The 72,089-nt window shown below is 43.1% G+C and overlaps 1 protein-coding gene across 1 annotated transcript; it reads left to right on the top strand.

Annotated features, from left to right (window-relative positions):
* Nucleotides 1–16,693: 16,693 nt before the first annotated feature.
* LOC144752956 (uncharacterized) lies at nt 16,694–46,670 on the top strand. Its single transcript, XM_078640765.1, has 4 exons — nt 16,694–16,821; nt 23,146–23,196; nt 41,837–41,973; nt 45,917–46,670. The coding sequence occupies exons 1-4, from the start codon at nt 16,743–16,745 to the stop codon at nt 45,971–45,973; spliced, it is 324 nt and encodes a 107-aa protein (XP_078496891.1). The 5' UTR covers nt 16,694–16,742; the 3' UTR covers nt 45,974–46,670.
* Nucleotides 46,671–72,089: the final 25,419 nt, after the last annotated feature.

Genomic DNA, 72,089 nt, shown 5'->3' with positions numbered 1-72,089 from the left:
CCTGGAGCTTCAGAGGCCTGAGGCAGAGTATCGTGATCCTGTTGGTGTAAAACACGCAATTTAGCCGTCAATTCGTACAAATAGTCAAGCAAAACAGGGTGTTCGATTTCACTGAATTTTGTGGGCCTTGGCACTCCCCATATGTTGGCCGGGCGGCCAAAAACTATTTCATATGGACTAAGTCCCACTTGCGAATGCACAGTCATTCTTGTTGATAGGAGTGCTAAGGGCAGAGCGTCAGGCCATTTAAGACCAGAGCTCGCTTGAATTTTGGCCAATTTAAGTTTTAACGTGCCATTGTAGCATTCTACTAGTCCAGCTGATTGGGGGTGATTTGCAGCGTGAAATTTCTGATGGATGCCTAGCCCTTCGCATACTTTCTTCATCACTCGACCCACAAATTCACTCCCATTGTCACTCCAGATCATTCTAGGCATTCCAAACCTAGGGAAGAACTCTTTCACAAGGGCTTTAGCTGTGGATAAGGCAGTGTTGTCTTTTAGCGGATATGCTTCTATCCATCTTGAAAAGGCACAAACAACAACGAGTACGTATTTTAAATTGTTGCACCTTTCCATGTGGATGAAATCTAGCTGCAAAACCTCGAACGGATACGTAGGAGGTGCAAAATGACCAGCTGGAGTTGGGGTTCCCCTACCAGGATTGTATTTCAGACACACCATGCAATTCTTGACCACAATCTCTGCGCATTTAGGAATTCCAGCATTTTGCCATACTGGAGCCAACAACTTACAAATCCCTTTCACACTGATATGAGCCATTCCATGGGCCATTGTAACCACTGCAAGTACATACGCATCGGGTAACAACCATCTCTGATGCTCTGACAATTCAATCCAACAACCATTTGCATCCATTTTACCCGTACTTTCTCTCCACACACTCAACACTTTCTCTGTAGCTTCAGCTTGAACAGATTTCACACTCTCTATCGTGTCTTCACACATTCCAACGTCACCAATCCATCTTGCAGGGCCTGCAACATACATTCGGCTCATCACATTCCTTGCTGTTTCTTTTGCGATTTCGTCAGCAAATGCATTTCCACGACCAACATCATCGGTCACCTTTTTATGTGCGCTACACTTCACAATCGCAACTTGTAACGGCAAGGTCAGTGACTCAAGAAGCTCATTCACCAACTGATCATGCTGAATCTTTGCTCCATGCGAAGTCAGGAACCCACGTTCTTTCCACAATCGTCCAAAACTATGGGCCACACCAAATGCATACTGGCTGTCGGTATAGATAGTCACTTTCATTCCTTTTGACAACACACATGCTCATGTAAGTGCAATCAACTCTGCTGCTTGAGCTGAATTATGTGGGATACGTGTAGCTTCAACAATCGTATGCAAAGTCGTGACAGCATATGCTGCAGTCGTATCACCATTCGGAAGCTTGCAGCATGAACCATCCACCCATAAGGTACCATCACACTTTACAAGAGGAGTATCTTGGAGGTCTATTCTCCCTTTCGTTTCTTCTTCTGTTCTGAGAAAACAATCATGCTGTTCAGAAGCATCTAACACTGCTACACTCTGCAACAACGTAGCTGGATTTAGCGTGTTGCATCTTTTTATGTGCACATGACTCGCTAACAGTGTCAACTCGTAACCTGACAATCGAGCACTAGTCAAGTGCTGTGTCTTGGTTCTGTTTAACAACGTGTCCACTGCATATGGAACTATCACAATCAATGTATTATTCATCATTAAACCAGCAGACTGTCGAATAAAAACAGCTGCTGCTGCTGTGGCTCTTAAACAACTTGCCAATGCTTTAGCTACCGGGTCCAAAGTCGACGAAAAATACGCGCATGGACGCTGCTTGTCTCCAAACAACTGTGTCAACACTGATAATGCACAACCTTCTTTCTCATGGACACACAATGTAAAGGGCTTACTGTAGTCGGGGGTACCCAACACAGGAGCCGAACATAATGCATCGCGCAATTCGGAAAAACTTTTCTGACACTCTTCAGACCATGGAACGGGATTTGGTGTATCTTTACAAGTTAATGCCACCAGAGGTTTGGCCAGCAAGGAAAAATTTGGTATCCATTGCCTGCAATATGATGTAATGCCCAAGAAAGCACGCACTTCTCTCTGTGTTCTTGGCGCACTCAATTTCGTTATTGCCTGAATTCTTTCTGGGGTCAGTTTCCTTCCCTCCTTCGATAAGAGATGACCTAAGTAGGTCACTTCTTGTCGACAATATTGCAATTTTGAGAGAGACACTTTGTGATGCAAATCACACAAATGACGCAACAATGACAACGTGGCTTTTTTACAGATTTCCTCAGTATCTGCAGCGACAAGTAAATCATTGACATACTGGACAAGGGTAGCACCATCAGGTAAAACAATCGTATCAAGCTGTGTTTTTAAAGCCTGACTATATATTGATGGACTTTCACAGTAGCCCTGGGGAGCGCGTTTGAAGCGGAAGCTTCGACCTCCTAAACTGAAGCCGAAAATATCCCTACTCTCCTCGGCTATCGGGAGGCTGAAGAAAGCATTCTTCAAGTCAATCACCGAAAACCAGGTCGCGGAAGCTGGAATCATAGTCAATAGGGCAGTGATATCAGGGACAACTGGAAATTGTGGCACAACAATTTTATTGACCTCTCTAAGATCAATCACGAATCTGTAAACAGGTGGCTGAGAAGGGTCAGTTCATTTCAAAACAGGCAGAACAGGACTTTTGCAAACGTTGCCTCTTGTCTCTTCAATCACGTCTTTGTCAATTAAATCGTAAATGATCGCTAGCAACGCTTTTTCACCTTCGCTAGAAATTTTGTATTGGGGAATGCGTGGCATTTTAACATTTGTTTTCAATGTCACAACATATGGTGGTATTTCCAAAAGACCCACATCATTAGGACCAGTAGCCCAAAGAGTATTAGGAAGAAACGACAATTCTGTTGGAAGTTTATCCTTTGACAAGTACATTGGGGAAACCACTTTCTTACCCAGTGTAAGTTGTAATCCTGAAGGAGAACAATATAAAGTCGCATACAATCTTTTTAAAAGGTCCAATCCTAACAAGTTTTCACCACAACCTGTCGTTAAAATAAGGGGTGCTTCGAATTCACAAGGACCAACAGAAAGAGACATAGGACTAGAAATCGGGTTCCTAACCGGGGCGCCAGAAAAACCTACTGATACATTCGTTTCGCCAGACAAAGGTGCGCCAGGGAGTTTTGAGTGCATTATATAACTCTTTGTAGCACCAGTATCCAACAGAAAAGGTTCTGACACACCTGATGTAATCACCTCAACGTAAGGTCCACTCTGATCTACTGGAACTGAAACAACTCCCTCTCTTTGTCTATGGCTGTCCTAGCAATCATTACCTTCCATATGCTCATCTTCTGCATAGTAATCATCAGCATAGTACTGAGCTGTCCTACCAGACGCGTTATTCTGCTGATCAAAACTATTCATTGAATTTTGAGGCGGAAGGGGACGGGCGTTCTGGGGGAAATTTCCACGTCCTCTACCTCTAGGAGCTTGCTGAACACCTCGACCTCTTGAGCCAGAAGCACCATTCATACGCTGTAACAAAATAGGGCAACTATACTTGAAATGACCCTCTTCCTTACAATATGAACACTGATTGGGATCTACAGGGACACGTGGTTGAGTATACTCGACTCTTTGCGAGTTCCTCTGAAACTGTTGAGGTTGCTGATAGTTATTCTGACCACCACTATTCTGACCACTACGTGGCGGATACGCTTGCTGTAACAGAACCTTCGTTTTGAACTCTTTAGTTTTCTTCTCTGCTCTATCTTTCTCATCTTTGTCTCTATTTTCATAGTACTGTGCAGTAGCCAATATCTGCGCTGAAAAGGAAACGGCCCAAGAACTCTCTGAATCCTTTAACTTCTTACACAACTCGGGTAGCAAATTATGCACAAATTTATCGACGAACAACCGTTAGCCACCTTCTGTACTCATATCCTGACCACTGTGGTCGACAAACGTTTCTTCAAACCTGGTGAAGAAATCTGACACCGTTTTATCTTTCTTCTGCTTACACGCAGACAATTTATCCCAATTCACACGCATCGCGGGCATTAAAGTTTTCATGTAATTAATGATCCTACCAGGGAGATCTGCTACTAAAGGTTCGGGTTTAGCACCACCAACTTGTCGGGCATCTGCAGCAGTAATATTAGCCCATGAGTCACCTAACTCCTGATCATGATCCGCATGACGAATCTTTCCCCATAAAGGCTGTGGAACAACATTTCCAAACAACATGTCTATATCGGCTAAATTCATAATGCATGAACCTGCAGTCTGTGACAATTCCTTGTAATACCCTGCAGGATTCTTACGGGGATCAGGCAATGTCTGTTTAAGGGCCAAAACTTCAGCTCGCTTCCATGGAACATGTACCCACACACGCTGAAAGTGACCCGGAAAAGGTGGGTTAGCTGCCTGGTCCCCATCCCTCCAAACTGGGGGAACTTCTCTCATTGGATATTGTCTCACCTTCTTTTTAACAGAGGAATCAGACTCGAACAACGACCGAGAAACACCTTCAGTCCTTAATGACAACAATGTCGCAACTGCTTTCTTAACATCTGAACCCACAATTGCGCCTTTCCCAAACTTGAACCGTACACGACACAACTCAGGCGGATTGGGCTCCAAATCATTCTCCTTTAAATCCTCACAAAGGAAAGTACACATTTTCTCAAAAACGTACCTCTGCTTCGATGCTTCCCACTGATGGAAGACATCCATAACAGATTCTAGCTCATATGTTATCGGATCGGTAACCCATTTATGCGCCAAATATTTCAAAGTTTCCTTCTCCCTAGAATCAGGTAGTTGGCTATGTAATTGTTTACGCTCTGTGACAGGGGTTACACTTGTTGCACCAAAGAGAGGATATAGAAGACTAGTAACAGTACTAGCCACTCTCTGTCGAACAGAAGGAGAAGTCGATGAAAGGACAGGCGGAAAAGCAGAGTGAGGCAAGGCAGACGCAGAGGCAGTGTCAGGAGGAGTACCAGGAGTGGTAGTCGATATAGTGGTCAAAGTTGTAGGAAGTAAAGGCAGAGCAGATGTCAAAGCCGGTGGCCCTTGAGGAGGCTGCATCGGAGGAATAGGAGCCAACTGAAGAGCAGCTGGTGGTTGTGGAGGAGCAGGAGGCAATACAACCAAAGGTTGCGCAGCTAAAGGTTGCGGAGGTGCCGTAGCACTCTGCGCATAAGGGTGTGGCGAACTTAACAAATGCGACATTAGGTCATTTGCTGCATCTTGCTGAAGAGGCGGCAAAACTGGATAGCATTTATCGATCACCATTTTACGTTGCCTGTGCAACTGCTCACTCATCTGTTCTTCTTCGTTATCTTTGAACTGCATAGCAGCTTGCATTATCGAGATACCCCTTTCTCTCTTATTTTTCTTCGGTAATTTAATTTTCTTCTGTTTGGCTTCCTTACGCCATAGGCGGAAAGAGTCAAACATCGCCGGCCGGGCTTTCTTCTTAAAAAGTTAACTTCGAGGTTATCTAAGATGTCCGTGTCAAAGCTACCATATTGGGGCCATTTTAAAACACCATCCTTTCTGGTGTATCGGATCCATACTTCATTATATGTGATAGGGCCTACTCCATGTTTCACATACAATTCATAAGTTGGAGTTCCAATCGGAGGAACCGGACACAAGTCCTCCAATCGGGAATCCCTATTACTACCACAACAAAACAAATTTCCAAATCTGCTAAGACCAGGCATCTTCGCTCTCTAGTCCAGCTTCAAACTTTGAAGGATTATCGAATACGATACTCTCGTGAATACTCGTGAATACACGAATCCTTCGGCTTTGGTACTTGCAAGTTCCAAATCAAAGATCCCAAGGGGATACCCAAACTAAGAACCAACTAAGGACTGGGAGACGCTCCACTTATACTTAAATGAGGTATCGATGACGTCACCAGAAGACTCGTCTATCGTTTCGCTCTACCAATCGTCAAGGGTCCAAATCAGTGCGATAGCCAGGGCAGCAGTCCTTCGAAGCCGTCGGGAAGCAGGGAACCTCGCAGCAAAGACTTTCGGACCACGTCGACATGCAGGAGTCGATGAAGTGGCGGCCTTCCTCCAGAATTTTCACACAAAGCTCCTCACGAACCTCTGGCTTGGACCGGTACCATTGGTATCGCCCCACGTTGGGCGCCAGCTGAAGTACTGGGTTTTTCGGAACCCAGCGGTGTCAGGGTACACCCTAAGACTTCGGGTACTTTCCTGATTCAGACACAGAAACTCAGAGTCTTCTAGGTGAAGTCAAAGATCAAATTTATTGGCTGCAACCAAGTAACAGGCGTCCTAGAAGTACAACACAGTGTATATTCTCAGGAGACTGCTCAATCTTACAAAGCCAGCCTTCTCTTTTTATACAAAATATTATGCTTTAGGCAAACATTCTTCGCATTTCGGTTGACCATTCACATGTTTTCACTACAAAGAAAAAGCAGAGTCATGATGACAAGCCCATATTTCAGTTTGTTCAGCCCACAATCAATTATCCGGCAAAGCCCAGTATTTTCATCAGATATCGACGGACCCCCAATAAAAACGGGCACCTCCTCCTCGTAAAGCAAGTCGTAGAGAAAGAAACAGGGACAGGTGTGAGCAAGATTAGGCAGGGTGTGTGTGTGATGAAAAGGTTTATGGTAGGCTGTGCCTTGATGCTATCTCGCTCGGCCACTGGGAAAGGAACTGGCCGGGCGGGTTCGGCCTGGGGCAATGGTTCCAGCTTGCCCAGGTCGCAGAGAAGTCAACTAAGGTGTACGTGTCCTTTAGACTCGTGTTTGGCCTTAATCATTAGCCTATGTGAGGGCAACTCACAAAATGGCTGCCGTACACAAAATGGAACCCAAAGGGTTCAGAACGAAAACTACGATTTTGAGGAGAAATCGTCACTCGAATATGACGAAAATGCTTGTGCATAGTGTACTAGCCATTCTCGGTCTTCTAATATCAAAATCGTCTTGATACGACGATGTTTATAACACGAGTCCAGAATTTTAAGTACTACAGTGTCTGCCATCTGTTGCTGGCGCAACTCCTGCTGTGTTAGGTTCAGGCACTGCATGTTCATCATCTTGGTCCTCAAAGTCGCTCAATTCCACCTCTGTGCCGTTCTTTGTAGCAAGGTTATGCAACATTGCACAAGTTGCAATCATCTTACAGCAGATGAGTGGTGAGTACTGCCGTACCCCTCCGCTTTTGTGGAGGCAGCGGAACCTGATTTTTAATAGACCAAAGGTGCGCTCCACAACGTTCCTAGTGGATTTGTTGTATCGTCTCTGGCTCGGGGTTGAAGAGTTGAGGTAGGGTGTCAGGATGAACTAGCGGACTGCATATGCGCTGTCACCTATTTGTGAATGAGAGAGCCATTACTCGCATGCACACAAACACATACATCTGCAATATCTATCAGGGTGTGTCACAGTGTTTTACCTAGCAGGTATCCTTCTCCAAATTCCCCCGCTGTCAGGCGTGTGTAGATCCCACTGTTCTGAAAGATGTAGGAGTCGTGGGTACTTGCTGGGAACTTGGCCACTATGTCTGTGATAATGTTGTTGGCATCACAGATTACCTGTACATTGATTATGTGGGTTGACTTCCTGTATCTGTAAATGTATTCTGTGGCAGCAGGTGGGCATATTGGGATGTGGGTGCCATCAATACAGCTTATGACGTGTGAGAAATTTGCAATTTGATAAAAGTCAGTCTTGGTCTTGAGCAGTTCCGCGTGAGTTTCAGGGAAGCAGATGTAATGATGCATTCTCTGCTTCATGGCCTCCAGGAACTTCCTGAAGAAACGGGACAGGTAGCTCTGGGATACCCCACCTACCGCAGCAATCCCACTCTGGTAACTCCCAGATGCAAGCAGGTGTAGGCTACACAGCACCTGCAAATGGGATGGGATGGCGTGCGCCCTTGGGGTTGGGTGATCCAAAAGTGGGTGCAGGTCCCTGATCAACTCCAGGATGGTTTGGGGGTGTAGCCTGTAGCTTTGCAATATCTCTGGCTCAGTGAGTTGGAAGAGCGTTGTCCTCTGTCTGTGCACTTGCTCATCCCTTCTCCAGACCCTCTCTCCTGCTGCCTGTAGCCGTAGCTCCCTTGCTATCACGTCGAATGCCACCATTTTTACCTGCTCTACATTTCTAGGTGTAATAAACTTGAACTCCTATTACATTCAACAATGACGTGTCTTGCAAGTAATTAACTGTGCCTAACTGTACCTGGATCCTGAAGTTGAGGGCACTGAGGCATGGCTTGGGTCATCACAAGAGACCACATCCAAGGTTCAGGGCAAGAAACAGCAGAACCAATCAGCAGCGCCGTCGCATGATGGGCTGCACTAGTCCATGCACAGAAAACGTACTCACTCATTCCGAGCTGTACTGTCTGAGAATAAAGCATTAACTCAAAGATATATCCGGGTAAATTAATTCACTCCACATCCTCCATGCTTATAAATCACGGGCTTGTTTCCGCACCAGAAAAGGCCATCATGATAAAGCCCGAGGAATCTCTGCCTCCCTACTTCTGATGACTGTTCCCTAGTACTGCAGACCTACCCTACTATTGCCTGTCTTTCCTACTACTGCTGACCGTTCCCCCCTACTACCGCCTGTTCCCTCCAACTACCGACTGTTCCCTCCTACTGCCGACTGTTCCCTCCTACTGCTGACTGTTCCCTCCTACTGCTGACCGTTCCCTCCTACTGCTGACTGTTCCCTCCTACTGCCGACTGTTCCCTCCTACTGCCGACTGTTCCCTCCTACTGCTGACCGTTCCCTTCGACTGCCAACAGTTCCCTCCTACTGCTGACCGTTCCCTCCGTCTACTGACCATTCCCTCCTACTGCCGACTGTTCCCTCCTACTGCCGATCGTTCCCTCCGACTACTGACCATTCCCTTCTACTGCTGACCGTTCCCTCTGACTGCCGACCGTTCCCTCCTTCTGCAGACTGTTCCCTTTGACTGCCGACCATTCCCTCCTACTGCTGACTGTTGCTGACTACCAACCATTCCCTCCTACTGCTGACCATTCATTCTGACTACAGACCGTTCCCCCTACTACCGCCTGTTCCCTCCAACTACCGACTGTTCCCTCCTACTGCCGACTGTTCCCTCCTACTGCAGACCGTTCCCTTCGACTGCCTACAGTTCCCTCCTACTGCTGACCGTTCCCTCTGTCTACTGACCATTCCCTCCTACTGCCGACTGTTCCCTCCTACTGCAGACCGTTCCCTTCGACTGCCTACAGTTCCCTCCTACTGCTGACCGTTCCCTCCGTCTACTGACCATTCCCTCCTACTGCCGACTGTTCCCTCCTACTGCCGATCGTTCCCTCCAACTACTGACCATTCCCTCCTACTGCTGACCGTTCCCTCCTACTGCCGACTGTTCCCTCAGACCGTTCCCTCCAAATGCTGACCTTTTCCTCCTACTGCCGACTGTTCCCTCTGACCCTTCCCTTCGGTTGCTGACCGTTTCCTCCTACTGCTGACTGTTCCCTCCTACTGCCGACTGTTCCCTCCTACTGCTGACCGTTCCATCCTACTGCCGACTGTTCCCTCTGACCATTCCCTCCGACTGCAGACCGTTCCCTCCTACTGCCGACTGTTCCCACCGACTGTTCCATCCAACTGCCGACCGTTCCCTCCGACTTCTGACTGTTCCCTCCAACTGCTGATCGCTCCCTCCGACTGCTGACTGTTCCCTCCTACTACCGACTGTTCCCTCCGACTGCTGACCGTTCCCTGCTACTGCGGACTGTTCCCACGTACCGTTCCCTCCAACTGCCGAGCGTTCCCTCCGACTTCTGACTGTTCCCTCCAACTGCCGATCGCTCCCTCCGACTGCCTACTGTTCCCTCCTACTGCCGACTGTTATCTGTGACTGCTGACCATACCCTCCTACTGCAGACCTACCCTACTACTGTCTGTCTTCCCTACTACTGTCGACCATTCCCTACTACTGAGGATCTCTTCCTACTACTACAGACTTTTCCCTACTATTTTCTGTCTTCGCTATGACTGTTGACCGTTCCCTACTACTGCCGACCTTTCCCTCTCGTCCCCAGATATCCAGTGATTAGTTTCACCTAAAGTCATCTTTCAAGACCTAAATGAGGTGCAGAGATTCAAACCGTTCTAGCGCCATCAGCTGTCAGAGCACACGGCCCATATATAGGCGCTTTAAAGCACGTATTATGATATGGAAAATTCAGGACACGGCCTATGGAAAAAACGCAGGATTTGTAATAAATGAATATCACATGTGAATGCTGGAGAGACATGTGTGGACGAATGCTGATAAGATGAGTGTTTGGAACCGAGGCACGTGGTCTGATGGTGCAAGGACAGTGGGCACACTTGGGATGTTCAGACATTCCCAGAGGCAGGCAGGCTGAAGCAGAGGATGCTGGGTAAGACCTCACCAATGGTCCCAAGTGCCCAGGAGAGGACAGGAAGTGGTAGGGCAGATCATAAGGAACAATAAGACTAAAAGGCCAATGAAGGGAAGGGATCTGGCTGAGGAGAACAAGTGAATAAAACTATGGGTGAGAAACAACAACAAAGAACATAACATGATTATAGAGAGAACAAAAATAGACAGGCCAAGGTTGGGAAGTTAGCAGATATGTGGAAAAGAACTAGCCCTGCTCACAGGAAGTAACAGTACCCGAGGACAGGAAGCGACTATTCTATAAACAGGTAGCAGCCAGCTATACTAGATACAAATAATGAATCGCGTGAACACTGGTGGAGAACAGATCCATGGGCAAGAACTGCCATACTCACAGGAGTAACAATCCCTGAGGACAGGAAGCAACTATTCTGTAAACAGGAAGTGACAGCATCAGCAACAGTTAGTGATTAGACTGAAGATTGCTAGAGAACAGATCCATAGACGACAAGAACTGCTATGATAACAGGAAGTACCCGTCCCTGAGGACAGGAAGTGACTATTCTGTAAACAGGAAGTGATAGCATTACCAACAGGTAGTGATTAGCCTTAAGACTGCTAAACAACAGATCAATGAACAAGAATTGCTATGCTCACAGGAAGTAACCATCCCTGAGGACAGGAAGTGAATATTCTGTAAACAGGACGTGATACTATTAGGAAGAGGAAGGGATTAGCCTGAAGACTGCTAAACAACAGATCAATGAACAAGAATTGCTATGTTCACAGGAAGTCAGTGGCGTAACACAGGCCCCCGCAGCCCCCGCAGTGCAGGGGGGCCCCAAGCTCCAGGGGCCCCCTCAGCACAGCACTGCACTCCTGATTGAGCCCGAAGGGGGGTCCCCCAGGTGCCTTGCAGGGAAGCCCCATCAAGGTTTTTTACGCCAGTGCAGGAAGTAACCCTCCCGAGGACAGGAAGTGACTTTTCTGTAAAAGGGAAGTGACAGTATAAGCAACAGTTAGTGATTAGCCTGAAATCTGCTAGAGAACAGATCCTTGGACAAGATCTGCCATGCTCACATGAAGTGAGTATACTTGAGGACAAGGCGTGACTAATCTAGAACCAGGAAGTGAATGAAACCTGAAGTGATTTGCCTGAAAACAAGCAGTTAGAAGGATCGAGAACCAGAAATGTCCCGGTTCATAGGACATAAGAATATACTTTTATTTCTTCACGTAGTTTTATATAGTGCTAGCAAGACCCGAGGATATCAAAGCGCTTTATATCAGTGTATGTTCAAATAGCGAGCAAAATCACACATTAGTGATAAAATCAAAATAATACAAAGTTTGAGCGAGGGGAGGAGGGGCTGCATGGGAGGCATACAGGTAGACTCGGTGGGTGGGGTCATGTCTTGGCGGTCTCTTGCCGTCCTGCTAGTTGAGACGTCTGTTGAGGAGGAGATCCTTTAGCTGTCTCTTGAAGCTCAAGAAGGAAGGGGTGCTTTGTCCTGATATGAACTGGGATGGAGTTCCAGACTTTGGGTCATTGCTCGAGAAGGCGCGGGCCAGAGTTTTTGTTTGTAGACTTTGGGTAGAATAAGGATTTAGGTTTTAGAGATTCTTAGGTTTCTTGGTTGGCCTGCCTTTTTCAGTTTCGCAGCGACGTAGGCTGGTTTCCCAGTGTGGAGGGCTTTGTGCGTGAGACAGGCAGTTCTTTTTTTCTGCCTTCTTTTTTTATTGGTTATTAAGACAAAGTTGTACAAAAGGGGTACAGTGCAGCTAAGGAGGGAGTATACAATTTAATCGGTACAGCAATGGAGAGGGTGGGGGAGAGGGGGTGGGGGTGGTAAGGATCGGGGGAGATAGGGGAAGGGTGGGTGCAGCAAGGGAAGAAAACATATCTCCAACAGAAGCAGTATATTGAGCCAGTCAACTTGGCGCCGGACACCATGCAATGGGCGCAAGAGGGTGAAAGCGAAAAGACTCCCTGTCAACAGCGACGGTAGAGATAACGTGGGTCCTCGAGATGAGGAGGGGAGAGAATATGATTTTGAAAAATCCTTCATGCAGTGGAGGAAGCAAAATGGATGGGAGGGCGGAAAGTCCGTCACCCCAGGCAGTAGTCTGAAGGAGGTTACAAGTCTCGGTGTGTAGTGTCGGGCATATAAAGAGGAAGCAGGGTGCTCTGTTGGTTCGAGAGCGGTCTTATGGGTCAATGTGAGGTGTACCAAGAGTCACCAGGGTGATGAGATGGGCAGGGTTCCTGGGTGGTCTGTATGTGTGATAGAGTGTGTATGGGGTCGGCTACCTATGCTGGAGGGGTGCGTCTGCCTATATGTCCAGTGGGGAAGGGGGAGGCAGAGGGGGTGGTGGGGGAAGGGGAAAGAGCATCATCAGAGGGGGATGGGAAGGCAAGGGCAGGGGGGGTGATGGTGGAGAGGGAAAGGCGGAAGAAAGGAGATGGAGGAAGTGTGTATGGGAGGGGGAAAATGGGGGTACAAGGGGGGTTGTGAGGGCCGGGGGTGTCTGGTGGGGGGAATGGGGCCTTGATACCGTGATAACCCATGTTTTCTGTAATCTCGATGCTCAGCCGATGGCCGCGGAGGAGGGCAAAAGGGACCAACAGCCCGGCTACCTGGTGCGATGTGTGCAACATTTCGAATGGGTAGAGAAGAGAGAGGGAGGAGGGCAGCGATGGTATGAACCCCTCCAAGGGGTGTCATGCAGGAAGGGGGCCCACGTCTGCGAAAATATCCCTGCTTGATCCTGCATCAATCAATCAAGCAATCATTTATAAAGCGCAAGCTACTCTCCCGGAACGGTCTCAAGGCGCTGCATGCAGTAGATAACGTGCTCATGTGCGCTGTCTGGATCATCGGTACCGTTCAGTCCTCCCAAGAGGGGGGTATAGATGACCTCCACTAACAGAGGTTGCAGAGCTTGGCCATGGACAGTGCCATGTGGAGAAGGCAGCGTTGCGGGCAAGGGCGGTACAGGGAGTCTCTAGTGTTGAGCAGGAGGATACGGGTGGATGAGGGGAAGACAGAGAGGCATGGATGCTCCCAAGGTGTCTCCAACATAGGACCAGAAGGGTCGGATAGAGGGGCAGTCTCAGAGGATGTGGGTGAGATCGCAGCGGGTGTCTGAGCTTCTCAGACACTTCTAATTTCGGCCAGTGCGAGGTTGGAAGATTGGAGGTTTCTTTTGGGTACCTGGAAGTGGATTCTGTCGTTGAGGTATTTGGGTCCGTTGTTGTGTAGGCATTTGTAGGCGTGAGTGAGGATTTTGAAAGTGACTCTCTTTTCCACGGGGAGCCAGTGGAGACTTTGTAGGTAATGGCTGGTGTGTTCGTGTAGGGGCTGCCATGGACGAGTCTGGCGGCGGTGTTCTGTATTGTCTGGAGTTTGTGGAGTAGGGACTTGTTGATGCCGGCGTAGAGTGCATTTCCATAGTCCAGTCTGCTGGTGATAAGTGCGAGGGAGACTGTCTTCCTTGACTCAGGGAGGATCCACTTCCAGGTCTTCGCATGATAAGGATGGTGTTGAAGCAGCTGGAGGTGACGGCGTTGACCTGTCGGTTGATGGTTAGTGAGGAGTTGAGTACGATGCCGAGGTTCTTGGCATGTTCTGTGTGCAGGTGGGCTTCCGAGGGAGGTCAGCCACCAGGTTCTGGCCAATGCAGTAGGGGCGGTACCAAGGACAAGGACTTCTGTCTTCTTGGCATTGAGCTTCAGGCAGCTGTTGGTCATCCAGACTGCGATGTCTTGCATTCCTTTCTGGAAGTTGAGTTTGACATTGGTGGTGTCTTTGGTGAGGGGGAGGATGAGCTGGGTGTCATCAGAGAAGGATACGATGATGAGGCCGTGTTGTTGGACGATGGCTGTGAGGGAGGTCATGTAGATGTTGAAGAGGGTGGGGCTCAGGGATAAAAAATGTGGGAATCCGGAGGTAATTTTCGTGGGGTCAGAGAGGAAGGGTGGGTGTCTGATCCTTTGGCTTCTTCCGGTGAGTCATGATCGGATCCAGGGCTGTTCCTTGTATGCCTGTGTCGTGTAGTCTGGTGACTAGTGTGCGGTGGGAGACAGTGTTGAAGGCCACTGATAGGTCGAGTAGGATGAGGGCTGCAGAGTAGCCTTGGTCCAGGAGGGTGCAGATGTCATCTATGGTGGCGAGGAGGGCGTTCTCTGTGATGTGGTTGCTTCGGAATCTAGATTGGGACGGAGTGAGGATGGTGTTCTCTACAATGAATCTTGTCAGTTCCCTGTTGACTGTTTTCTCTGCAACTTTGGCTGCGAAGGGGAGGAGCGAGATTGGACAATAGTTCTTGAGATCGGTGGTGTCAGCTGTGGGCTTCCTGAGCAGGGGTCTGACTTCTGCATGCTTCCAGTCATCTGGGAAGGTGCCTGTTTTGAAGATGGTGTTGATAGTGTGTTATAGTTCGGGAGCGATGGCGGCTGCGGCTCTGTGGTAAATGTGAGGGGAACAGGGGTCGGTGGAGGCCCCTGAGTTGATGCTTTTCATGGTCGAGGCGGTGTCGTCGGCCCTGATCGGTGTCCAGTTGGTGATGGTGGGCTGGCAGGTGTTTCTGAGGGGCGGGGCCGTCTGTGGCACCTTGTGGATGGCCGATGAAGTTGTCGTAGAGGTTTTTGATCTTGAGGTGGAAACAGTGTTCCAAGCTTGTCGCAGAGGTCTTGGGATGGGGGTGATATCTGTGGCTTCCCTGCGTGGGTTGGTGAATTCATGAGTGACACTGAAAAGTTCCTTTGCAGTTGATGGAGTTGGCCAGGATTTTAGCGTTGTCTGTCGGGGTTGCGTAGGGGGACGAGCTTGTCTGCGAAGTTGGAGATCCAGATGTGGAGTTCTCCGGCTGCATCGTTTGCGTCAGGTGCCCAGGTGTGGTCCCTAGACGAGGATTCTCAAAGTGTGGCTTTGGGGGTGGTCTGGATCTGGAAGTGCAGTTATTCGGCCGAGAGGAAGGGTTTGCTGGAGGTGGTGAGGCGGAGGGTGCTTTTGTGGGCAAAGACAAGGCCCCTCCTGGGTTGAGGCGGTCTTTTCTCTGGATCTAGTATCCGTCTGGGATGGCGGTGCTGATGTCAGGGGCGGAGGATGCGTTGGTCCAGGTCTCTGTAAAGAAGGCGATAGAGAGTCGAGTATGTTCCACATTTCCATGGCGTGTTTGTGTATGGAGCGTACGTTGAGGAGATGGAGCACTGCGCCTTTACAGCTGAGAGTGAGTTGAGGGGACACTGGGCCCTCACAGCTGAGAGTGAGAGAGAGAACACTGGACCCTCACAGCTGAGAGTGACAAGAGGGGGCACTGTGCAGCCACAGCTGGGACTGAGGTGAGGGGACATCGGTCCCTTACAGTTTAGAGTGAGCAGCAGGGAGACTGAGCACTCACAGCTTTTTGGGGTCTCTGAAACTTCACAGCAAAGAGTGAGGTGATACTGAACCCTCACAGCTAAGAGTGAAGTGAGAGGGCACTAACTTCCCACAGCAGAAAATGAGTGGAGGGGACACTGAGCCCCACAGGAGAGACTGCGTTAAGGGGACACTGAGCCCCCAGATGAGAGTGAGTCAATGGAACACTGAGCCTCACAGGAGACACTGCGTTAAGGTGACACTGAGCCCCCAGATGAGAGTGAGTCAAGGGGACACTGAGCCCCCAGATGAGAGTGAGTCAATGGAACACTGAGCCTCACAGGAGAGACTGCGTTAAGGGGACACTGAGCCCCCAGATGAGAGTGAGTCAAGGGGACACTGAGCCTCACAGGAGAGACTGTGTTAAGGAGATTCACGAGACGAGACACTGAATGCTCACAGCTGAGAGTGCTGACGGCGCCATCGAAGACAGCACGTGCAGCATTGCCCACAGACCTGTTCTTGACCCTGCTGACTGCCAGGTAAGGCCTGGTCAGTGGATTCGTCACTGGCCTGGAAGCAGTGAGGTGAGCATTAGCCTGAGATACTGAGGGACACTCCCATCCCAATAAAAGTCTAATTAAAGTTCATGGGTAAGCACTTAGTTCATAACAGCTTCAGCAGTATCTAAGACAAATTTACCCAGGAATGTGCAGGCAGCTCTGGCGCAGTGACAGAGAGTGACAAGAGCAGACAACTACTCGATGACCAGTCCATGAAACGTGAGGAACACCCACTTTACTGTCCACGGACAGGTATAAAGGCTGCGGTGTGCAAGGGATAGACACAACCTCATTCTAAGGTACCCAGGCGCACTGTGTGACCTGAGACATCTCCAAACAAAACTCAGCATGGCACCAGGATGGATGGGACCCCGCTGCACCCTCAGGCTCCTGGCACTATTCATGGTCGTGTACCTCCAAACAGCAGGTAAGAGACTTCAAAGATGGAGGAGGTTAAGGGACGCAAAAACTAGCAGTCAGAAGAGTAAAGCCCTTGAGGATAGTGAATGAACTGAGAAGAACAGCCTTAGACTGACTGTCTGATGGTGAGAGCCCGATGGGGTCAGATATATTGACTGTAGAGCAGCAAGAGTGTTGTGAAGTCAGAACTACTAAGGGCCTTATTATGAGGCATCTGCTGCACTTTTGCATCACTACATGTCACTTTTAGGATGCACGGTGACGCAATGTGTCACAGCATATTTTCAAGACCACAGAAATCCACTTTAAGTGGCTTTTAATGGCCTTGTAAATATCTGCCCCTTTCACGTGGGACACTGCATGAAAGTGGATTTCCATGGGTGTTGCTGTGTGTGTTTCCATGCAGCACCCATGGAATCTGAAGCATTTCCAGATTTACGAGGAATCGTAAACCTGAGAATGCATCAGATTCTGCCACCACCACTGGGGTGGTATTAGGGAGGTGCAACATGGATAAATGCCCTTATCGCTCCTAGTTTTTCCACTTTCTATGTGTGCTTCATTCTGCCAGAGACAGTGTGACAGATAGAGTTCTCTGGAGTTTGATATACAAGGTATTTGACAGTGATAGATATACTCAGTGTGCAAAAGTGAGAGCTCTCTTGAGAATGGTTTACAAGCTGTGTGACAGTCAGAGTGCTGCAATGTCACACCTACTCAGTGTGTGACAGCGAGAGCTCTCCAGAGTTGGATATACTGACTGTGGGACAGTGAGAGCCCTGCAGTGTTAGATATACTCAGTGTGTGATATTGAGAGTGCTGCAGTGTTAGATATACTCAGTGTGTGACAGTGAGAGGCCTGCAGTGTTAGATATACTCAGTGTGTGACAGTGAGAGCCCTGCAGTGTTAGAGATACTCAGTGTGTGACCGTGAGCACTCTCTGAGGTTTCATACACAAGCAGTGTGACAGTGAGAGTGATCCGGTGTTAGATATACTCAGTGTGTGACAGTGAGCACTCTTTGAGGTTTCATACACAAGCAGTGTGACAGTGAGAGTGATCCGATGTTAGATATACTCAGTGTGGGACAGCGAGAGCTCTCCAGAGTTGGATATACTGACTGCGGGACTGTGAGAGCCCTGCAGTGTTAGAGATACTCAGTGTGTGACCGTGAACACTCTCTGAGGTTTCATACACAAGCAGTGTGACAGTGAGAGTGATCCGGTGTTAGATATACTCAGTGTCTGACAGTGAGCGCTCTCTGAGGTTTCATACACAAACAGTGTGACAGTGAGAGTGATCCGGTGTTACATATACTCAGTGTCTGACAGTGAGCGCTCTCTGAGGTTTCATACACAAACAGTGTGACAGTGAGAGTGATCCAGTGTTAGATATACTCAGTGTCTGACAGTGAGCGCTCTCTGAGGTTTCATACACAAAGAGTGTGACAGTGAGAGTGATCCAGTGTTAGATATACTCAGTGTCTGACAGTGAGCGCTCTCTGAGGTTTCATACACAAAGAGTGTGACAGTGAGAGTGATCCAGTGTTAGATATACTCAGTGTCTGACAGTGAGCGCTCTCTGAGGTTTCATACACAAACAGTGTGACAGTGAGAGTGATCCAGTGTTAGATATACTCAGTGTGTGACAGTGAGCGCTCTCTGAGGTTTCATACACAAAGAGTGTGACAGTGAGAGTGATCCGGTGTTAGATATACTCAGTGTGTGACAGTGAGCCCTCTCTGAGGTTTCATACACAAAGAGTGTGACAGTGAGTGTGATCCGGTGTTAGATATACTCAGTGTGGGACAGTGAGCTCTCTCTGAGGTTTCATGCACAAAGAGTGTGACAGTGAGAGCGATCCGGTGTTAGATATACTCAGTGTCTGACAGTGAGCGCTCTCTGAGGTTTCATACACAAAGAGTGTGACAGTGAGAGCGATCCGGTGTTAGATATACTCAGTGTGTGACAGTGAGCGCTCTCTGAGGTTTCATACACAAAGAGTGTGACAGTGAGAGTGAGCCGGTGTTAGATATACTCAGTGTGTGACAGTGAGCGCTCTCTGAGGTTTCATACACAAAGAGTGTGACAGTGAGAGTGATCCGGTGTTAGATATACTCAGTGTGTGACAGTGAGCCCTCTCTGAGGTTTCATACACAAACAGTGTGACAGTGAGAGTGATCCGGTGTTAGACATACTCAGTGTGTGACAGTGAGCCCTCTCTGAGGTTTCATACACAAAGAGTGTGACAGTGAGAGTGAGCCGGTGTTAGATATACTCAGTGTGTGACAGTGAGCGCTCTCTGAGGTTTCATACACAAAGAGTGTGACAGTGAGAGTGATCCGGTGTTAGATATACTCAGTGTGTGACAGTGAGCCCTCTCTGAGGTTTCATACACAAAGAGTGTGACAGTGAGAGTGATCCGGTGTTAGACATACTCAGTGTGTGACAGTGAGCCCTCTCTGAGGTTTCATACACAAAGAGTGTGACAGTGAGTGTGATCCGGTGTTAGATATACTCAGTGTGTGACAGTGAGCACTCTCTGAGGTTTCATACACAAAGAGTGTGACAGTGAGAGTGATCCGGTGTTAGATATACTCAGTGTGTGACAGTGAGCGCTCTCTGAGGTTTCATACACAAACAGTGTGACAGTGAGAGTGATCCGGTGTTAGATATACTCAGTGTGTGGCAGTGAGCGCTCTCTGAGGTTTCATATACAAACAGTGTGACAGTGAGAGTGATCCGGTGTTAGATATACTCAGTGTGTGACAGTGAGCGCTCTCTGAGGTTTCATACACAAAGAGTGTGACAGTGAGAGTGAGCCGGTGTTAGATATACTCAGTGTGTGACAGTGAGCGCTCTCTGAGGTTTCATACACAAAGAGTGTGACAGTGAGAGTGATCCGGTGTTAGATATACTCAGTGTGTGATAGTGATTGCTCTCCAGAATTGGATATACTGACTTTGAGACGGTTAGAGTGCTGCAGTGTTAGATATACTCAGCATGCAGTGGTAAGACCTCGCCAGAGTTCGATATACAAATTGTGTGATAGTGAAAGCGCTGTAGGAATAGATGTACTCAGAGTGTGACAGCGAGCACTCTGGAGTTTGATAGACAAACAGTGTGACAGTGAGAGTGATCCGGTGTTAGATATACTCAGTGTGTGACAGTGAGAGTGATCCGGTGTTAGATATACTCAGTGTGTGACAGTGAGCGCTCTCTGAGGTTTCATACTCAAAGAGTGTGACAGTGAGAGTGATCCAGTGTTAGATATACTCAGTGTCTGACAGTGAGCGCTCTCTGAGGTTTCATACTCAAAGAGTGTGACAGTGAGAGTGATCCAGTGTTAGATATACTCAGTGTGTGACAGTGAGCGCTCTCTGAGGTTTCATACACAAACAGTGTGACAGTGAGAGTGATCCAGTGTTAGATATACTCAGTGTGTGACAGTGAGCGCTCTCTGAGGTTTCATACACAAACAGTGTGACAGTGAGAGTGATCCAGTGTTAGATATACTCAGTGTGTGACAGTGAGCGCTCTCTGAGGTTTCATACACAAAGAGTGTGACAGTGAGAGTGATCCGGTGTTAGATATACTCAGTGTGTGATAGTGATTGCTCTCCAGAATTGGATATACTGACTTTGAGACGGTTAGAGTGCTGCAGTGTTAGATATACTCAGCATGCAGTGGTAAGACCTCGCCAGAGTTCGATATACAAATTGTGTGATAGTGAAAGCGCTGTAGGAATAGATGTACTCAGAGTGTGACAGCGAGCACTCTGGAGTTTGATAGACAAACAGTGTGACAGTGAGAGTGATCCAGTGTTAGATATACTCAGTGTGTGACAGTGAGCGCTCTCTGAGGTTTCATACACAAACAGTGTGACAGTGAGAGTGATCCAGTGTTAGATATACTCAGTGTGTGACAGTGAGCACTCTCTGAGGTTTCATACACAAAGAGTGTGACAGTGAGTGTGATCCGGTGTTAGATATACTCAGTGTGGGACAGTGAGCTCTCTCTGAGGTTTCATATACAAGCAGTGTGACAGTGAGAGTGATCCGGTGTTAGATATACTCAGTGTGGGACAGTGAGCACTCTCTGAGGTTTCATACTCAAAGAGTGTGAAAGTGAGAGTGATCCAGTGTTAGATATACTCAGTGTGTGACAGTGAGCGCTCTCTGAGGTTTCATACACAAACAGTGTGACAGTGAGAGTGATCCGGTGTTAGATATACTCAGTGTGTGACAGTGAGCGCTCTCTGAGGTTTCATACACAAAGAGTGTGACAGTGAGAGTGATCCAGTGTTAGATATACTCAGTGTGTGACAGTGAGCGCTCTCTGAGGTTTCATGCACAAAGAGTGTGACAGTGAGAGTGATCCGGTGTTAGATATACTCAGTGTGACAGTGAGAGTTATCCGGTGTTAGATATACTTAGTGTGTGACAGTGAGTACTCTCTGAGGTTTCATACACAAACAGTGTGACAGTGAGAGTGATCCGGTGTTAGATATACTCAGTGTGTGACAGTGAGCGCTCTCTGAGGTTTCATACTCAAAGAGTGTGACAGTGAGAGTGATCCGGTGTTAGATATACTCAGTGTGTGACAGTGAGCGCTCTCTGAGGTTTCATACACAAAGAGTGTGACAGTGAGAGTGATCCGGTGTTAGATATACTCAGTGTCTGACAGTGAGCGCTCTCTGAGGTTTCATACACAAACAGTGTGACAGTGAGAGTGATCCGGTGTTAGACATACTCAGTGTGTGACAGTGAGCCCTCTCTGAGGTTTCATACACAAAGAGTGTGACAGTGAGAGTGAGCCGGTGTTAGATATACTCAGTGTGTGACAGTGAGCGCTCTCTGAGGTTTCATACACAAAGAGTGTGACAGTGAGAGTGATCCGGTGTTAGATATACTCAGTGTGTGACAGTGAGCCCTCTCTGAGGTTTCATACACAAACAGTGTGACAGTGAGAGTGATCCGGTGTTAGATATACTCAGTGTGACAGTGAGAGTGATCCGGTGTTAGATATACTCAGTGTGCCAGTGAGAGTGATCCGGTGTTAGACATACTCAGTGTGTGGCAGTGAGCGCTCTCTGAGGTTTCATACACAAACAGTGTGACAGTGAGAGTGATCCGGTATTAGATATACTCAGTGTGTGACAGTGAGCGCTCTCTGAGTTTTCATGCACAAAAACAGTGTGACAGTGAGAGTGATCCGGTGTTAGATATACTCAGTGTGTGACAGTAAGCGCTCTCTGAGGTTTCATACACAAACAGTGTGACAGTGAGAGTGATCCGGTGTTAGATATACTCAGTGTGTGACAGTGAGCGCTCTCTGAGGTTTCATACACAGAGTGTGACAGTGAGAGTGATCGGGTGTTAGATATACTCAGTGTGTGACAGTGAGCGCTCTCTGAGGTTTCATACACAAAGAGTGTGACAGTGAGAGTGATCCGGTGTTAGATATATTGACTGCATGACAGTAAAAGCGTTCTGATGTCAGCAGTACAGCAAGTGTGAGGACTTCCTGTTGGTGCTGGGCTTGTGGTTGTGGACAGGCGTTAGGGTTACAGGTTGGAGAGACTGGGAGACGGGGAAGTGTAGCATTGGGGTGAGGGTTTGGAGTTTCATCTGAGTGAAAGTCTATAGTTTATACGTCTTTTGTGGGGATAGTGTCATGCTCAAGGCTAGGGTAGAGTAGTGAAAGTTTAGCGTTAGGTGTGAGGTTGTTAACGGATCACGGCTAGAGGACTGGTTGTGGTTGAAGTAAGGGTCAGGTTGGAGGCAGAGTTATGGTTGGGATCAGGAGCACAGTCTGACTGAGGGTTCAGGCAGACCTTGGGTTTGGTGGGGGTTAGGGTTATAAGTGGTGTCCAGCTGAGATGTTCACTCACATGAACGATGATTGGTTTTTGTCAGTAGTTGACTTGGGCTTATTGGTTTTGTGATAGTGAGTGTAAAACTCCTACATGCAGCCCAGAAAGAGTGGTCATGACTGGAGTCACGGGAACATTTGGATGCAGGGTTTGGGTAAATGTTGGGTTTACGGTTAGCTTTCACTGGTCTTGTTCCTCTTCTTCGGAATGGATCTAAGAGTACCATCGGCATTAGGTGTTAGGGTTTGGTGTCGGTCGTTGTGGTTTTACTATGGATGAAGACTGTAGGGTAGGGGTGAGACGTTGAATAAGCTGGTCATGCACTTTTAGGGTGCAGTCTGGATTTAAGGTTAATGTTGGGTCCTGTGACGCACATACAGTATGTATGTGAAACAGAGAGAATGTGAGAACCACCCATGCAAATGTTACTAATAAACTTTCTCTTCCTCTGTTACAGATTGCCAGATTACTCTTCCACCCATTACTTTATTTCCTCCCAGCTCTACAGGTACAGTAGCAGCCTTCAGCCATGCCCTATGTCTCCCTATTGCTGCTTGTGTGTCTATGTGTGAATATGTATGTGTGTGTAGGTGTATATTTGTATATGTGTATATGTCTACATATATGAGCATGAGTATAGTATGTATAAATGGGTTTCTGTTAAAATAAATCCTAGAAATTCACTGAAAAATCAAAGGTTAAAATAATGTTATAGTGAGGAATTGTAGTTATAATTTACTTTACGTGAAAAAAAAATTAGAAATTCACTGAGAAAAGCAAAGGTTAAAGGGAAGTTATAGTTAGGTTAAAATGCCAGTTTAAAAATAAAATTTTTAAACTAAAAAACAACTGAAATCCACCAGTTATAGTTATCTCAAGTAAATACTGATGCAGTAAAGTAACTATAACTCGTGCCCCGGCCCGGCACAGTGTTATCGTCAATGATGACGTTTCAGGTGTTGCAGCGATGCTATCGATGATGTCATAAAGCATCTCATGAGTGATTTAGCAGGGGATGGAGAGGGCGCCCTTTATAGTTACTTTCCTGCAAGAATTCCTGTGTCCTGAAATGGCAGCTGCAACTTATCTCTTCATGCTGTGGCCAACCAATCAGAGCTTGAGCTCCGGCCGGACTTAAAGGAGCCTCCTGTTCACTGGTCGACGGGTAAAAAAAAACCTCACCCAATCAGATGGCTTCAATTTTCAATTTGCGAGACCACTGGAATCTCTCGAGATTCTAGCGAACCCAACAGTCCAGATATACAAATGTTTTTTAACTGTAATTTCTCGAAATTTAATAAACAGATTCACACAAAATCACAAAAAGCTTGCTTTATGCACCATTGTCTAGCTTCCTGTTAAATTTAGTGTAATTCCGTTCAGACATTTTTGCGCTATCGCATTCCAAAAAGTCTGTGGAAAAAGCATGGGGATTTGGGGTTTTGGGATCCCTCCTTTTTATCCGCCACCGCTTAATGAATCACCCTGAAACTGTCCGTGAAGATCCTAAGTAAAAAAACAAGCACTTTTTTGGAGAAAGTTTTGTTAAGATTTGTCCAACGGCGCCAAAGCTATTAGCAATTCATTAAAATCATTTCCTATAGAACCACAATCCTAACTATAACTACCCAGTGTATATATGAGGTATATATGCAGCTTTGCCAAGTGTAACACACTATTTACTGCCACTGTTGAGTGTCATGACTCACAAGAGATAAAGCCTTGAGTGGGATCAGGTGCCCCTCCTCTTCCTGGCCTCTCTCCACTCTGCTCACACATGGTTTACACTGCAGTTTGTTTCATGGCATAGTTTATTTCATGTTTATTTGTGCATTAAAACATGATTGAGGTTGCAGATGGCTAAAGTTCTGCAGTAAGTGAAAATCACATTGAGAGGTCTTGTGACAGTTAGAAGAGTGATCTCCTTGTGTGAGGTAATTGTTACATACAACATTTGAGGCAATAAACAGTGTTTTCTCATGTATTTGTTGCTCTACTAGAAGGTGAACTTTGCTCTGTGTTAACACATGTGTGCATTTTTTAGCACAGTTTCTCTAAATAATGTTTTATTGGGACACAATTATTTTCACTGACATGACATAAATGTATATATGACATGATCGATTGCTTTATTGATGACAAGATGATGTCAAATCTCGGAAACATTTTCCATATTTCATGGATATGACATTATTCCTGTGAAATATGATTTTTCTCCAATTAGAGATGAATCATAATTTCTTGCCATTACTAATTAATCTCTAAGCAGCAGTATCCATACAAACCAAAGCAGCCTGAAACCACTCCCCCAAACGTCACCATCCACCTTTTCCAATCACCATGCTGTTATGGAAAGGAATCAACCGCTGAACCATCTAACTGCAGTCAGTGCCCATTGTTAGCAGCTGTATCTCGCAGGGAACCGTTCCAACAATCTTTGGATTTGAGATGGAATGTGTTTTTAACAAACTAAAGCATGGCCTTACCTGAGCTAAATATTTTAATCCATATCACCAAATAGTATAATACTGTATTTTATTTACTCTTTATATAAAGAGTTGTCTGTTTAAAAAAAAAACTCAGGATAAGTTCACTGAGCCAACGTGTAATCATAAAAGTACATAATGGGTTAGGTGTGAGCTGGTTCCACCTTGCCAGCTCAGAGCTCAGCATTGTGCTGCATGGTAGCTCCACAACACCCAAGGACTATAAAAGAGTGTATTACATGGCACCATTATGGATGTGTGTGAATAGGTCTCTTGCATCGCCGGTCGCGTGCTCTTGAGGTCCTGCTGTCTTTTTGTGTCGCTTTGTGGTCCCCCAGAGTGTCCTCTGCTTTCATATTCTCATGCATGGGCTGGTGATCCAGCATTGGCCATCGTCTGGCCCCAGACACCTATCAATCAAGAGCAGGCGATTGGTCTTTTCTTTATTCAGCCCCTGATTGGTGGAACTGTAGCCCCGCCATCTGTTTTATCCAATCACATTCTTCGTTCATTGCATCCTTAACAACCGTAATCTTCTCATTGGCTGGTTTGTTTTTGCTGAACTGTGGTATTGGGTCACTTCTGACAATGAAATGAAAAAGAAACTTGCTAAAGCGCACTGCGGCCAAGCGGCTTCCTGGCGCTGAGAACTGGGCCTGACTCTACAAGAATCCAGAGGGACTAACAAGGGAAAGCCTGGGAAAACAGGACCGTTTTTAAGGCTTTACGGAAGAAAGTATAGATGGGAATAGAACGGATAGAGAGAGGAAGACTATTCCAGAACTGGGGAGCAAGAACCGAAAAGCGGGTGCCCCCTGTTCTGGATTTAGGGAAGCGGGGAACTTGGAGGAGAGAGAGAGAAGAGGAGCGAAGGGTGCGGGTCGGAGTGTATGGAGTGATCAAGGAAATAATGAAAAGGGGAGCTGAGTGGGTGTAGGCCCGAAAGGCCAGGCAAGCCAATTTAAGCACCAATATACCTCATATGGAGTCACTATGTTATTTTTAAATAGAGCTAAGACCTGTTGGCTTTGCCAGTGCTTGTTCTTTAACAGCCCAGTTTGCCCAATTTCCATTTATTGCACACTTCTTTGAAATGGTATCCTGGACAGTGTCCTTTCTTTGACTTTCTTTGAGGAGTAAAGTTGGGTTCAAACTATTATTCCAAAGAATACCACGAAATAGTGTAAAGACCGCTTTACAGGGGGTTGGGGACGGGTACTAATACTTTATATTTTACAAAAAGAGAAGAAAGGGCCCACATTAAAAACAGGACATTACACACTGCGCACTCCGCTGCGGGTGTTTCACCCATACACCCCCCACCCCAAGAGGGCGCCATGCAATGGTCTCTGCGCCGGAAGGCTCCCAACTCTTGGGTTTTTGTTGGGGGCAGTGCTAATAGAACTCAGCAGCCTGGAACTCACAGAACAGGATACTGACCCTACAGGTGTGCCTTTTCTGGGTATTACCCGGTGAGCCGCACACACTCATCCTGTAGAAGTAGGCTGAGGGGTTAAATAGGTGGGCAAAGCCGCTGATGCTGACTGTGATCTTGTAAACTTGAACCCATGGAGGACAACTGTTATGTGGGCAGGATTATTACTACTTACGCCTCCTCTCTAAGAGCAGCATTAATATTATTACTACCTAAGTGTGCCAAAGAGCTGCATTAAGGGCTCTAAAGTCAGTATTAATAAGATTACTGCCCACAAGTCTCGAAAAGCAGCATTACTTATCATACTGACCCTGTGTGTCCATAAGAAGCAGTAATATTCATACTATACCTGTGTGTCCAAAAGCAGCGTTAATATTCATATTATAATAATAATAATCCACATACTATCCATGTGTGTCTATAATCAGCAGCATTAATATTAATACTATCTATGTGTGTCCAAAGCAGCATTAATATTAATACTATACCTGTGTGTCCACAGGCAGCATTAATATTAATGCTATCCATGTGTGTCCGTGAGAAGCATTAATATTAATGCTATCCATGTGTGTCCGTGAGCAGCATTAATATTAATACAATCCATGTGTGTCCGTGAGCAGCATTAATATTAATGCTATCCATGTGTGTCCGTGAGCAGCATTAATATTAATGCTACCCATGTGTGTCCGTGAGCAGCATTAATATTAATGCTATCCGTGTGTGTCCACAGGCAGCATTAATATCAATGCTATCCATGTGTGTCCGTGAGCAGCATTAATATTAATGCTATCCATGTGTGTCCGTGAGAAGCAGTAATATTAATACTATCCATGTGTGTCCGTGAGCAGCATTAATATTAATACTATCCCTGTGTGTTCGTGAGCAGCATTAATATTAATACTATCCATGTGTGTCTGTGAGCAGCATTAATATTAATACTATCCCTGTGTGTTCGTGAGCAGCATTAATATTAATACTATCCATGTGTGTCCGTGAGCAGCATTAATATTAATACTATCCCTGTGTGTTCGTGAGCAGCATTGATATTAATGCTATCCATGTGTGTCCGTGAGCAACATTAATATTAATGCTATCCATGTGTGTCCGTGAGCAGCATTAATAATAATGCTATCCATGTGTGTCCGTGAAATGCTATCCATGTGTGTCCGTGAGCAGCATTAATATTAATACTATCCTTGTGTGTCCTAGAACAGCATTAATATTAATACTATCCATGTGTGTCCGTGAGCAGCATTAATATTAATGCTATCCATGTGTGTCCATGAGCAGCATTAATATTAATACTATCCTTGTGTGTCCGTGAACAGCATTAATATTAATACTATCCATGTGTGTCCGTGAGCAGCATTAATATTAATGCTATCCATGTGTGTCCATGAGAAGCATTCATATTAATACTATCCTTGTGTGTCCGTGAACAGCATTAATATTAATACTATCCATGTGTGTCCGTGAGCAGCATTAATATTAATGCTATCCATGTGTGTCCATGAGCAGCATTAATATTAATACTATCCTTGTGTGTCCGTGAACAGCATTAATATTAATACTATCCATGTGTGTCCGTGAGCAGCATTAATATTAATGCTATCCATGTGTGTCCGTGAGCAGCATTAATATTAATACTATCCATGTGTGTTCGTGAGCAGCATTAATATTAATGCTATCCATGTGTGTCCATGAGAAGCATTAATATTTATGCTATCCTTGTGTGTCCGTGAGCAGAATTAATATTAATACTATCCATGTGTGTCCGTGAGCAGCATTAACCTTAATGCTATCCATGTGTGTTCGTGAGCAGCATTAGTATTAATACTATCCATGCGTGTCCGTGAGAAGCAATAATATTAATACTATCCATGTGTGTCCGTGAGCAGCATTAACCTTAATGCTATCCATGTGTGTTCGTGAGCAGCATTAATATTAATGCTATCCATGTGTGTCCGTGAGCAGCATTAATATTAATACTATCCCTGTGTGTCCGTGAGCAGCATTAACCTTAATGCTATCCATGACAGTGTAGCCGGCAACACTACGCCCACTCCGTGAGCGTAGCCGAGTCGGCCGCCACCCGCCTCCCTCCCGCCCTCCCCTACATACAGTATTTAAGCAACTACCCTTAATGAAACTATTTTAAGGCACTTACCGTGTCCGGGGGCTCGTCCGGGGCTCCCTCTGGGAATAGCGTCCTTTCCTGGATACCAATGCGCATGCGCGGGCGGCCGCGCATGCGCATTTCTCTGGAGAAATGCGCATGCGCGGCCGCCCGCGCATGCGCATTGGTATCCAGGACAACGCTATTCCCAGAGGGAGCCCCGGACGAGCCCCCGGACATGGTAAGTGCTTTAAAATAGTTTTATTAAGAGTAGTTGCTTAAATAATGGATGTAGGGGAGAGCGGGAGGGAGGTGCGTAGTGGGGCTCCGCGGAGTGTGGGAGTGGGCGTAGCTTCTCACCCTCTCCGCGTAGCTCCGCGGAGCCCCACTACGCCCACTACGCCCAGGGTTAATTAATATTAATACTATCCATGCGTGTCCGTGAGAAGCATTATCCATGTGTGTCCGTGAGCAGCATTAACCTTAATGCTATCCATGTGTGTTCGTGAGCAGCATTAATATTAATGCTATCCATGTGTGTCCGTGAGCAGCATTAATATTAATACTATCCTTGTGTGTCCGTGAGCAGCATTAATATTAATACTATCCTTGTGTGTCCATGAGCAGCATTAATATTAATACTATCCATGTGTGACCATGAGCAGCATTAATATTAATACTATCCTTGTGTGTCCGTGAGCAGCATTAATATTAATACTATCCATGTGTGACCATGAGAGGCATTAATATTAATACTATCCATGTGTGACCGTGAGCAGCATTAATATTAATACTATCCATGTGTGTCCGTGAGCATCATTAATATTAATACTATCCATGTGTGACCATGAGCAGCATTAATATTAATACTATCCATGTGTGTCCGTGAGCAGCATTAATATTAATACTATCCTTGTGTGTCCGTGAACAGCATTAATATTAATACTATCCATGTGTGTCCGTGAGCAGCATTAATATTAATACTATCCTTGTGTGTCCGTGAGAAGCATTAATATTAATACTATCCATGTGTGTCCGTGAGCAGCATTAATATTAATGCTATCCATGTGTGTCCATGAGAAGCATTAATATTAATGCTATCCATGTGTGTCCGTGAGCAGCATTAATATTAATACTATCCATGTGTGTCCGTGAGCAGCATTAACCTTAATGCTATCCATGTGTGTTCGTGAGCAACATTAATATTAATGCTATCCATGTGTGTCCGTGAGCAGCATTAATATTAATACTATCCCTGTGTGTCCGTGAGCAGCATTAACCTTAATGCTATCCATGTGTGTCCGTGAGCAGCATTAATATTAATACTATCCATGCGTGTCCGTGAGAAGCATTAATATTATTACTATCCATGTGTGTCCGTGAGCAGCATTAACCTTAATGCTATCCATGTGTGTTCGTGAGCAGCATTAATATTAATGCTATCCATGTGTGTCCGTGAGCAGCATTAATATTAATACTATCCTTGTGTGTCCGTGAGCAGCATTAATATTAATACTATCCATGTGTGTCCGTGAGCAGCATTAATATTAATACTATCCTTGTGTGTCCATGAGCAGCATTAATATTAATACTATCCATGTGTGACCATGAGCAGCATTAATATTAATACTATCCTTGTGTGTCCGTGAGCAGCATTAATATTAATACTATCCATGTGTGACCATGAGCAGCATTAATATTAATACTATCCATGTGTGACCATGAGCAGCATTAATATTAATACTATCCATGTGTGTCCGTGAGCAGCATTAATATTAATACTATCCTTGTGTGTCCGTGAACAGCATTAATATTAATACTATCCATGTGTGTCCGTGAGCAGCATTACTATTAATACTATACTTGTGTGTCCGTGAACAGCATTAATATTAATACTATCCATGTGTGTCCGTGAGCAGCATTAATATTAATGCTATCCATGTGTGTGTATGAGCAGCATTAATATTAATACTATCCATGTGTGTCCGTGAGCAGCATTAATATTAATACTATCCTTGTGTGTCCGTGAGAAGCATTAATATTAATACTATCCATGTGTGCCCGTGAGCAGCATTAACCTTAATGCTATCCATGTGTGTCCGTGAGCAGCATTAATATTAATGCTATCCATGTGTGTCCGTGAGCAGCATTAACCTTAATGCTATCCATGTGTGTCCGTGAGCAGCATTAATATTAATACTATCCATGCGTGTCGTGAGAAGCATACATATTAATACTATCCATGTGTGTCCATGAGCAGCATTAATATTAATACTATCCTTGTGTGTCTGTGAGAAGCATTAATATTAATACTATCCTTGTGTGTCCGTGAGCAGCATTAATATTAATACTATCCATGTGTGTCCGTGAGCAGCATTAATATTAATACTATCCTTGTGTGTCCATGAGCAGCATTAATATTAATACTATCCATGTGTGACCATGAGCAGCATTAATATTAATACTATCCTTGTGTGTCCGTGAGCAGCATTAATATTAATACTATCCATGTGTGACCATGAGCAGCATTAATATTAATACTATCCATGTGTGACCATGAGCAGCATTAATATTAATACTATCCATGTGTGTCCGTGAGCAGCATTAATATTAATACTATCCATGTGTGACCATGAGCAGCATTAATATTAATACTATCCATGTGTGTCCGTGAGCAGCATTAATATTAATACTATCCTTGTGTGTCCGTGAACAGCATTAATATTAATACTATCCATGTGTGTCCGTGAGCAGCATTACTATTAATACTATACTTGTGTGTCCGTGAACAGCATTAATATTAATACTATCCATGTGTGTCCGTGAGCAGCATTAATATTAATGCTATCCATGTGTGTGTATGAGCAGCATTAATATTAATACTATCCATGTGTGTCCGTGAGCAGCATTAATATTAATACTATCCTTGTGTGTCCGTGAGAAGCATTAATATTAATACTATCCATGTGTGCCCGTGAGCAGCATTAACCTTAATGCTATCCATGTGTGTCCGTGAGCAGCATTAATATTAATACTATCCTTGTGTGTCCGTGAGAAGCATTAATATTAATACTATCCATGTGTGCCCGTGAGCAGCATTAACCTTAATGCTATCCATGTGTGTCCGTGAGCAGCATTAATATTAATGCTATCCATGTGTGACCATGAGCAGCATTAATATTAATACTATCCATGTGTGTCCGTGAGCAGCATTAATATTAATACTATCCTTGTGTGTCCGTGAACAGCATTAATATTAATACTATCCATGTGTGTCCGTGAGCAGCATTACTATTAATACTATACTTGTGTGTCCGTGAACAGCATTAATATTAATACTATCCATGTGTGTCCGTGAGCAGCATTAATATTAATGCTATCCATGTGTGTGTATGAGCAGCATTAATATTAATACTATCCATGTGTGTCCGTGAGCAGCATTAATATTAATACTATCCTTGTGTGTCCGTGAGAAGCATTAATATTAATGCTATCCATGTGTGTCCGTGAGCAGCATTAATATTAATGCTATCCATGTGTGTCCGTGAGAAGCAGTAATATTAATACTATCCATGTGTGTCCGTGAGCAGCATTATTATTAATACTATCCCTGTGTGTTCGTGAGCAGCATTAATATTAATACTATCCATGTGTGTCCGTGAGCAGCATTAATATTAATACTATCCCTGTGTGTTCGTGAGCAGCATTAATATTAATGCTATCCATGTGTGTCCGTGAGCAACATTAATATTAATGCTATCCATGTGTGTCCGTGAAATGCTATCCATGTGTGTCCGTGAAATGCTATCCATGTGTGTCCGTGAGCAGCATTAATATTAATACTATCCTTGTGTGTCCTAGAACAGCATTAATATTAATACTATCCATGTGTGTCCGTGAGCAGCATTAATATTAATGCTATCCATGTGTGTCCATGAGCAGCATTAATATTAATACTATCCTTGTGTGTCCGTGAACAGCATTAATATTAATACTATCCATGTGTGTCCGTGAGCAGCATTAATATTAATGCTATCCATGTGTGTCCATGAGAAGCATTCATATTAATACTATCCTTGTGTGTCCGTGAACAGCATTAATATTAATACTATCCATGTGTGTCCGTGAGCAGCATTAATATTAATGCTATCCATGTGTGTCCATGAGCAGCATTAATATTAATACTATCCTTGTGTGTCCGTGAACAGCATTAATATTAATACTATCCATGTGTGTCCGTGAGCAGCATTAATATTAATACTATCCTTGTGTGTCCGTGAACAGCATTAATATTAATACTATCCATGTGTGTCCGTGAGCAGCATTAATATTAATACTATCCTTGTGTGTCCGTGAGAAGCATTAATATTAATACTATCCATGTGTGTCCGTGAGCAGCATTAATATTAATGCTATCCATGTGTGTCCATGAGAAGCATTAATATTAATGCTATCCATGTGTGTCCGTGAGCAGCATTAATATTAATACTATCCATGTGTGTCCGTGAGCAGCATTAACCTTAATGCTATCCATGTGTGTTCGTGAGCAACATTAATATTAATGCTATCCATGTGTGTCCGTGAGCAGCATTAATATTAATACTATCCCTGTGTGTCCGTGAGCAGCATTAACCTTAATGCTATCCATGTGTGTCCGTGAGCAGCATTAATATTAATACTATCCATGCGTGTCCGTGAGAAGCATTAATATTATTACTATCCATGTGTGTGTATGAGCAGCATTAATATTAATACTATCCATGTGTGTCCGTGAGCAGCATTAATATTAATACTATCCTTGTGTGTCCGTGAGAAGCATTAATATTAATACTATCCATGTGTGCCCGTGAGCAGCATTAACCTTAATGCTATCCATGTGTGTCCGTGAGCAGCATTAATATTAATGCTATCCATGTGTGTCCGTGAGCAGCATTAACCTTAATGCTATCCATGTGTGTCCGTGAGCAGCATTAATATTAATACTATCCTTGTGTGTCCGTGAACAGCATTAATATTAATACTATCCATGTGTGTCCGTGAGCAGCATTAATATTAATACTATCCTTGTGTGTCCGTGAGAAGCATTAATATTAATACTATCCATGTGTGTCCGTGAGCAGCATTAATATTAATGCTATCCATGTGTGTCCATGAGAAGCATTAATATTAATGCTATCCATGTGTGTCCGTGAGCAGCATTAATATTAATACTATCCATGTGTGTCCGTGAGCAGCATTAACCTTAATGCTATCCATGTGTGTTCGTGAGCAACATTAATATTAATGCTATCCATGTGTGTCCGTGAGCAGCATTAATATTAATACTATCCCTGTGTGTCCGTGAGCAGCATTAACCTTAATGCTATCCATGTGTGTCCGTGAGCAGCATTAATATTAATACTATCCATGCGTGTCCGTGAGAAGCATTAATATTATTACTATCCATGTGTGTGTATGAGCAGCATTAATATTAATACTATCCATGTGTGTCCGTGAGCAGCATTAATATTAATACTATCCTTGTGTGTCCGTGAGAAGCATTAATATTAATACTATCCATGTGTGCCCGTGAGCAGCATTAACCTTAATGCTATCCATGTGTGTCCGTGAGCAGCATTAATATTAATGCTATCCATGTGTGTCCGTGAGCAGCATTAACCTTAATGCTATCCATGTGTGTCCGTGAGCAGCATTAATATTAATACTATCCATGCGTGTCGTGAGAAGCATACATATTAATACTATCCATGTGTGTCCATGAGCAGCATTAATATTAATACTATCCTTGTGTGTCCGTGAGAAGCATTAATATTAATACTATCCATGTGTGTCCGTGAGCAGCATTAACCTTAATGCTATCCATGTGTGTCCGTGAGCAGCATTAATATTAATACTATCCTTGTGTGTCCGTGAGAAGCATTAATATTAATACTATCCATGTGTGTCCATGAGCAGCATTAATATTAATACTATCCATGCGTGTCCGTGAGAAGCATTAATATTAATACTATCCATGTGTGTCGTGAGAAGCATACATATTAATACTATCCATGTGTGTCCATGAGCAGCATTAATATTAATACTATCCTTGTGTGTCTGTGAGAAGCATTAATATTAATACTATCCTTGTGTGTCCGTGAGCAGCATTAATATTAATACTATCCATGTGTGTCCGTGAGCAGCATTAATATTAATACCATCCTTGTGTGTCCATGAGCAGCATTAATATTAATACTATCCATGTGTGACCATGAGCAGCATTAATATTAATACTATCCTTGTGTGTCCGTGAGCAGCATTAATATTAATACTATCCATGTGTGACCATGAGCAGCATTAATATTAATACTATCCATGTGTGACCATGAGCAGCATTAATATTAATACTATCCATGTGTGTCCGTGAGCAGCATTAATATTAATACTATCCATGTGTGACCATGAGCAGCATTAATATTAATACTATCCATGTGTGTCCGTGAGCAGCATTAATATTAATACTATCCTTGTGTGTCCGTGAACAGCATTAATATTAATACTATCCATGTGTGTCCGTGAGCAGCATTACTATTAATACTATACTTGTGTGTCCGTGAACAGCATTAATATTAATACTATCCATGTGTGTCCGTGAGCAGCATTAATATTAATGCTATCCATGTGTGTGTATGAGCAGCATTAATATTAATACTATCCATGTGTGTCCGTGAGCAGCATTAATATTAATACTATCCTTGTGTGTCCGTGAGAAGCATTAATATTAATACTATCCATGTGTGCCCGTGAGCAGCATTAACCTTAATGCTATCCATGTGTGTCCGTGAGCAGCATTAATATTAATGCTATCCATGTGTGTCCGTGAGCAGCATTAACCTTAATGCTATCCATGTGTGTCCGTGAGCAGCATTAATATTAATACTATCCATGCGTGTCGTGAGAAGCATACATATTAATACTATCCATGTGTGTCCATGAGCAGCATTAATATTAATACTATCCTTGTGTGTCCGTGAGAAGCATTAATATTAATACTATCCATGTGTGTCCGTGAGCAGCATTAACCTTAATGCTATCCATGTGTGTCCGTGAGCAGCATTAATATTAATACTATCCATGCGTGTCCGTGAGAAGCATTAATATTAATACTATCCATGTGTGTCTGTGAGCAGCATTAACCTTAAAGCTATCCATGTGTGTTCGTGAGCAGCATTAATATTAATGCTATCCATGTGTGTCCGTGAGCAGCATTAATATTAATACTATCCCTGTGAGTCCGTGAGCAGCATTCATATTAATACTATCCATGTATGTCCGTGAGCAGCATTAATATTAATACTATCCATGCGTGTCGTGAGAAGCATACATATTAATACTATCCATGTGTGTCCATGAGCAGCATTAATATTAATGCTATCCATGTGTGTTCGTGAGCAGCATTAATATTAATGCTATCCATGTGTGTCCGTGAGCAGCATTAATATTAATACTATCCATGTGTGTCCGTGAGCAGCATTAATATTAATACTATCCTTGTCTGTGTATGAGCAGCATTAATATTAATACTATCCATGTGTGTCCGTGAGCAGCATTAATATTAATACAATCCATGTGTGTCCGTGAGCAGCATTAATATTAATGCTATCCATGTGTGTCCGTGAGCAGCATTAATATTAATGCTACCCATGTGTGTCCGTGAGCAGCATTAATATTAATGCTATCCGTGTGTGTCCACAGGCAGCATTAATATCAATGCTATCCATGTGTGTCCGTGAGCAGCATTAATATTAATGCTATCCATGTGTGTCCGTGAGAAGCAGTAATATTAATACTATCCATGTGTGTCCGTGAGCAGCATTAATATTAATACTATCCCTGTGTGTTCGTGAGCAGCATTAATATTAATACTATCCATGTGTGTCCGTGAGCAGCATTAATATTAATACTATCCCTGTGTGTTCGTGAGCAGCATTAATATTAATGCTATCCATGTGTGTCCGTGAGCAACATTAATATTAATGCTATCCATGTGTGTCCGTGAGCAGCATTAATAATAATGCTATCCATGTGTGTCCGTGAAATGCTATCCATGTGTGTCCGTGAGCAGCATTAATATTAATACTATCCTTGTGTGTCCTAGAACAGCATTAATATTAATACTATCCATGTGTGTCCGTGAGCAGCATTAATATTAATGCTATCCATGTGTGTCCATGAGCAGCATTAATATTAATACTATCCTTGTGTGTCCGTGAACAGCATTAATATTAATACTATCCATGTGTGTCCATGAGCAGCATTAATATTAATGCTATCCATGTGTGTCCATGAGAAGCATTCATATTAATACTATCCTTGTGTGTCCGTGAACAGCATTAATATTAATACTATCCATGTGTGTCCGTGAGCAGCATTAATATTAATGCTATCCATGTGTGTCCATGAGCAGCATTAATATTAATACTATCCTTGTGTGTCCGTGAACAGCATTAATATTAATACTATCCATGTGTGTCCGTGAGCAGCATTAATATTAATGCTATCCATGTGTGTCCGTGAGCAGCATTAATATTAATACTATCCATGTGTGTTCGTGAGCAGCATTAATATTAATGCTATCCATGTGTGTCCATGAGAAGCATTAATATTTATGCTATCCTTGTGTGTCCGTGAGCAGAATTAATATTAATACTATCCATGTGTGTCCGTGAGCAGCATTAACCTTAATGCTATCCATGTGTGTTCGTGAGCAGCATTAGTATTAATACTATCCATGCGTGTCCGTGAGAAGCAATAATATTAATACTATCCATGTGTGTCCGTGAGCAGCATTAACCTTAATGCTATCCATGTGTGTTCGTGAGCAGCATTAATATTAATGCTATCCATGTGTGTCCGTGAGCAGCATTAATATTAATACTATCCCTGTGTGTCCGTGAGCAGCATTAACCTTAATGCTATCCATGACAGTGTAGCCGGCAACACTACGCCCACTCCGTGAGCGTAGCCGAGTCGGCCGCCACCCGCCTCCCTCCCGCCCTCCCCTACATACAGTATTTAAGCAACTACCCTTAATGAAACTATTTTAAGGCACTTACCGTGTCCGGGGGCTCGTCCGGGGCTCCCTCTGGGAATAGCGTCCTTTCCTGGATACCAATGCGCATGCGCGGGCGGCCGCGCATGCGCATTTCTCTGGAGAAATGCGCATGCGCGGCCGCCCGCGCATGCGCATTGGTATCCAGGACAACGCTATTCCCAGAGGGAGCCCCGGACGAGCCCCCGGACATGGTAAGTGCTTTAAAATAGTTTTATTAAGAGTAGTTGCTTAAATAATGGATGTAGGGGAGAGCGGGAGGGAGGTGCGTAGTGGGGCTCCGCGGAGTGTGGGAGTGGGCGTAGCTTCTCACCCTCTCCGCGTAGCTCCGCGGAGCCCCACTACGCCCACTACGCCCAGGGTTAATTAATATTAATACTATCCATGCGTGTCCGTGAGAAGCATTATCCATGTGTGTCCGTGAGCAGCATTAACCTTAATGCTATCCATGTGTGTTCGTGAGCAGCATTAATATTAATGCTATCCATGTGTGTCCGTGAGCAGCATTAATATTAATACTATCCTTGTGTGTCCGTGAGCAGCATTAATATTAATACTATCCTTGTGTGTCCATGAGCAGCATTAATATTAATACTATCCATGTGTGACCATGAGCAGCATTAATATTAATACTATCCTTGTGTGTCCGTGAGCAGCATTAATATTAATACTATCCATGTGTGACCATGAGAGGCATTAATATTAATACTATCCATGTGTGACCGTGAGCAGCATTAATATTAATACTATCCATGTGTGTCCGTGAGCATCATTAATATTAATACTATCCATGTGTGACCATGAGCAGCATTAATATTAATACTATCCATGTGTGTCCGTGAGCAGCATTAATATTAATACTATCCTTGTGTGTCCGTGAACAGCATTAATATTAATACTATCCATGTGTGTCCGTGAGCAGCATTACTATTAATACTATACTTGTGTGTCCGTGAACAGCATTAATATTAATACTATCCATGTGTGTCCGTGAGCAGCATTAATATTAATGCTATCCATGTGTGTGTATGAGCAGCATTAATATTAATACTATCCATGTGTGTCCGTGAGCAGCATTAATATTAATACTATCCTTGTGTGTCCGTGAGAAGCATTAATATTAATACTATCCATGTGTGCCCGTGAGCAGCATTAACCTTAATGCTATCCATGTGTGTCCGTGAGCAGCATTAATATTAATGCTATCCATGTGTGTCCGTGAGCAGCATTAACCTTAATGCTATCCATGTGTGTCCGTGAGCAGCATTAATATTAATACTATCCATGCGTGTCGTGAGAAGCATACATATTAATACTATCCATGTGTGTCCATGAGCAGCATTAATATTAATACTATCCGTGTGTGTCCGTGAGAAGCATTAATATTAATACTATCCATGTGTGTCCGTGAGCAGCATTAACCTTAATGCTATCCATGTGTGTCCGTGAGCAGCATTAATATTAATACTATCCATGCGTGTCCGTGAGAAGCATTAATATTAATACTATCCATGTGTGTCTGTGAGCAGCATTAACCTTAAAGCTATCCATGTGTGTTCGTGAGCAGCATTAATATTAATGCTATCCATGTGTGTCCGTGAGCAGCATTAATATTAATACTATCCCTGTGAGTCCGTGAGCAGCATTCATATTAATACTATCCATGTATGTCCGTGAGCAGCATTAATATTAATACTATCCATGCGTGTCCTGAGAAGCATACATATTAATACTATCCATGTGTGTCCATGAGCAGCATTAATATTAATACTATCCTTGTGTGTCCGTGAGAAGCATTAATATTAATACTATCCTTGTGTGTCCGTGAGCAGCATTAATATTAATACTATCCATGTGTGTCCGTGAGCAGCATTAATATTAATACTATCCTTGTGTGTCCATGAGCAGCATTAATATTAATACTATCCATGTGTGACCATGAGCAGCATTAATATTAATACTATCCTTGTGTGTCCGTGAGCAGCATTAATATTAATACTATCCATGTGTGGCCATGAGCAGCATTAATATTAATACTATCCATGTGTGACCATGAGCAGCATTAATATTAATACTATCCATGTGTGTCCGTGAGCAGCATTAATATTAATACTATCCATGTGTGACCATGAGCAGCATTAATATTAATACTATCCATGTGTGTCCGTGAGCAGCATTAATATTAATACTATCCTTGTGTGTCCGTGAACAGCATTAATATTAATACTATCCATGTGTGTCCGTGAGCAGCATTACTATTAATACTATACTTGTGTGTCCGTGAACAGCATTAATATTAATACTATCCATGTGTGTCCGTGAGCAGCATTAATATTAATGCTATCCATGTGTGTGTATGAGCAGCATTAATATTAATACTATCCATGTGTGTCCGTGAGCAGCATTAATATTAATACTATCCTTGTGTGTCCGTGAGAAGCATTAATATTAATACTATCCATGTGTGCCCATGAGCAGCATTAACCTTAATGCTATCCATGTGTGTCCGTGAGCAGCATTAATATTAATGCTATCCATGTGTGTCCGTGAGCAGCATTAACCTTAATGCTATCCATGTGTGTCCGTGAGCAGCATTAATATTAATACTATCCATGCGTGTCGTGAGAAGCATACATATTAATACTATCCATGTGTGTCCATGAGCAGCATTAATATTAATACTATCCTTGTGTGTCCGTGAGAAGCATTAATATTAATACTATCCATGTGTGTCCGTGAGCAGCATTAACCTTAATGCTATCCATGTGTGTCCGTGAGCAGCATTAATATTAATACTATCCATGCGTGTCCGTGAGAAGCATTAATATTAATACTATCCATGTGTGTCTGTGAGCAGCATTAACCTTAAAGCTATCCATGTGTGTTCGTGAGCAGCATTAATATTAATGCTATCCATGTGTGTCCGTGAGCAGCATTAATATTAATACTATCCCTGTGAGTCCGTGAGCAGCATTCATATTAATACTATCCATGTATGTCCGTGAGCAGCATTAATATTAATACTATCCATGCGTGTCGTGAGAAGCATACATATTAATACTATCCATGTGTGTCCATGAGCAGCATTAATATTAATACTATCCTTGTGTGTCCGTGAGAAGCATTAATATTAATACTATCCATGTGTGTCCGTGAGCAGCATTAACCTTAATGCTATCCATGTGTGTCCGTGAGCAGCATTAATATTAATACTATCCATGCGTGTCCGTGAGAAGCATTAATATTAATACTATCCATGTGTGTCTGTGAGCAGCATTAACCTTAAAGCTATCCATGTGTGTTCGTGAGCAGCATTAATATTAATGCTATCCATGTGTGTCCGTGAGCAGCATTAATATTAATACTATCCCTGTGAGTCCGTGAGCAGCATTCATATTAATACTATCCATGTATGTCCGTGAGCAGCATTAATATTAATACTATCCATGTGTGTCCGTGAGCAGCATTAACCTTAAAGCTATCCATGTGTGTTCGTGAGCAGCATTAATATTAATGCTATCCATGTGTGTCCGTGAGCAGCATTAATATTAATACTATCACTGTGAGTCCGTGAGCAGCATTCATATTAATACTATCCATGTATGTCCGTGAGCAGCATTAATATTAATACTATCCATGTGTGTCCGTGAGTAGCATTAATATTAATGCTATCCATGTGTGTCCATGATAAGCATTAATATTAATGCTATCCATGTGTGTCCGTGAGCAGCATTAATATTAATGCTATCCATGTGTGTCCGTGAGCAGCATTAATATTAATGCTATCCATGTGTGTCCGTGAGCAGCATTAATATTATTACTACCTAAGTGCCCCAAGGGCCCTGCTATTAAGACTACTTACCACATATCTCTAAAGTCAGCAGTATTATTATGAGTGCCGCGTGCCTCCAGGAATATTTATTATCCAAGTGGTTCTATGAGCAGCAGCAATATTATTACTACACATGAGTATTTAAGTCCAGCGTTTGCTAACTCACTTTTCACCCTCGTTCTCCTCAGTGTCACCGACCACTACAACTACAACGACCACCTACACCACCCGGAGGAGGGACAGAGACGACATGAGGGACTATCACATTGCCATGGTCGTGCTGGCTGCCGTGATCCTGGCTGTGGTGCTGACCATGTGCTTCGCGGTGAGTAAAAGTGGTTGGGAGGGGCTAATTCCTACTGCCCTGTGTTTTATTACTTACTGCCCTTCAGGTGAGTACCACTGAAGCTGTGACTGAGGTAATGATCCCTCTGTCCCCCTAGTGTCAGCATTGTAACATATTCTAACTGTATGGCAGTGACAGCGCTGATAGTTCAGATACAGTGACTGTCACAGAGACTGCTGCCGATTTTAAAACACTGTGTTACAGTGGGGTTGGATATACTGACTGACAGTGAGGGCGCTGCGAGGTTAGATATTTTGATTAACAGTGAGGGCGCTGCGAGGATAGATATATTGACTGACAGCGAGAGGGCTGTGAGGTTAGATATATTGACTGACAGTGAGAGCGCTGCAAGGTTAGATAAATTGACTGACAGTGAGGGCGCTGCAAGGTTAGATAATTTGTCTGACAGTGAGGGCGCTGTGAGGTTAGATATATTTACTGACAGTAAGGGCACTGCGAGGTTAGATATATTGACGGACAGTGACAGCGCAGCGAGGTTAGATATATTGAGTGACAGTGAGAGCGCAGCGAGGTTAGATATATTGACTGACAGTGAGAGCGCTGTCAGACATATTGACTGACAGTGAGAGCGCAGCGAGGTTAGATATATTGACTGACAGTGAGACCGCTGTCAGTCAGATATATTGACTGACAGTGAGAGCACAGCGAGGTACGATATATTGACTGACAGTGAGAGCGCTGTCAGTAAGATATATTGACTGACAGTGAGAGCGCTTTAAGTTAGATATATTGACTGACAGTGAGAGTGCTGCGAAGTTAGATATATTGACTGACAGTGACAGCGCAGTTAGGTTAGATGTATTGACTGACAGTGAGAGCGCTGCGAGTTTAGATATATTGACTGACATCGAGAGGGCTGTGAGGTTAGATATATTGACTGACAGGGAGAGGGCTGCAAGGTTAGATATATTGACTGACAGTGAGAGCGCTGCAAGGTTAGATATATTGTCTGACAGTGAGGGTGCTGTGAGGTTAGATATATTGACTGACAGTAACAGCGCAGCGAGGTTAGATATATTGAGTGACAGTGAGAGCGCAGCGAGGTTAGATATATTGACTGACAGCGAGAGCGCTGTCAGACATATTGACTGACAGTGAGAGCGCAGCGAGGTTAGATATATTGACTGACAGCGAGAGCGCTGCAAGGTTGGATATACTGACTGACAGTGAGGGCGCTGCGAGGTTAGCTAAATTGACTCACTGTGAGGGCGCTGCGAGGTTAGATATATTGACTGACAGTGAGAGGGCTGCGAGGTTAGATATATTGACTGACAGTGAGGGCGCTGCAAGGTTAGATATATTGTCTGACAGTGAGGGCGCTGTAAGGTTAGATATATATTGACTGACAGTAAGGGCACTGCGAGGTTAGATATATTGACTGACAGTGATAGCGCAGCGAGGTTAGATATATTGAGTGACAGTGAGAGCACAGCGAGGTTAGATATATTGACTGACATTGAGAGCACTGTCAGACATATTGACTGACAGTGAGAGTGCAGCGAGGTTAGATATATTGACTGACAGTGAGAGTGCTGTCAGTTAGATATATTGACTGACAGTGAGAGCACAGCGAGGTTAGATATATTGACTGACAGTGAGAGCGCTGTGAAGTTAGATATATTGACTGACAGTGACAGCACAGCGAAGTTACATGTATTGACTGACAGTGAGAGTGCTGCGAGCTTAGATATATTGACTGACAGCGAGACGGCTGTGAGGTTAGATATATTGACTGACAGGGAGAGGGCTGAGAGGTTAGATATATTGACTGACAGTGAGAGCACTGCGAGGTTAGATATATTGACTGACAGTGAGGGCGCTGCAAGGTTAGATATATTGTCTGACAGTGAGGGTGCTGTGAGGTTAGATATATTGACTGACAGTGAGAGCGCAGCGAGGTTAGATATATTTACTACAGTGAGAGCGCTGTCAGTTAGATATATTGACTGACAGTGAGAGCACAGTGAGGTTAGATATATTGACTGACAGTGAGAGTGCAGCGAGGTTAGATATATTGACTGACAGTGAGAGCGCTGCGAGGTTAGATATATTGACAGACAGTGAGAGCGCTGTCAGTTAAATATATTGACTGACAGAGTGCTGCGAGGTTAGATATATTGACTGACAGTGAGAGCGCTGTCAGTTAAATATATTGACTGACAGAGTGCTGCGAGGTTAGATATATTGACTGACAGCAAGAGGGCTGTGAGGTTAGATATATTGACTGACAGTGAGAGCGCTATGAGTTAGATATAGACAGTCAGAGTGCTGTGGAATTAGTTAGTCTTGCGCCAACTGGTCTCATAGTTCTAACCTGCCTGGGTAGGGTGAGGTTGAGATCAGTCCATTAGTGGAGGGGTGGGGTTGGGGAGGGAGAGGCCATTGGCCTCATTTCACCAGAGCTCAGGCCACTCACACCAGGTTTAGCCTGTCTAACTGCACTGCCCTGCCCCCGCCCCAGGAGTTAGAGCCGCTGTGCAACCACAGGAGTAAGTTTCACAGCTCTGGGCTGACTTTAGATATGGGACCAGCCCCCTTTGCCCACCCGGGCTTGGAAGGCGAGGCTCTTTGCTTCAACCACAAAGAAGTTCAGTAGATGTACTCGTGTTTCGTGACTCTGGTCCTAACTAGAATCAGCGGCAAGGAGCGGCCCCGATGAGGTTACGTAGCACGCTGTGCCTTTTGGTGTAAGTGTAACTATAAAGGAGATTGTCCCCTCTTTGACCAGGAATCCGGCATCCCTTAAAGTGTAGGAGTGAAGTGAAGTGAAGTGAAGTGAAAGCAATTTGTATACACACTACCACTCCAAGCAGCATCTTGGCGCTTCGACTCAAAGTCAAAGATGGTCTAGTTTACTGTTGTCAGCAGATAACAAGGGGTTATACCAATGTTTTGCATACAGAGTCCGCCAGACTATAAATCCATGTTTTAAGGGATTTCCTCAACTTCTGTTCGGGCGTAATTGTACGAAGTTGGTGGGGCAATTTATTCCATGCCTTTGCACCAATAACTGCCAGGGATTTTCCTCCTTTTGTGGCCAGTCTGAATTTTGGGACAATCATTAGGTTAGCAGTAGCCGATCTGAGTTCTCGGGTAGGATGATATCGATTGAAGTGTTTATATAGGTACAGTGGACCATATTTGTGGAATGCCCTAAAGGCAATCGTCAGGACCTTGAACAGGACCCATCTGACCTGCAGGACCCATCTGACCTGCAACTGAAACTCAGGTAGTCCTCACATAAGTGTATCTTCTGTTGTTGTTGGTATAAAAACATATCTCAGTGCGATCGCTGTGATGCAGTTAGGGATCCTTGGCCCTGAAGAATGCCCCAGACCCATTAGGGCTATGGATTAGGGCAGAAACATGTTGACCTAATAGAGAGATGGACTGAGCCATTGCAGTCAACCCACCAACTCACGTGGGTTTTTAGATATGCCTTCAGCGCCCTATGAATAAAGGTGTCGCATCGAGGAACTACAAGGCATTTTTTACTTTCTGATCTGGACCCCTCTTTTGTCCAGTAGCTTTTAACTAAGAACTCTCTCCTGACCCAAGTCCAACAGGTGGTCGAGTACGCCCTGGTGGCACTGTCCTACCACGGGGAGAGAGGTCGCCGATGATAAAGCATGTCACAAATATGTCTGCGAGGCCTCCCCCGCCATAAGGCTGGACTTCGTTAGTCTCTCTAGGCTTTTCTGGACAGTAATTCTGTATTATCTGTTTAGGACGTTGACTTGCTTTCCCAGTTAGGATCAGAGTAATGTACATTAGTACAGCTACCGCACGTCTTTGTGGTTGTGGCATTACTCAAGAGGACGTTGGGTGCTCTTACCTCCTCCTCGCCCCTTTTGTGATAAGAGAGGCTCTTTGCTAACCCTTTTATATCATTCTTTTCCAGAGCATCTTCAGCAAGTGCAGGTCGCAGGGATGTCATGACGTTAGTCCCAGGTGCTGAACCCTTGAAGATGTGGAGAACAGGAGACCCTCATGGACAGCTCATCCCTTTCCACCCTGTCTGTGCCACTCCTGAAGAGTGCCACGGCATTAGGGGTGGGCCAAACTACATTATTTATTTCAAAAGTCAAGCTACATGTATTACCAGAATTATGCTTGGGTGGCAATCTGCATGAAAACGTACACGAGGGGTGGCCTTGGCCAAACCCCAGAGCTAAGTGTGATATTTGTTCAATGCATTTACCTTATCGTTGCCACAAAACATACCGTGAGCGTTGGTAGTGGACACGGGTCACACCAGTCTCACAGGCCCACAACACATTTTCTTCTAGAACTAGTTAAACAGAAATTAATGATACAAAATAAGTGAGAAAATAAGCAGACAAAATAACAGCACACCTCCACCAGACCTGGCTAACCAGCACCTACCCCAACCAAACCAAGACAGAATTTCTGTTGTTCACCAAGAACAAGCAATAACCACTGGACACTTGGGTGAGTGACTTGAACCTGAATGGCTTCGTACCCTCAACTCTCATCAACGCCAAGTCTCTCGGATTCACCCTGGACACTATTCACCCTCTCAAGGCCTGGTAGCTTGACTCACAGTATATTGGCTGATACTGATTCTGTGTTGACCAGAGGTGTTCATGTTATGATTGTTAAATTATTGGTGTAAATAAAGAATCATGAACTTACCCCGTGTGCAGTTGTTTTGTCTGTGGCAGATGGGTGGGTCTGTGGTGGACTCCTAAGATCTGTAAACATCACAATTGTATAAGACTACTTTCAGCAATGTATACTCTTGGTTTTCTAAAAGGCTGGCCTACAGGGGACTTTAGTAACATACAGGGGACCTTAGTGACCTACAGGGGACCTTCGTGACCTACAGGGGACTTTAGTGACTTACAGGGGACTTTAGTAACATACAGGGGACCTTAGTGACCTACAGGGGACCTTAGTGACCTACAGGGGACTTTAGTGACTTACAGGGGACTTTAGTAACATACAGGGGACCTTAGTGACCTACAGGGGACCTTAGAGAGCTCCAGGGGACTTTAGTGACCTACAGGGGACTTTAGTAACATACAGGGGACCTTAGTGAGATCCAGGGGCCTTTACTGACTTACAGGGGACTTTAGTGACCTACAAGGGAATTTAGTGACCCACAGGGGACTTTGGTGATAGGACTTCGCCTAGGAATGCCCACCAGACTAGCCTCTAGGGACAGGAGTAAGTCTCTCATACTTGTGGAGGCTTGGGCTGAGGGCTATGTGCCTGGTTTTGAGGTTGGAGTACGGTATTTACTCTGTCAGGGTAACTGAATCAAATACTCCATCGCCATGATGGAGTACGCATACTCTATATTTGCAATTGTCCGCCGGTCGTGCGGCCAGCTCAAATCATTGACAGCTTCTGCATTGACTCATTACATTGGAAATCAATGAAACCAGAGCTACAGTTCTCTGGGAGGCTGGGAAGGACAGAAATCTCGCCCGCTAACTGCAGAGTGACCCAGATGCCATCACAATAACACTGCAGCCCGGGAATAGAGGGTATATGTGCCACAGGCCCCTCACAGAACGTTTCGGAGCTGCCGTCAAACCCAGAGGATCTTCAGCAGAGCAGAAACAGTAGGCCAATAATGGAGTAAGCGGGGTTGGGCGGCAGAGCCGCCCAACCCCGCTTACTCCATTATTGACTTTTCTGCAACTACCTCTCGTCAAGGCCCTCAATGGTTGTGCTACCATTCCTTACCCCCAACCATGCCCAAGGGGCTACACTGGAGAGGCTTAAGCAAGAGTACTGGAACTGTGGCCGTGACCACAGCACACACGTGGGTCTCTACAGGTGGAGGGCCTTCCCCAAACAAGCACAATGTCTCACCACCACCACAGCCACTTGCCTACCTGATAGGATGAAGATCAACAGGAAACATCCAGATTCTTGAAGGCTCCACTTTCCTTTACTCATCTACATTGAAATGATCCCCGGCATACTAAACTTCTCTCCCAAACTCCCCTCTCAGAGAGACTAAATCTAGGACACAAAGCTCACTAAAGAGGTTCTAAGTAGGGTGGCCACCCGGCATGGAAGCAAATTCTGCATACGACTGAAAACAATTGAGGACAAAGGGTCAAAAATCGGGACAAAAGATACATTTTAGGAACACATCCAGAGAAAGGCCGCACCCACTACTTTATCTGTGCATTTATTTACTGTGTTCTACTCAGCTCTATTTATTCACTATGGTCTTTACATTACTGCCTCTGGGTATGCTACATCAGGTGGGACATTATGTGGCCGATTACAATGTCGGTCGAAAACTTTCCACCTGACACCGTCGCGGAATCAGGACCGACCGAATCCCAGTCGGCGGTTATGCCCAACCGATTACGATGCAACGGAACACTGTTTGTTCGAATTCTCATTGTTTCCTATGGGAGCCCATGTTCCACCTGACAACCGGCTGTAACACAGGCTCCTTTGGGGAAATGGGTGGTGTGCGGGACACCCTGCACCCTGTCGCAGGCACCCCATGGTGCCTGCAAAACAGTGCATGTTGCTACAGTGGGGTCCCTTAGGTACCACCTCGGCCATCAACTGGAGGCCTCAGGATGAAGGGAGCCCTGCTAGGGGCCACCAAAGTCACTTTCTGACAGCCTTTTCTTGTCAGAGAGGAGGCCGACTCAGAAAGGCTGTTGGAAATCGACATCATAATCCCGAGGTGGTTCCAACCAACACGGATACTCCGGGGGGCGGTCTTCTGACCACGAACATCGTAATCAGTCGGTCGGAATGTAAACCAACCGAGTCGGTCAGTAGGGTTCCGACACGGTCTAGGAGAATCCGACTGTCGGTCGGAGCCTTTCCGACCAACATTGTAATCAGCCCCTATGTCTTTGTTCAGTAGTAAATTAATGCTCTTGATCACAGTGTCAAGGGCATCACCCCTACCCAAATCTATCCAATCTTCTTGGACATAGAGTAACAGCAACATTTTGATAAAGTTTTTAAACATTTTAATACCTATGGCAAAAAGCTTAGGAAACACTAAGGTAAGTGACACACTGCTAGTTTAAACAGATTGAACAAAAACATCTGGCTCACCTCAACGTTAAGCCTAAAAACAAATAATGAGGCAGAGCAGATGGTGTAGGCGACAGTCTCACACCTAATGTCAGGATCTGAGGTGCCCTCTGCTTGTATGTAGTCTCACGGCACTAGAGAGTGCCTCTAGGACTCTCCATTTATCTCAGAACTGGGAGCCTGGACTGCCAATCAAAGAGAATTAGGGACCAGGATTAAATCGCTGGAAGATACACAACAACTGATTAATAGGGTTGTTGCTAAGAACTGGGCGAGAAGAGAAGAACAATTTCTAAAATCAGACAGAATTGGCCCACCATGAGTATCAGAAAGTATTGTGTACCTGGGGGTCTGTATCAACAGAGGGGAGAGAAACAGAAAGGCACTGTGAAGCGGTTGAACGAGCATCACCCACCGACCCTGGCAAACTCTGCTGGTACAATGGTCCATCGGTCATGCTTGTGAAGGTTCAAGAAGGGCCAGACCCCTTGATAGGTTGTGTGGGCAATTGCCCACTCTGTCCATGTCTTAAAATTATTCTGCATTTGCGCCATGACCAAGCTAGTGAACCGGCTCATCCCTAAGTACCAAAGTGCATGCAGAATCTTCAAAATATTTAGGATGTAAATTACACACGCAAAATGTAAGAACATGATAAAGTGCTTGTAATGTAACAAATGTTTCTTAACATATGATAGTGGTTTCTCCTTTATATACAATTAGCCCAAGATTGAACTGGGAAGCAGTTACCTTTTGATACCTAGGGATAAACATCTACCATCCCCCCACTGATTTGCTGGATGGAAATCTGGGCAGAGCGACACGGTCCCTCCTAGCTTAGTGTGCTTTTTGGGCTTCTCTTCCGCTTCCAGTAATGGACTGCGTGGTACTAGTGAAGATGACGGTGCAACCCCGGTTATTGTATTATTTTGCAAACCTTCCCCTCTCATCTCTCTTTCCTTCTTCAAACATGCCCCATGTCTGACTTGGGAGCTGCAGCATCATTTGTCAGTTCTTTCCACTGTAAAGCTCCCCCGGACTAAGGACGCCATTATTTAGCTGCGCAGCTCCAATGGGGTCTCGCTCGCTGTCTGGCCGTCCCCGGCATCAGACCAGATTTTGCACATAAAGGGGCATATTACCAAGGAATAAAAAAGTAAAGTCCACATTTGTAAAGCGCACAATCACCCGTAAGGGTCTCTAGGCGCTGGGGGCCGTCGGGAAGATTAAGCGAGCTATTGCCCAGAGTCACATGGTGCTGGGCTAACCTGCCGCCGGAGCCGGGGATCGAACCGTGGTCCCCAGATTCCAGCGTCAGTCGCCCTGGCCGCGGCGCCACACCTCTTCCACAATAGCGATATTTATCGCAAAATGCGCTTTGCCCATTTTTTTATCGCTGCCTATCGCTGGATATGTTAGCGGAGAAAACATGCTATTTGCAACGTTTTTCTTCATTGTGCTAAAATATCCAGCGATAGCGGCGAAATGCGTGAATATCGCTGAAAAAACAGCGATATTCACGCATTAGCGATGAAATGCTCTTAGTCATGTTATCCACCTCCCATTGGATATTATGGCTAAGAACTGGTCTGGGCAGGTGTTAGTATTTGGAGATATTCGTGCTTAGCGCAAATATTTCCATCGCTGCGCCTGCCTTGCTAATAGGCGATAGCGACGTTAGCGACTGCTTTCAGTCGCTAACGGGTTGGGTACGCCCACTTTGCATGTCATTAGCGATAAATATCGCTGACATGCAAAGCGGGCCCCAAACCGCTCGCTATTGCCTAAAAGCTGTTGCTAACATCAGTTAGCGAAAGCTTGCTAATAGGGCAATAGAATTATCGCCGCTTAGCGGCCGAAAACGCCCTCTAAATCGGCGATAATTGCCTATCACCCCCCTTGGTAATATGCCCCAAAGACTTTAAGGAGGGCTCACTGCACTACTCATTGTTTCCTACTGACCATTCTACCCTGCACCACCCAGGTCTCTTACCCTAATCGAATCCGTAAACTCACTAACAAAAAGAAACCTTACCCTGCTGCAATACCTGTGCTATGTCTCCCAATTCTCACAGCTTGGCCTCTCTCAGGGCAACCCCATCAGTGGCATGATGCAGGCCTCTCATAATTGGGCGATTTGTTTATTGACAGTGAGCTACTAGATTTCCAAATCGTTTTGGCAGACTAGAATCTTCACCCGTGTAAATTCCTTACTTACGAACACCTTAAATAATCCGTTGATACCATATTTCACATCCACCACATATCACCAACCACACGCGAGGTCTATCCGATGCACTGCACCATAGGGACCGCTGGAACCTTCATGCGTTAACGAGCAGAGCTTTCATGCCGCTTCAGCTTGCCACTTTCGATCTACCCTGGATGTGGCGTAACGGTCCGAGATACCAAATTCAGAGCTGGGAGAACCAGGTTCGAGTCTCGGCAATGGCTCAGCATCCTGTGATTCTGGGCAAATCACGTCATCTCCCTGTGCCTGTAATCCAGTGCCTTGAGACCCTCACGGGTGATTTCCCATGCTTACAAATCCTGGATTTACTCAATCTCCCCATGCCTATAAACAATGGATGTGACCTTGTGTAATGAAAGTGGCACTCCTGTAAAGTGCTCCAACACCTTTGCATCGAGTTCAAGTATATAAAAACTGCAGACAAACAGAGAAGTAAAACCAAAACCTTAGCATAAGGAAAGACAAAAACATAGTCAAAGTTATTATAGAAAGCTGGATAAATCGCCGGTTCCCCGCTTAAATTGAGTGATCTTAGTAAATACTTTACTTCACCAAAACTATTTTTTCTTCATCAATGCATATGAAATCCATTTTAAATATGAGTTCTAAATATCAGTTGTATAAAAAGCTATTGCATCAGTGATGTAATTTGAGATGTCATCAGCGATGTCATCAGTGATGTCACTGACCATGTCATGAATGATGTAATATGTGACATCATCAGCAGTGGATTGCGGGCGCGCTAGTTATAGTGAGTCCAACTAACTATAACGTGGGAATTTCAATGGTTTTGTATGAGTAAAATGTTCAGCTAACTATAACTGGTGTGAAACCTATGGAATTTCAAAGGTTTTTTAAATGCTAATTCCTAACTATAACGATTGTGAAACCTATTTTTTTTAGTGAATTTCAAAGGTTTTTTAAATGCTAATTCCTAACTATAACGATTGTGAAACCTATGATTTTTTCAGTTAATTTCAAAGGTTTTTTAAAAGCTAATTCCTTGCTATATCGAGTTTGTAACCTACGATTTTTAAAGTGAATTATTATTTTTTTTTAGTAGCTGTTTTTTATAACTATTAATTATTATTATTTATTTTTTTCTAAAATTTATTTTTCAATGTATTTTTCATGTAGGTTTTTTTTTCATCATTTTGTCTCGGAGCGCTCAGGGTGCGCGCACCGGTAAGCTCACACGAGAGTGCAGCGAGAGCGCTTTTTTTGCGTGCGAGAAAAAAAAAGTTTGTATTTAAAGTAAAAAATAATGCAAGACATTTAGTGGCATACTTATAAAAGTAGTATTTTTGATTTTAAATACCCGTTTTTTAACTTTAAACGTATTTCTGAAAAGCTAGCAAAACGTCATTTAGGCGCGCCGCGTAAGCGCATCCAGAAGCGCCTACGTTCGTGCCGCGTAAGCGCCCCCGGAAGCGCTCCGGTGCGCGCAGCGTAAGCGTGTCAAGTCATGTGACCTTAATATAACACTTTTCATTGGTTCTTTACAGTTTTTTTACAAGTAATGAAAACCCCACCCTTTTCCTTCACTACCTCTTTCCCTTTGGAGAGAGCAAGACCTGTTCCCTGTTTCTCTTCATTACTTAAGAAAGAATGGCTGCAAGACCACCTAGCAGCAGTGAGGACTCTGAGGAGTTTATCCAGGAGGACCCTCCTCAGCCAAAGGTGAAGGAGCACTTTATCTGGAAATTTTTTACTATTCCACCAGGAGAGAAAAAGGTTAATGCTCCAAAGGTGGAGTGCAAAATTTGCCAAACTGTTCTTTCACGGGGTGACCCTAGAAGGAAATATAGTTTTCTCAACTCAACAATGATCAGGCATGTTCAAAAGAGGCACCCCCAGAACTATGCCCGAGAGAGTGTCAGGGACCTGCCACGTAATCCCCCGAGAGATGGCGCCTCAACTTCCACCGGAGGAGCAACATCATCGGGGAGAGGAAGAGCAGTGGAGCAGATTTCCAACATAAAACCAGTATTTACTGACATCACCATTAAATGTAAGCAGTGTGACGAACTGCTTTGCTACGGAGAGCAGAGTATCAAGCTAATTGTACTCAAAAGAGAAGACCATTGCTGCCAGCCCCAGCCCTAATTTTTCCCCTTTTTTTTGCTCCTGTTGAGCAGTTTGGCATTCCCTCTTATTGTTTTTGTTCAGAAAAAAAAACAATTTTTTTTTAAAAACGTTCGGAAAAAGTAAAAAAAAAAAAAAAAAAAAAAAGAAGAAAAAAACCAGTTCTTTTTAGAACTACCTCCAATCCTCCAAAAAGAGCTGCATTCTTTACAAATTCAAAAGGAGTGAGTGAAGTGGAGTGCAGTGAGAGAGGAAAGGAAAATGCGTGAGGGAGCAAAGAAAGGGACGAGAGGGGAAGGGAAGTGAAGTAGAGGGATTAAAAGAAGGTGAGTGTGGGAGGTGAGTGAGGGAAAGGGGAGTGAACAAGGGGAATGAGGATAAGTGAAGAAAACGGAGAAAGGGAACGGGGGTGAGGAAGGGTAAGAGAAGAGCAGTGAGGTTGAGGAAAGAGTGGTGATAGAGAGTGGATAAAGGCAAGTGAGCGTGAGACAAGGGGAGTTAGGCAGTGAGGAGACAGAGGAAGTGAAGGAATAAGGGAGAGAAGAGGACTGAGTGAGGGAGGAAAGAAAGAAAAGTGTGGGAGTATGGCTGAGTTATAGGGAATAAGCGTAACAGAAGAGGAGTGAGAGACTTAGAGGATGGAGAGAATGGGGGTAACAGAGAGAGAGTGAGGGAAGGGAAGTGAGTAAGTTAGAGGACATAGGGGTTGAGAGAAGGAGTTACTGAAGTGGAGTAAGGAGAGTAACAGAAGGGAAAAGAGTGAAGAAGCGCAGGAAGGGAAGAGAGACGAAGGAAAGTAAAGGAGAAGGTCTGAAAGAAAGTGACTGTGGGAGTGTGGCTGAGTTATAGGGGGTGAGCTTAACAGAAGAGGAGTGAGAGACTAAGAGGACGGAGAGAATGAGGCTAACAGAGAGAGAGTGAGAAAAGGGGAGTGTAGAAGTAAGAGGACAAAGGGGGTAAGAGAAGGAGTTAGTGAAGTGGAGTAAGGAGAGTAAGGGAAGGGAAAAGAGTGAAGGAGCAAAGGAAGGGAAGAGAGAGGAAGGAAAGTAAAGGAGAAGGTCTGAAAGAAGGTGATTGTGAGAGAGGAGTGAGGAAAAGGGGAGTAAACGTGGGATTCAGAATAAGTGAGGGAAGCGCAGTAAGAGAACAGGGGCGTGGAAGCATGAGAGAAGAGTAGTGAGGTTAAGGAAAAGAGTGTTGAGAAAGTACATTTTGTACGTCAAACTTACCTTATAAGTAATGTAAACTTAATTACATATTTTCAGTAAATTTAATATCTGTGAAAGAGAAAAAAAAAGTAAGTTAGAATATTTATAATATACATTTTACAATACAAGAGACAGAGTAGGAGATTAAAAGTCATAAAAGGTTAGTAAGAGATAAAGTAGGAGTGAAGGACTCGGAAAGGAAAGCAAAGGAATGGTGAAGGTCAGAGAGAGTTAAAAAGAAATAGAGGGAGAGCATTTTACTAAAAGGATAATGACAAGGATACATTCAGTGACAGAGAAGAAGAGCAGGGGAGAGAAATGAAGTGAAGGTGATTAGGATACTAAAGGAATGTGCATTAGGAAAACTAAAGGAGGAAAGGGGAGGAAAGAAAGGGGAGTGAGTGACAGGGAAGCAGTAGTGAATGACGGTGGATTAATGAGAATAAGGGATGGAAGGTGAGTGAGGGTGAATGTAGGGTCGTAAGACAGTGAGGAGACAATGGGAGTGAAGGTAACAGAGAGGGAGTGAGGGAAGACAAGTGATAATATGAGAGAACAGAGGGAGTGAAAGAAAGAGTGAGTAAAGGGCAGTAAGGTGAGTAAGGGAAGGAGAATGACTCAGGGAGCAAAGGAAGGAAAGAAAGGGAAGAGAAGTGAAGCAAAGGGACTGGGAAAAGGTGAGTGCGTGAGGAGAGAAAGAGGAAGGGGAGTTAAGGATGATGAATGAGGATAACTGAGGGAACCGGAGTAAGGGAACAAGGGTGAGGGAGGGTGAGTGAAGGGCAGTGAGGTTGAGGAAAAAGGGAAGATAGAGAGAGGATAAAAGCAAGTGAGCATGAGACAAGGGAAGTGAAGGAGTGAGAACATAGAGGTAGTGAAGGAAAGAGTGGCAGAAAGGGACTGAGTGAGAGAGCAAAGAAAGGTAAGTATGGGAGTGTGGATGAGTTATAGGGAGTGAGCGTGATGGAAGAGGAGTGAGAGAGTGAGAGGACTGAGAGAGTGAGGCTAAGAGAGAGGGAGTGAGGGAAGGGGAGTGAGGATGTGAGAGGACAGAGGAAGTGAGAGAAGGAGTGAGTGAAGTGTAGTAAGGTGAGTGAGAGAAGTGGAATTATTGAGGGAACAAAGAAAGGAAAGAAGGGTAAGGGAAGTGAAGTAGAGTGACTGACAGCTGGAAAGTGGTGAATGGGAGAGAGGGAAAGGGCAGTGAAGGAATGGAGAATGAGGATAAGTGAGGCTAGTGGAATAAGGGAAGGGAGGTGAGGGGGAGTGAGAGAAGGATAGTGAGGGTGAGTTAAGAGGAGGGATAGAGGGTGGAAATAGGTGAGTGAGCATAAGAGAAGGGGAGAATAATATATATTTGATAATACAAAATACAAAATAATTTGTACAACATGTTATATTGTTTATTTTTGCTGTTCTCAGAATATATTGAATTTCACTTAAAACAGTGACTTCAATACTACTCATCATATAACAGCGGGCAAAAAGAAACACAATCAAAATGATTGTGTTTAAAAAACCCATTCAGCGTTTCAATAAATAATGTAAAATTTAGAAAAAACATATCTTAACTCACTTTTGATCAATGTACTTTTCCACGAGGCCAAATAGTATATGGAAAGTCCTTTTCTTTGGAAATTAGTCAAGAGTATTCTTAATCTCTCATTTACCCGAGTTTCTGAAAGAAAAGCTCCAACATCTTTTACATTATGAAACAATAGTTTTATTTCCACCTCTAGCTTACTTTTTATTAATATTTTTTTATAATACTCACAGCACACACTACGTAATATACATATACTACCTCTATGGGAACTACATGTTTTTTATTATCTTGATCACTCTCACTCGGAAAGTAATTTTGAACAGCAAACTAAGTTTTATTAACTGCTGCAATCTTCATAGGCCAATTACCTTCCCTAAAATTTCGGTTGTAAGAACACTTGGTAAGAATTTTGTAAGTCAGAAGGCAAACGTTGTTTGAAAGTCAATTGAGTATCATTACAGTGTTTTCATCCTTTTTGACATTTTAAATAAGCTGTGTAATGTCCTGATGTTGTTGAAGGACCATCATGGTAAATAATTGCTGCAGTTGCAAAGGTTCTTCCTGAAATTGATAATTGAGAAGCCACAACATTTTTAATTAATCTTGTCAATTTAGTTCCATCAGGTCTACATCGTTGGAACATTAAAATTACATACTGTCCATTGTTTGTATAAATAATGTTGATAGCATTGCAGATTTACAATGAGTACAGACCATGCTTTGATTTGCTTGTCTAACTAGATTATTAAATGACACTGATTTGCAGTCTGGTAAAGTCAAATATATAAATCTTTCAGTGTGTATTGTAGCACTACTTGAAAAGGAGCAATTGTCGCAGTCATGCTGCCATTTATAAGAAAGGCCAAAAAGATTTTCTACATCTACACCTTCATTTTGCAATACAACAAGCATATACATTAGAAATTCCTGACAATCTTGATGAATATTCTGTGAAAATTGATTTACACCAGAACATATGTCTAAAACATTTCGAATTTCAGAAACACTTTGTATTTTTGTTCTATCACTGATACATTTCTCAAACACAGAATTCAATAAACAACAAAATGTTTGATCACGATTTTCAGCAATCTGTTCTTGTACAGTTTGAAGAGAAAAAACAACGTTAACCACTACATTAGCATAGCAGTTGACACCAGAACTGTTTTCAAACTGAAATCCAACAACATCTTTAACTGAATCCTTTTCGTTTCTGCTTACAATTACTGGTTCATCTACTTTTTTTCTTTTTGCTACAACTTCACTACAATTTTTCTCATTTCTTCTTTTTCGGCCTAACACACGCTTTTCAAATAGAGGATATTGAGGTAAATTTGGAGCATACTCTCTTCTTAACCTATTATATTCTTTTACACAATTTAGATCTGCATTAATCTTTGTCTCATCAAAATCAATCAAGTACAATCCTGATAAAGTTTTTACTCGAGATAAAGCAACATATGCCATACCCTCCTTGAACACACAACTTGCAATATTCACCAAAGCACTATCTACACTTAAACCTTGAGATTTATGAATAGTCACCGCATATGCCAAAGAAACAGGAAACTGTTTTCGGCGGACATATAAAACTTTCACAAGCAAAAATCAGGCAGAACAACGACTGATTTGTTGTACTTCTTCAATACCATCAAATTTAATTTTTATAAATAAATTCAATTCCATCTCTATTTTGGTAATTCACAAAATCAACAACATGACCCATTGCTCCATTTACTAAACCTCTTTCCACATGTAAATTACGTCGTAAAATTCTACGACAATTTAAAGATGCATAAAGAGTCTTTTCCAAACCAGCAGTTTTAGATATTGTCTTCTCTAAAGAATCCAATTTTGATTTCAGCTTTTCTGACAAAATAATAGTTGCTCCTTCATGTTCCATTTTATCAATAGCTTCCAGTTTCACAATCCCTTGATTTTCCAACTTTAACATTTTGTTGTTGAAGATTGAACATTCCTGCAGAGTTGGCATCAAGCATATGACAGATTTGTTTTCTGGAATTTTCTTAAAAATAATCTCTGGGAGTATGTTTTCTTTTGGAAACAAATTTGAAATTAATCATGCATGTAAAGCTGCTTTCCCATGTTCACTTACTTTTCCAATTCTTACATCTTGTAGAATCTTTTTATAATCTTCATCCTTTGCCTGTCGCATATTTTGTAGCAGTCCTGCATATTTGAAATGTAACCATATGTTAACATTTCCAATGCTTCCTAGGCACTTCCTTGTATCTTCATGTGTAAGCATTTTAAACACTGGTTGTCCTTTCACTGGAGTTAGTTGCAGTAGATATCCAAAAACAATGATGTGTTTGCCTCCAAATAACACATCATACTCTGGTTTAAGAATTTCCTGCATTCTTAAATGCACAAAAGCAAGCATTACATTTGATACCATGCTTACTTCATCAATGATAAGAAGTTTCATTTTCTTTAGGACTCTTGAAACTTCCCAACAAGATTCTCCAGATAGCTTGTGGTATTATAATTTATTATCATACTCTACTGGCAGCATCAATAAGCGATGTAAAGTAATCCCTTTAATGTTGTGTGCTGCCAACCCAGTTGGAGCGGTAACAACACAAGACAGCGATCACTCCGTTCGTTTCTGCAGATACGTTGCAATTGCTTTAATCAGAAAACTTTTTCCAGTTCCTGCTTCTCCACTCACGTACAGTCGGACAGGTATAAATGATGTACATGAGCACTCTTTTTTCTCATGAGATAAACCATGCACAATGTGTTCTGTGACTTCGTCATATATTTGTCTCTGCTCAACGTTTAGTTCTTTTTCCAAATCTTCTAAGTTACCTACATCCTACTGAACTTGTTCCATGACTCTTTCAACTTCATCCATGGCAGTGGCAGCTTCATTTTGTATAATTGGTCCTCCTATTGGATCCTGACTCAATGAAGCATAACTCTGACTGTCTTGAGAACTGTCTCTAGCAATCTCTGCTGCAATTGTAGCTTCTTGCTGTATTTCCTTGTTCAACATTTGTAGATAATTTGAAAAAACAGGACATTTTATGGTATCCTTGGTTGCATTGAACAAATCTTCATAAGTAAGAAAATCTCCAAGTAGTTCCTCTTTTGTACGCCAAGGCTTAAAGAGTTGAAAAAGAGCTAAGTAATAAAATTCCCTTTTGTCTGGAGATTCACAACTCAATTTTCGATGATTAATCAAATGGCCTTTTCTTTGTTTCAACAGACAGCCTTCACATGCAATTACAGCATATACACCTTTATTGATGTCTTCTGTGACGTTCCTCTTAAAAGTATAGGTTTTCAGAACTTCATAGAGACAAACGTTCTCAAGATGACTACTTCTATTCAGATAGTATGTATCCAACATGTTTGTCTTCAAAATATCTGTACTGTCTAGTTCTTTCTCCGCCAAATACTCAATTTCTTGTACAGATTTCAAAACTCGGTTTCGTGTTGCAGCAAGACCTAGACTCACCCAAATGATGGTTCTAGATTTGGCATATAGACTTGCTGATGATAACCGAACGGAACATTCATATGCTCCAATTTCCTGATGCGACAACATCTTCAGACTGTAACTGTATAATTTCTTGCTTAGACTATTTTCATGTGAAATTTCTTCCCACATTTCCTTCAGTTCCGTCTTTTCTGATTTTGTGATGTAAGACGTCACATATCGAGCCACAGCAATAGAGTTATCAGCAACATATTGAATATCCATGTTAGCATTCCACGTGGACAAAATGACTGGGTTGTAGTCATTTATGTATTTGGACTCCTCATTTCTTCTTAGGTTGTATGTATTTTTGGGTGATTTTCTTGTCACAGTATGTCGCAGAGAAGACATAAAATTGCTCACTCTTCCTTTCGATGTTACTGGACATGGAAATGCAAAACGACATTTCGTGTAGAACTTGTCCTTGGATTTGTATTTTCGACGACAGTATTTCCCACAACGATAGGTTTGAAAGCGTAAAACTTGATGTCTTAAATTGTTTTCTTCTGTACTTTTCGGAACAGCACATGTAGAATACTGCTCAATGAAACTCATCACTGTCTCATCTGAATCTGTTCCAAATTTTGGTGCATCTTTAAGCCATAGCAGCATATGTATGTGAGGAGCACCTCTTACTTGATACTCCTTTCTCGAAAAGAAATCCAACACCTCTCCAAGCGGAGGATTTTTTTTGTTTGTAATAAAAGACATCATAGCTTCAAACCTATGATTGAAATACCTGCATACATTAACTGGATCCAAAGAGCACAGTTCTCCAGGTGTCTTGTATTCAATATTTTCAATGTTTTTATTTGCCTCTCGTAGAAATTCAAGTAAGTCTTCCCAAGCATACTCAGCACAGCTAAGAGTGAGTAACCATGTAGGAGTTCCTAAGTTTCTTAGCATACATTTCAATTCCCCATGACGATGGTACCAATACTCGTTAGTACCACACTGACATGCCATGAGATTAATTAGCTGAGATTCCAAAACACTGTCTTGCAGTTTCACTTTATCCATAAAGTCCCTTGCCGAAACATTTTTTAGATGTGCTCCACTTTTCAGTATATGGTTTACTGCATAAGAAAGTCCAGACAAGTCACTCTCAAACAGTAGATGGAACAAATATGGAATGCATTGACGAAACCTTGGATCTTCTGCATATATTCTTGAAGTCCGGTATTCAGATGCAGGAATTTGAACAGGTCGGTCATCATATCATCCACCTTCGCCTGTTGGAAATAACTGTGGAAAACAACGAGCTTCCAAACTTTCTTCCCATACACTAATGGAACTTCCTTTGACTTCTTTCATTTGAAACAAGTCAATAGCATTCCCCATTAATTCTTTGGAATGCAATGGATGAACACTATAATGTTAATACATTTCTTCACTTCTAGAGACATCAACTTTGTCAATTTGCCCAGCTGAGAAATCAGTGTCGTCTTCTACAGTTGTTTCCTCTTCTCCCACATACACATTTTTATAGTACTGATTATTTTTTACCAGATACAACGTTGCCTTTTTGACTTTCCTAACATCCACTAATTCTTGCCAGATTTTCTTACTCTTTGTCAGAACACCATTAACTAGAATAACCAGATGTTCCTATTCTACTTTTTCTACAACAATTGTATCAATATTTTGCTTAAAATCTAGAAGCAAATAAACAACTCTTCCCTTTAATCCTCTCTGTAAATCTGAAGGAGGCAATTATCCTGTCTTAGGCTCATGCGAACAATAGCCTGAAAAGGATGCACACATTGAATCAGAATAGACTCATATGTATTTGACCCCTTCGCTGCGGCGGCAATTCCGCCGCAGCGCTAGGGGTGCGGGGGGGCCGGGCGGCGCTCGCATGATCGTGACAGAGCCGCTCCGTCACGAGTCGCGGTTGAGCTGTGCTCATGACGTAGCAGTTCGGTCATGGCCCCGCCCGCTCAATGGAACGCTCAGCGCAGGCGCGGAATCCGCGCCGCGCAGGCGTGCCGAGCGGGCCATGACGGAACCGCTCCATCATGAGCACAGCTCAACCGATGCTCATGACGGAGCGGCTCCGTCATGAGCATGCAAGGTTTTAAATCCATCAATTCAGAAAGAATGTCTACTAACTCCAGATTATTATGAACAGCTCTAGCAGGCATTCTGTTTTCATTTAATTTATTATAACAATATTTACAAATACGTTGATCAGTACCCAAATCAAAACAATGTTCTACCAACAAATAAGTTGCAAAATCCTTCCACTCATTATTATTAATCTTTTTGCTTTTTACAAATAAATCAACTAATCTAGTCTGATGCTTATAATGAGTTCGTCGACAACACACACAAGTAAAATTAGGCCTTTCACTTGAATTGACCTTAAACTTTGTAATTTCATGTTAACATTTTTCTGTACTTGAAATCTCTACATTCTCTTCTACATTACCTTCTATTACTGTATCAATTTCTGCACTGTCCTCTTTTTCACCAAAGTAACAAAACTCAATTTCTTCACAAATGTTTTTGACATCTAATTCAGTTCCATTCAAAAGAGCACTGTTTAACTGTTTTAGTTTAAGTGCTGGACTTTTTGCGTAATACAACCTACTCACTAATGTCCTCACTTTATTATGATGCACTCCTTACATCCTAAAATGGTGAAAAACACTCTGACATACTTTTCTTGAAAGACAAGCCAGTGAATGCCCTTGCAAACCTGTTTTTTCTCTCACTCTACAAGGATCTAACTCTTGCAAAATTTTCATTTTTTGTTTTAGACTTTTCTTAGTATATGTCCGTAGGAAACTGCGAAACAAATCAATTGAATCCTGTCGCACACTACAAATACTACTACAATTCCAAGTATACACTGGAGTCTTAGGACATTTCCCTAAAACTTCACCAGCTAACACCTCTTCTGTATTTCTAGGCACAATCTTTTCTTTTTCAACCGGACAACCGTCCTTCACCTCATATGCTCGACCACTGGTGTCAACTGCATGCACCAAATCATTATCCTGAAAGTAACTTTCTTCGTTAAAAAATGGCTCAGAACTTGAACTATGCTTCCATTCTCCAGAAAAAACATCACAAAAATTAGTCAGATTAATTACTCCTTTCCACTTATATTTTGATTTGAACACATTGATTACCTTATCTAGTGTACGAATTCTATTCATTACTAAACTATACTATTTATTTTTCACTTTAAATACTTCATCCACAATCTTAACTATGTTTCTTTTTCTTGTAAAAAGCGGTCTTTTTTTGATACCTCTTTACATTTTTTAATAAATTAGATACTATTCTGTTATAAAACATTTGTCTATGAATTTCAATAAATTGATTTCTCCTTCTATTGCTATAGACAATATCATCTCCTTCTACAGGTCTAACATTTTTGGAGGGACACAATTTCTTCTTTCTAATTAGAGGTGTCTTATTCTTCTTTGAAACAACACCTTTTATTTTTTGAAATGTAAATAAGTTCCTGAGAAAATTCTTAGTTTGCTTACAAGGAGCATTATTTTTTTCACTGAAGATTTTGTTTTGGATGAGTCTTGTATTTTTCTTTCCTTAGACCTTAAATTTTTTTGGATTTTTTTTTACGTCTTTCTTTTGATGGCATATTCCTTTATTTTTCTATAGATGATTATAATCTGTGGTAAAGAAAAAATAACATATTATAGACCACTACAAAGCAATTACAATAAGTAAACAATATAAACACTAGTTTACAACATAAGGCTGATTTACATTACATGTGCTGTGCTTTGTGTCAAAAACGATTTACTATGTAAAATGTTTTCTGGTAAAATGTCTGGCTTTAAAAATGTTGCCAAAGATCACACTGAGTGTGAAATAAGGAATTACATTTTCAAATTTTTCAATAATGTCACCTGTGCCTTCGAATAGTTTGTCTCTTTTAGCTTAAAAGGTACTCTGTGTCTGTGTCTCATATCACTATGCACATGCATAATCTCTCTTTTTATGTGTGTCATTTCTCTCTTTATATGTGTGTCCAGACATGTGTCTCATGTGCCTAAGATCACACTATGAGTCAAGCTTGATTTTAAATGGATCTGGGTGAATAATTTGCTTAGTACAATCACTAATAGGAAATCTTAGGCAGCATGTCTGTTAGGCCTCTTACTTCTGAAATAGGCTCAAAGCTGTGCAATCAAGATCCGGGGTGTGTTATATATGTTACATATATATAAGCGAAACATAACATTAATTTCTAATTACATGTAACATCCTGGTCATGTGCCGATGTTCACACTGTGAGTGAAGCTTGATTTTAAATGGATCTGGGTGAATAATTTCCTTAGTACATGTACTAGTAGGAAATCTTAGGCAGCATGTCTGTTAGGCCTCTTACCTCTGAAATAGGCTCAAAGCTGTGCAATCAAGATCCAGGGTGTGTTATATATGTTACATATATATAAGCAAAACATAACATTAATTTCTCAATACATGTAACATCCTGGTCATGTGCCGAAGATCACACTGTGAGTGAAGCTTGATTCATCCATCAGTGTGATCTTAGGCACATGATCAGGATGTTGCATGTAATCTACCATGTCTTTAAAAAACATGTACTTCCATATTTTTAAAGACATCAACTAAGCATATTATTCACCCACATCCATTTAAAATCAAGCTTGACTCACAGTGTGATCTTAGGCACATGACCAGGATGTTACGTATAATCTACCATACCTGTCTCTGCAAACAGTATGTGTGTCTCTGCTCGTATTATTTCACTGTCTCTACAGGCAAAAAACAGGCCACCTATATATAAGCAAGACATAACATTTATTTCTCATTACATGTAACATCCTGGTCATGTGCCTAAGTTTACACTGTGAGTGAAGCTTGATTCACCCATCAGTGTGATCTTAGGCACATGCCCAGGATGTTACATGTAATCTACCATGTCTTTAAAAAACATGTACTTCCTTATTTTTAAAGACATCAACTAAGCATAATATTCACCCACATCCATTTAAAATCAAGCTTGACTCACAGTGTGATCTTAGGCACATGACCAGGATGTTACATATAATCTACCATGTCTGTGTCTGCAAGCAGTATGTGTGTCTCTGCTCATATTATTTCACTGTCTCTACAGACAAAAAACAGGCCACCTATATATAAGCAAGACATAACATTTATTTCTCATTACATGTAACATCCTGGTCATGTGCCTAAGATCACACTGTGAGTCAAGCTTGATTCATGCATCAGTATGATCTTAGGCACATGACCAGGATGTTACATGTAATCTACCATGTCTTTAAAAAACATGTACTTCCATATTTTTAAAGACATCAACTAAGCATATTATTCACCCAGATCCATTTAAAATCAAGCTTGACTCACAGACTGATCTTAGGCACATTAGACACATGTCATGACACACACACAAGGAGAGAAATGACACACAGAAAAAGAGAGATTATACACTTGCAAAGTGACATGAGACACAGGCACAGAGTACCTTTTAACCTAAGGGAGGCAAACTGTTAGAAGGCACAGGTGACATTATTGAAAAATGTGAAAATATAATTCCTTATTTCACACAGACACTCAATGTGATCCTTGACCAAAGTTTAAAAGCCTACCTTTTTACCAGAAAACATTTTCTATAGTAAATTGTTTTTCACACAAAGCACATCCCATTTCAATGACCACTACAAAGCAAAGCAGAAACCTAACTCATTTCCAAAATACATTAACAATATGCACCATACAATTTTTAAACATTATTACAAAAACAATTACACACAATGCAAGAATAAAGAAGCATAATATGCTTCTTAATCTTCCCTATACTGCATACAGCAGTGTATCTTCATTAAAGGAATCATATATCAGATAACACACAGGCACAGAGTAAAGTGAGACACAAGCAAAGAATACCTTTTAAACTAATTGAGGCAAACTGTTAGAAGGCACAGGTGACATTATTGAAAAATGTGAACATGTTTTCTCTTATTTCAAACAGACACTCAGTGTGATCCTTCACCAAAATTTAAAAACCAGACTTTTTACCAGAAAACATTTTCCATAGTAAATCGTTTTTGACACAAAGCACAGCTCATTTAAATGACCACTACAGAAACAAAGCAGAAACCTAACTCATTTTCAAAATACATTTCCAATATGCACCATTCTATTTTTAAACAGCATTACAAAAAAAATGACACAAAATGCAAGAATAAAGACGCACAATATGCTTCTTAATCTTCCCCATAGTGCACACAGCAGTCTATCTTTAATTAAAAGAATCATTACTCACCTTTAAAAATGCTTTGAAAGATGTATTACAGTGTCAGTCACACACAACAGATTTTCTTAAGCAGAATCTCTGAATAATGCTTCTGTCACTGGAGCCTCAGAATAATGGCACAGATTCTTTCTCAATACAGACCCACATTCTTGTACATAACCAATCAAAATTCTTCCCACACAAATTCAAAACCAAACAGCACATTTTAATTGGTTGTACATTTGACCACTTTGAAACTCACATAATATTCACCCATCCCCCCAGTGCTCATTCACCCTGTTACCATCTTAAATCCCTCCTAACCCAGCACACAGTTCAAAAGTTCATCATATTATGTTGCAAAAGAATCCAGCAAGGGTGTTTGACCTCTCAATGTACTAGCTAATCATGTGCAATGTTTCTTTAAATGACTTTTTCTCAACCATTAAAATGACTTCTTTAAAACAAAAAAAGCATGCACCCTAATTTTCAGTGGTCAATTTTAAGAACTCATCTGAATACAAGCACATCTACCTTCAAGATGCCAAAAGTCTGGTTTGTGGGTCATAGCTATGTCTTCTGGAGTGAAAAATTTGCAAGTAACAGAGGTATTTACAACCTTGATTTACCAAATGTGGACATTGTGTGGATTGGACAGAGAGGATTAAGAAGTCACCAATTGATACCATTGATAAAATCCTTTATGCATCTACCACACCCTGACCTCATATTTGTGCACTGTGGTGGAAATGACCTAGGCACTTTGATTGGGGTAGGTCTGGAAATGCTTTTAAAGGACATCTTTGGGCAATTGCTGTCACTTTTTCCAAACACTGCCTTGGTATTTTCTAATATATGCCAAAGGCAAAAATGGAACTGGTCCAACCAATTTTGTACACAGATTGAGAAAGCAAGGAAACATGTAAATAAAACTGTTTCTGCTTTCCTCAAAGACTATGGTATGGGTTCCATTTACCAGAACAACTTGCGTTACAACATGCAAGGCATCTATAGGAGAGATGGTGTACATTTTACAGATGAGGGGAATAGAGTCTTCCTCTTCAATTTGAGACTCTGCATTGGTACCTACTTGTAGGTACAAAAAACACCCACATAACACAACAGCTCTTTTCAGAGCTACCCTACCTCTAAGCACCTTAAATTATTTTTTTACGCTATTTTTTTACACAGTTTTTTCCCGTGGTACGCTCAGGTTGTGCGTACCGGAAAGCGCACCTGGGAACGCACCCAGCGCTTACCCCCGCGAAAATTTAAAAAATATATTTTTTTTTTGCCCTTCAGGTTCCTTCTAGGCCCCCTCAAAAAACCTAGGGGGTCAGGGGGTGTCTACCCTGCTCCCTTTTAATTATTTCCCCCTTTTTTTTCACCTCAGGTGTCTCGATTTTACCGAGACACAAGATAGAGGACTCTCCGGACTATTTAAAATGTTGTCAGGCACCTGAGACCAATCAGCTTTCCGCTCGCGCACTCCCGTAGCGCGCCGATTGCGCTCCCCGATACGCATACCGGTGAGCGCTCGGAGGGCGCCTATAGATATATATGTGTTTTTGAAGTTGCTTTTCATAAAAACCACTGGAGCAATTTTAAACAAATATGGAAAAGGCCCTACTACATACCAGTGCCTATCATTTTGCCAACTTTGGTGTAATTCCATTCAGCCGTTCGGGCTGTAGCCGTGTCTAAATGTCCTATGGAAAATTGCATGGGGAAAACACATTTGAAAGTATTGAAATTTAGATCCAATCAAAATATAACTTTCGTTTTGAACTTGTGTGTGATGAAGTATGATTGGTTATGTATATATCTTAAATGAGAGGAAAACACGGCCATTTTGTGATACTCCCGTCTGAGGTACTTTTGAGAGGAATTTTGGGTGCTCAATTTCTGGACTTTGAATTACACAGTACTAACTCTTCTACTTTCAAAAATGTGAGTTGTTAATTTGTAAGGGGAACTATGTTGTACACTTTAAGATAATTTGGAGAAAAAAAATTCTGTTAGTTATTTACAGTCCTTCTGTTATAATTATGGATTAAGATAGGCTCCATCACATGCAGTGCTTTATATTTCTAGTTCCTTGCTTATACTATACACTGCACAATTAATTTTAAAGAACTAAATACTTGATTAAGCTACTTTTATATTATGTATTACTAAAAACAATAAATGAAAGTGATTACTTTTTTTCTGCAATTTACAGCAAGAAATTTGAAATTAAAATGGATCAGAATGAGGAGACCAAGGAAATTTCTTTTGAAATGTCAACTACATTTATTGAAATTCAAAATGTCACGGATATCGACAGCACCATTTTATCACAAGGAGGAGATGACATAAATAATTTTTGGGATGAATCTCTTGACGAAGAATTAATCGAATGTTTGGATATATTAGAATTCCAACAATCATCATGGCACACTTATAATGAGGACATTCCTGATCATATGAATGAAGAGGAAATTCCAGATGAGGACATGCTACAAGTTCTATTAAATTATGAAAATTCTGAACAATATATTAATATTTACAAATTAAAAATTAGTTGACATATTATTCGTTTTTATTTTTAATTAATGAGGTAGTAGCGAAGTGATTGTATTGAAGTGAATTTTAGACTCTGCATCGGTACTTACTTGTAGGTACTTAAATCACCCACATAACACAACAGCTCTTTTTAGAGCTACCCTACCTCTAAGCAATCCAAATTCATATTTTACACTATTTTCTTTCAATGTTTTTCACTGTCGTACGCTCTGGGTGCGCGTACCGGTGAGCTTACATGGGAACGCACACAGCGCTTACCCCGCAAAAATTGCACAAAAAAAAACAAAAGTGTTTTTGCCCTTCAGGTTCCTTCTAGGCCCCCCTGAGAAAACCTAGGGGGTCGGGGGGTGTACCCTGCCTCCTTTGAATCATTTCCCCCTTTTTTGGTCACTTCTTCTGTCTCGATTCTACCGAGACACAAGATGGCGGACTCTCCGGACTGTTTAGAATGTCGACAGCCAATCAGCTTTCCGCTCGCGCACTCCTGTAGCGCGCCGGGTGCGCTCCCCAGTACGCGTACCGGTGAGCGCTCGGAGCGCGCCTATGTTATGTTATGTTATGTTATTCTGAATTTATTACGCGCGCAGGCACCCAGAGGTTTCATGGCGCTGGTAGTGAGGAAAGAATGAAAAATGGTTAGCCTATCCTGAGGCTTGCTTGAATAGCCAGGTCTTCAATGCTCTCCGGAACTCCATAAGATTGGTACACTTCCTGAGTGACAGGGGGAAAGAGTTCCACACCTTTGGGGCAAGATAAGCAAATCGACACCCACCTTGACGCTTTAGTTTGAAGGAGGGTAGAGTGAGCAGGGACTGATGAGCAGAGCAAAGATTGCGGGAAGGCTCATGTTTGATTATTAGGTTGTTTATGAACATGGGACTTTTCCCATGAAGGGCCTTAAAGGCCAAACATCCAACTTTAAATATTACCCGTTGGGCTATGGGAAGCCAGTGAAGAGTAGCCAGCAATGGTTTCGCCGAATTCCTACCGTGGTTCTTGAAGATCAGTCTAGCCGCTTGGTTTTGCACAATTTGCAAGCGTTTACACAAGAACAGGGGAAGGCCTAAATAAATAGAATTTGAAAAGTCTAATCGGGACAAGACCAAGGTGAGTACCACATGAATGAGGGCAGAGTCGGTGAGTAAATGAGCAATTTTTCTAATTTTGCGCAATTGATGGATGCTGGACGAGATCACAGCTCCCACCTGGCTTTTCAGAGAGAGATCAGAGTTAATGGTAATCCCGAGGCTTTTCACCGAGGGAGAGGGGGAGGGGGGATCCCATTGTGGATGGCCAGAAGTGCGGGCCCCAGCTGGTCGAGCTTTTTCCCGGAAGTACTTGCTCGGTCTTCCCGGGGTTGAGTTTTAAGTGGTTCAACTCCATCCACCATTGAATGTGCAACATGGTTGCCTGGAATTCCATGGCGGAGTCGGTTTTTTAAGGAATGTAATAGGGGTTTGCGATATAAATTAAACAGGAGGGGGGACAATGACGAGCCTTGCGGGACACCACAGATGGTAGATAATTTGGGTGCTGAGAAGTTCCCGAGTTTGACTGCCTGGGTCCGGTTGCTCAGGAATGATTTCACCCAATCGAGGACCGAGCCACGCAGGCCAGCTTGTTCGACACGGTATAATGAGATGGTATGGTCCACCGTGTCGAACGCTGCCGACAGGTCGAGAAGCACCAAGGCCTGATGTATACCCCTGTCGGCGTTGGACCTCATTGTGTCCAGAACTGCGAGGATCACTGCTTCGGTTGAGTGCGCCTGGCGAAAACCGGCTTGGTTAGGCTCCAGGTAATCCGATGTTTCAATGAAATTGGAGATGCAACTGGCCACATGAGCTTCCAAGATCTTTGCTCCAAAAGGGAGGAGGGAAATGGGCCGATAGTTAGAGAGATCAGTCGGATCGTCGCCCGGTTTTTTGACTAACGGGACCAGCGTTGCATTTTTAAACGAGACGGGGACTATTCCCTGAACTAAGGACTCATTCAAGAGGGGGAGTGTGCCTAGTGGGAGTGCTGAATAGATGTCCGTCAGGACGTTCGGGGGCAGCAATCATTAGGTGAGCCAGACTTCACACGATTCATCAGTTCGACTAACCTGGGTTGATCCATCGGGGGGAAAATCTCGAATTCCGATGGGTTTCTGCAAGAGTCATCGATGGCCGACCTACTAGGACTTTTCGGGATACTATCTTTTATGGTAGCTATTTTGTCCATAAAGAAATTATTGAGCTGATTGCAAAGCTCTTGCGTGGGAACTTGGGGGGGGGAGGTTCTTACATCATTGCAGAGATCGTTAACAACCCTGAAAAGTTCTCTAGATTTGTTGTGTGCGTCCCAAAAAAATTCGGAGAAAAATGTTGCCTTAGTAGTAAGTATAGAGTTCTTATAATTTCTACGTGCAGTCGTATATGACACTCTGTCCTCATTGGAGTACCCATGTCTCCATTTCCTCTCGAATTGGCGCAATTCCAGTTTTTGTTTTTTTAGATCTGCCGGCAACCACCTGTGGGCATCCATGCGACGGACGAGAGAGAATTTGGAGAGCGGGACATGCTCATTGCAGGCTGCCAGGAGCCAATCAGAGAGATTTTTTTCCATGAGATTAATATCCTGGGTGCGTGCTGGGATTGAGTTAAACAGGGAAGACAAAAAGTCGTGATTGTTTAGAGATCTCAATTTCCTTACTACCCCACCTACAGGGATGGAGGCCTTCGTATGGCCGTATAGGGTGCAGGAAAATTGGAGTAGATGGTGATCTGACCAAATGCAGGGGGTTGACGTCAGGATAGACAACAGGACATTATGAGACCAGATCTGGTCCAGAATGTGTCTTTTTCGTGAGTAGGGATCAAGACTGATTGAGGGAAATTCAACTGGAGGAGGAACTCAGAGAGTTCAGTGGCCTGGGGCCCTGCCGCTGGGTCATTAAACCAATAGTTTAAATCCCCAATCAGCATTACCTTGTCATAATTGACAACTAAGCCAGCCATTTGTTCGCTCAGGGAAACCGGAAAGGTGGGCATGGCCTTGGGGGGTCGATAGATCAATGCCAATACCATGGTTCCCTTGTCCGTGTCAACTTTGATTAAAAGGTTTTCAGTATCTGGTAGATCCAGGGAGGGTAATGTGGTGAACTTATGATCTTTGTGGATGATGGCAGCAATGCCACCCCCTTGCTTTCCTGATTCTCTATTCACTGACAATATGTAATAGTCTGCCGGAAGAGCTGCTAAGACATCCGGTAGAGAGTCTTGGGTGAGCCAGGTTTCAGTGATGAGTAGCTTATCCGGTCTATCTGAGTTAAGGAGTAGAAAAATATCCAGTTGGTGTTTTACCATAGACCGTGTATTCAAGTATAGGCAGCGAAGCGTAAGGTCATTTGATCTCAAGGTTTTGCTAGTATAGTGAGAAGGAGTTTTATCAGAGGAGGCCTGGCCTGACTGGGGGCGGGAGATGTTATTGGCCGTTAGGCAGGATCGTGTGGCGGCATCCAGGCTAAGGGGGTGAGAGTGTTGTAGGGAGCGAAGTTCCAAGGGAGTATAGCTGTAATTTTCACCATTCTGCCTAGTCCCTAGGCCCGTTCTGGTGCGGACGGGCAC

This window comes from Lissotriton helveticus, chromosome 5_1 (genome assembly GCF_964261635.1).
Source record: "Lissotriton helveticus chromosome 5_1, aLisHel1.1, whole genome shotgun sequence".
NCBI classification, from domain to species: Eukaryota; Metazoa; Chordata; class Amphibia; order Caudata; family Salamandridae; genus Lissotriton; species Lissotriton helveticus.
Note: the sequence above shows the minus strand (reverse complement) of the source record. Positions and strands in the feature narration are given on the sequence as shown.

Coding starts and splice junctions, on each gene's coding strand:
- LOC144752956 (XM_078640765.1), top strand. CDS start 16,743: ATGGCACCAGGATGGATGGGACCCCGCTGCACCCTCAGGCTCCTGGCA. Junction 16,822..23,145: donor CGTGTACCTCCAAACAGCAG/GTAAGAGACTTC, acceptor CCTCTGTTACAG/ATTGCCAGATTACTCTTCCA. Junction 23,197..41,836: donor ATTTCCTCCCAGCTCTACAG/GTACAGTAGCAG, acceptor CGTTCTCCTCAG/TGTCACCGACCACTACAACT.